This window comes from Aedes aegypti, chromosome 2, assembly GCF_002204515.2.
Source record: "Aedes aegypti strain LVP_AGWG chromosome 2, AaegL5.0 Primary Assembly, whole genome shotgun sequence".
NCBI lineage: Eukaryota > Metazoa > Arthropoda > Insecta > Diptera > Culicidae > Aedes > Aedes aegypti.
Genome location: NC_035108.1, coordinates 218661272 through 218721589, shown reverse-complemented (window position 1 = coordinate 218721589; position 60318 = coordinate 218661272). Strand labels below are relative to the sequence as shown.

Here is a 60318-nt window from a genome sequence, read left to right as displayed (position 1 = left end):
ATATTATAGAACTTGTTTTTTAAAGTTGTAGGAATATTTTCTTGTTTTGTTTATTTGCAAATCACAGAAAGAAACACTTTTTAGAGTTAAACTAACAACTTTCATTTTTTTATCGGCTGGGTAAGTATTATTTTAGGTCGCGTGAAATACAATTAGCGTGCATATGTTTATACAGTCGAATTTCGTTCGTTGCACTACGTTTAATTGCACTTCGTTTTAATCGGGCTCCCGTTAAGTGGGCTATAGCCCACCTAAAACGAAAACAAGCGTCACATTCTGACATAAACCGCAAATTGTCAATGTTGGTAGCCCCGAATTTCTATTGTAATCGGTGTTTTGACAGCTCAAATCTTAGCCCAATTAGTGAAAGTCTTTCACTAATCGAACCACGGGTTTAGTGCAACGAACGAAAGTTGACTGTACACTGAAACAAGCGTCGCAGTAATGAGAACCTGAGAGAGACTCGCGAAGAGGAAAAATATCAACGTCATATGCAGTCCAGATTCCACTGTCACGAAACGTCAAATGCAGCCCATAATTTCTATGGCTGAAAAAGTGAAAAGTATTGTATTCAAAATAAACTATTTTTAAAAAACTCAGTCAGCCGAGCAGTTTTTTCCAAAGATGCTGATAAATCTAAACACAAGACTAGTTAATTATAATGTCTGCTACGTTTGCTGACATGAAATTTCACTCAAATGCCGTTTTTGCTTCTGTGTGATGCAAACGCAATATTTTTTTGCTGAGATGGTCATGTGAGAGCTTGAACGGTTTGCGCAAAATTGATGTACGCACTGAGTGGAATAAGAAAAAACTCAGCAATCGCAGAAAAAGAAGACCGTCTCCGCGAGTCTCGTCTCAGATGAGAACCATGAACGTGTTTTTAATTTTACTATTCCAACCACGATTCAGCTATCATGAACGCTTTTTATTTGCGTTTTGTTCCCTCTCAATCCAACCGCGTCGATAGCCGAGCGGCTAGCGTTCGCGCTTGATAATCGCCAGATCCTCGGTTCGATTCTGGTCTGCTGCAAGTTTTTAACCATGATATAGTAATTTTTACTATACAAATGATGCCATGGTAAAATTGAATGCACAAAGTATTCTAAATAAATGCGAATTTAGTCTGCACAAATCAAGTGGCGTTGTGTATTTAATTTAACCCTCTGATATAGTATTTTCAACCGCAACGCTGTTCTCAGTGTACACACGTCACTCACAAAATTGGATGTTGTTTGTTGACCTTACAGTGAACTGTCCAAAATAGTATATTGTACTGTAATTGTATTGTTATTTTACAATATACAGTGTATCTCCAATGTTTTGAATGGTACTGTTACAATACTTTGAATTGCTTTTGTATTGTATTTATTATCCTAGCAGTCGTATTCCAGCCAGCGAATTCCCGCTGTATCTTGAAATAAAGTGCGGAATTAAGTCGATTGGTGTCTTTGCCGCATTTATTCATCATCTCATGCTGAACAAGTGCGGGAAAGACACTAGATCAATCCGACGTAGTCCCCCACTTTTATTCGCAATCTCACACCTTTAACCGTGCGTCATTTTCATATTATAGCATACAATCAAGCAAAAATGCTATGGATATCCATTGTTTTCCCTTATGTTTATTTGCCACAAGAAATCGGTAAGTATTTCATTGATTTACCTTATGAATTGATCTGAATCATGCCAATGTGGTGTCTTGCTTATTTCATAAAACAGCCTTATAAACATTATTATGGTAATTTATGAGTTTTTTCTTTCAGTAGTATAAACTACATTACTTTCTATAACATTAATTATTATTTCTTTATACGTTTTTTATTTCTCTTGGACAATACATTTCACTCTGAATATTTGCAGAATTTCCAATACGCTCATTTACGTAATGTTAGGTTTTGACTACCCAAGTGACAACCAAACGTATAGAAATCAAATTTCCACCTACTTTGTCGTGTTGCTGCTTGATTCACAATAATAATATGCATATTTATATTGCTTCATCTTCAACTTGGAAGTTGCACAGACTGTTAAAATTCACTTAATCCTATTCTTATAAATTAATTTACTAATATTAAAGTCGAACACATTACACACTTGATTAAACAGTCGACAACATATATCAAAGGGATTATTCAGTCCGTAAAGAGTGCTATGGCCAGGAATCCACAACAGTTGGCGGTTTCGAAGCTGACGAATGGGCACGTGTAGTTTGACATTCTGCAGTAAAGTACTATTACATATCGAGCTGTGACGCGGCGAAGAATGAAAATTCAATTTTTAAAGCCATTTCTAAAGCAAAATAGATATTAATTGAATTGAACCATTACTCTCTTTTTTATTAATCTGTATCTCTGTATCTGTATATCTTCTAAAAAAGTTGACTGCAGTATGTGGGATGTCAATAGTAGCGGTAATTTCATGCTGCTCTCCAGTCGAATGACGATTCTGTCTATGAAATTCTATCTGAAAATTAAATTCCGTATTAATTTCAAATCATCTGAAAAATGATAAACATATTACCTTTGAAAATATTCGAACAAATTGATGAAGCTTCCGTAAATCAATCAGCGTTGAATTATGCTTCCATTTGCAAATTTTCATAACAACAATCTTATGAGTTTTTCACACTAGTGACGGCTATGTGCTTCATAAGGTGTGTTGCAATTGCAACGAAAACAGAGACTTGTTTTCCGGTTCCTTGAACGTTTATTTTTGCCCAACGTTAAAAAATCCCTATCGGTGAAAATCATAGGGAAATTAATGTAATTTATGTTGTACATAATGTAATTTGTGTTATACATAACAATTTTCCGTTTTTGTGTGTTTCATGTTACAATATTAGTTTTCAGTGTTTTCTTGAGGAATGAGATTCCAATTCATAAGGCCGGTTTGCTACTGACAAGAAAAGGAATCGCCTATCTCGATGCGTGGAAAATTTCTCCCAAGAAATGGTCAAGAAAATAACTTTTTTCTGATCGCAGTACGCAGTTGAGAAGAAATGTCACTTCAAAGGGGGCTCTCTGTAGGAAATTTCTTGACCCTTTCAGTCAAGGAATTTCTTTACCTTTCTTGAGCGAAACAGCATACTTAGCTATAGGGAATAACATCTCAAAAAAAAATATTTATATATATATATATATATATATATATATATATATATATATATATATATATATATATATATATATATATATATATATATATATATATATATATATATATATATATATATATATATATATATATATATATATATATAATTCTATAAAGAAGCATTCTAATTAGAAAACTGATAGACTTACGTTTAGTGTCTCATTTGTGTTTGTGCGTTTATAAGTTCACAATATTTCAATGTACATTTTACCTGTTCACAATGTCTTGTCTTAGATATAATTCAGTTTTTGCATGTTCCCGTAGTTTCTTAGGATAGTAGCTGTTGTTTTTATATTAGGAATTCCATTAGATTAAGGCATGATTTTAATACTGCATGTGCATGAAACTAACCTACTTTTAAGACCGTACTAACTTTTCTGTTTTAGCACGTTTTAACTATTGTTTTTCAATCAATGTTTTGACTCACGCACGTAACTAACATTTAAAGGCTAAGGCATAAACTCAATTTTAAAATTAATCGAAAATTTTAATAATTTAATAAATAAATTTGTTCAATTTACCGAAGCACACTTTACCACAGCTTTTCTGTTTTGCACCTTCTATTTTTATCTGACGTCTTCCCTACCTACTGTCATTCTTATTTTGACGTTGACGCACAGCGGCGCTTCGGTATGAAAACGATGATACCCTATAACGCAAGTCTGGATAACGGCGATTGGATGTGTAGGTGCGACGCAATGAATGTTGCGACACTCCCCCCAGTGCTCGGACTTACTGGTCCGACGTACTTACAGTTGCACCGACGTCCAATACTGCCAGCTTCACGGCTGGTCTCTCAAGGAGCGCTGTTGCTGTTTTTACGACAGCTCGACGAACCTGACCATCCTTCGATCGGATAGTGCGAACGACACGGCCTTTCGGCCAACAGTTCCTCGGTAATGTCTCGTCTACGATGACCACGATGTCTCCTTCCGCTATGGGCTTGACACGGGTGAACCACTTCGTCCTTCTGGTTAGGGTTGGCAGGTACTCGGATACCCAGCGTCGCCAGAATCGGTTGGCGTAGACCTGAGACGTTTTCCAGGTATGCTTGAGGGCGTAGCTACTGTCATCAAACGCGATCGGGGGCTTTGAACCGTCTGACGACCCGAGCAAAAAATGGTTCGGTGTGAGTGACTGTGCGTGCTCGTCGTCCAAGGGCAGTTCTGTCAAAGGACGTGAGTTGACAATCAGTTCTATCTCGGTCAACATGTTTCGCAGTATTTCGTCTGTGGGTGTGCGTGTGAGTTGGGTTTGCTTTAGGGCCTTCTTCACCGTCTGGACTAAGCGTTCCCACGATCCGCCAAAGTGCGGGGATGCAGGTAGGTTGAAGGACCACTTAGTGTCTGCGGTGACGAAATGCTGCATCAGCTTGTCTTGATTAACTTGCTGCAGTGCTTCCTTCAGCTCCCAGCTGGCTCCGACAAAGTTAGTACCTCGATCCAGTGGGGTACCTCTTCTGGCGATAAAGTTACGTAGGGCGAGGATACACGAGTCCGTAGTGAGGCTACTGGCGACCTCGATGTGCACGGCTCGCACGGTGAGGCAGGTGATCAAAACTCCCCAACGTTTCTCGATCCTCCGGCCGACAACCACGTTCATCGGCCCAAAGTAGTCGATACCAATGTAGGAGAACGGCCGGCAGAAGGCTTTCAACCGTGCAGGTGGGAGGGCAGACATTTCCGGCGCAGCTGGCTTCGCGAGGCGGTTTTTACAGTGTTGACATCGATTTCGTACACGATTGTACGTGGAGCGGAGTTGAGGCACGTAGAATCTTCGTCGGATGTCGTTTAGGGCAGTCTGGTGGTTCATATGACAATACCGTTGGTGAACTCCGGCAATGATCAAATCTGTTACCGCGTGGCGCTTGGGCAGCAGTATCGGGTGCTTCATACACTCGTCTACGACTTCACAGGCGTCTATACGGCCTTTCATACGCAGTAATCCATCTCCGTCCAGATATGGACTCAGCTTGTACAGCGAGCTATTTGTCGGCAACGGCTTACTTCTCGGTGAAAGTTTCGACTTCTCTAATAGACCGATCTCGGGGGCGAACTCAGCATCCTGCACCATCTTGAAAATCAACAATTCTGCTGCGTTAGCGGACCGGTGACGATTGAGTTTTTCGCCAGCTTCTTACGCAAATTCGCCGGATATCGTCGCACGTATGCCATACGACGTAGCAGATCACTCCAATTTGAAAAATCTTCCCAACGAAGAAGCGCAGGCTGCGCAAAGTGATGGAGCGCCCGCGGCCGCATTTCTTCTGCGGTCTCTTCGAACTTTGACGGTGGGGAAGGCCACTGCTCTCTCGGCTTCCACAGGAAATCTGGAGCGTGAAACCACCGATTTGTAGGCGATAGATCTGGTGATTTTTGCCACTTTGTAGCATCATCGGCGACGTTCAATTTAGTCGAAATCCAGTTCCACTCATTCGTCTCCGTCAGCTCCAGCAACTCACTTACACGCATTCCTACAAACTGGCTGTATTTTCGGTGGTCTGAATTAAGCCAGCAAAGTACGTCACGAGAATCTGACCAGAAAAACCTTTTTACTGGCTTCAGCTTGTGGGTTTCCATGACATCGTTCGCCAAACGAGCTCCGGTTATCGCAGCCTGAAGTTCTAGCTTAGGGATCGACACGAATCGCAATGGAGCTACTCGTGCCTTCGCGCCGACAAGCGCGCATTCCATCACGTCGTTTTCTTCGAATCGCAAATACGCTACCGCCGCATACCCGTTTTCCGACGCATCTACAAACGTATGAAGTTGTATTGTGTTCTGCTGTCCGATGCTGGTCTTCAGTCGGTAACACCTAGGCACGCTAACGTTCTCCACCTGAGGCAGAACTCGCAGCCACCTCCCCCATTTCTGGAACTGTTCGTCTTCGATCTGGTCGTCCCAGCCGACGCGACTTCGCCAAATCTCCTGCAGCAGCATTTTCAGAAACATGAGGAAGTTTGCAAGAAGTCCCAGTGGATCATAGATCATCATCAGCGTGCTTAAGATCTGACGTTTAGTCGGCACTATGCGACCCTGGAGTAAATCCGCACTAATCCTTGGCGATACTTTGAAGGTGAACGTATCGGTGGCGGTACACCACCACATGCCGAGAACTTTCTCTGTTCCCAACTCGTTGGAAAGGTTCAAGCTTTTCTCGCCAGGTTTCGCTTCCAGTTCTAGCAGCACGCGTTTCGAGTTCGACAGCCAGTTGCGAATTTCGAATCCAGCCTCCCCGTGAACGAAACAAACATCCTTCGCCAGCTTCACAGCATCTTCTTCGGTCTCCTCGCTAGAAAGCATGTCGTCGACGTAATGTTCGTCGACTATGGCCTCTGCCGCCCTCGGAAACTGCTCCATGAATCTTCGCGCGTTGTGGTTTTTTACGTACTGCGCGCAGCTTGGCGAACACGTAGCCCCGAACGTCATGACTTTCATCGCGTAGACATCTGGACCTCGGTCATTTTCGCCGTCACGCCATAGGAATCGCTGGCATTGCTGGTCGTCTTTATTCACCATCACTTGGTGGAACATTTCCCGAATATCGCCGGTGACGGCAATCCGGTACTCTCGGAAGCGACGTAATACCGATGGAAGGGAAGTGAGTTGATCTGGACCGGTCAGTAGGAAAGAGTTCAATGACGTTCCCGCCACTTTTGCTGCGGCATCCCACACGATACGTAATAGACCATTTCCGTCAGACCTTACCCCCTGTTTTTATATTTTTCTTCGAAAGACGATTATTTTTAATGATTATTGTCGCTTTCAGATCTAATTTATATACACTCCCGATTTTATTATGATTTTTTGAAAACTTGAGAATTCACCACATTTTGAGTAGTGCGGCACAGTTGTTTCAACCCTGTGGGTGAACAAAGTGGAGATTTTTCCACAACTTTCAATCTCACCCCTGCGTTGAGTGTTTGTAGACATAACGAAATGTCAATGTCTAATCAAGCACGCGACGACCAAGGTTCTGGATTTACTCAGGTGGCACAGATCATTGATGCGTGCCACTCGTTCTCTCTTTTACACTCCCGCTGTTCTTATGCAGAGCAAATAGTGACGTCACTATTTGCGCTGCATAAGAACAGCGGGAGAATAAAAGAGAGAACTAGTGGCACGCATCAATAATCTGTGCCATCTGAGTAAAATCTATAACATTGCATGACAAAACGGAGAAACCTGACACAACGGATAGGGATGGTACACAAATTATGTCACGCTAAATTTCAACTTTTTCGACTCCCTCTCCCCCCTTTGTCACACTTTTTGTATGAGTCCTCTGAAAATTTTGCAAGACTTGTCACGCTTGGCTCGAAACCTCCCCCCCCCTTGGAGCGTGACGTAATTTGTGCATGACCCCATAGCAAATGAGCCTCTGTACGTGCCATCAATTATTTTGTTCTTATGACTTTTACTGTGCGCCGTGTGTTGGTGCTGTCTCACTCTCTCTCACGGGCAACTTGAAAACAGGGCGCACAGTAAAAGTCAAACGTTTTATGGCATGCATAGGCTCATACCGTTTGATATCTACTGCTTGTGTCGTCTAACTGTTCCGAAACCATATGGCCAATGGAGTATACATGCTTCCCCTTTTCACTACTCTAATAAATCTCCCCGGAAAATCCTCCACGACCACCACAAATATCCCCTTCATCTTCCCGCCGGAAGCCTCTGCCGTGCTCTGCTATAGTCTTCGAAAAAGGTTCTGCTCCCGGTGGCAAACTGGGCCGGTGGCAAACCGGTGGCCGGTGGTGGAACCGCAGTTAAAAACATTGCCGACCAGCAGCAGCACCAAGATGGTTTCCGGGATGGTTTTGATGATTTCAGCCACGGTAGAAGTGGCGGATGAAAACATAAATAAAGGGAACTGTCATGATTGATTAGAAACAGCTGATCAAATATTCACCACAACGTGGAGACAAAAATCATAGGAGAAAAAGGGGTCCGATAAGAATCGGAGAGAAATAAATTGTAGGGAACCGTGGGGTGTACTGTCGTGCCGCCAGTTTTTCATTGTTTTTCAATAGTTAGAGTCTTCAAAACATATGGGTTCCTTGGGAAAGTTTGTTCAGTAAATTAATAGAAAGCATATAAGCCATTAAAAAAAATTCACGGAAATGGTCTATTTTCCCGGCTTGTTAGGATTCACCACTGGGAAGATGGGAAGGTACCACACGCGTGAGAAATGCTCTGACAGTTGGCTCTCCGTTAGCTTCACGATATACCCGTTCCGCTCGTAGTCCCGGATTTTCTCCTTCAGCGCTTCAGCCAGTTGCGGTTCACGTTGCATCCGCTTCTCCCAGCATACCAGTCGCCGCATTGCCATTGACTTGCTGTCCGGAAGTCGCACATCATCGTACCGCCACAGCAAAGGGCTTATTCGCAAATTTCATAACGCCAAAAATGGCTATTTTCGACACCCACCCACCCCTTCGTAACGTTTTTTGTATGAATATTCTACAAATTTTGTACGAGCCGTAACATCATGGGGACACCCACCCACCCCCTTCAGCGTTATGAAATTTGTGAATGGGCCCAAACCTGTTTCGTACCGCTTCTCCTTCAAGTGCGTCAGCGATACCAGTAGTCGTTCAGCTCGCTCGTCTTCTTTCGATAACAGCGGTTTGATAGGGCTCGTTATACCTTGGCTCTCCAGCGTAAAATAGGCTTTTACGGCGTTATGCAGTTCGATATCCTTCTGCTCACTGCACTGACACAAGTGGAAGCTGTGGTGCCCAGTGAAATCCGTCACCGCTTGGACTGCTGTAGAGCAAGGACCGAACACTATCCAGCCTAGACGAGTTCTGGTGGCGATCGGTTCGTTGATTCCTCCTTTTCTGCTATCAAGCGCATGACCCAGGCGAATATTGTCCATTCCTATGAGTATTCGTGGCCGGACGTTTCGGTAAGAATCAGCCGACAAATCTTTCAGGTGGTGATACTGCCGCACTAATTCTTCCATCGCGAGAGTTTGTCGTGGTAGAGAGAGACTTTTCACGGTGTGTACCTTGGGGATCCAGTAGGTATTCGATTCGTGCACCCCGGAAATCGCCAGTGCCAGCATCATGGAATTCATTTCTTGACGCTGATGGTCCGCGGTCCATTCTAAACACAAGGGGTACGATTCGCCTTCAAGTTCCAGCTCTTTCAGTAAACTGTGTTCCATCATCGTTGCTGATGAGCCGTCGTCCAAAAAGGCGAAGGTACGTACGGACTTTCCTCTTCCGTGAAGCAGCACCGGAACGTAACGGAAAAGAACTTGGCTAACTTTGCTTACGTGGGTGTTACACGTCTCGGTATGCGATTCCGCAGTGGATTGGGTAGTCGACGATTGAGAGCTCTCTTGTCGCTGGTATCTGGAGTCATCATGTAGCAGCTCATGATGCATGTACGTGCAACCGTTCCTTCCGCAAGCTTGCTTCACTGTACAAGCTCCAAAATGTTTCACTAGACACTTCCGGCACAGCTTGTTGTGCTTGAGCGCAGTCCAACTCCCACTAACACTCATATCTCGAAACGCTTTGCACGATTCTACGCTACTGCAGCCTCCTTGGCAAATAACGCACTGCTTACTGGTCGGCTTCTGCGCAATCTTCGCAATACTTGCTGGAGCTGACGTCTGGCAAGAGCTGGCCTCGTGATGAAAGTGCAATTCCTCCTTCCGACCACGCTTTTCCTGCTTGCCCACGTTTGCAATGATGGATGATGGGACTGTTACTACGCATGCTGCCTCCACAAGCGTACCCAACCAGGTACTGAAGTCCGATAGTGTAACCGCTTGCAGCGTTTGCCGATGCTTCGCCCAATCAAGCTTTATAGTAGGCGGAAACCTGTCCACTAGCTCTTGAAGAAGCGCCACGTTGCACAGATGCTCGTTCAAACCGCAGGCTACGATTGTCGCACACATGTTCTGGACCGCTACACCAAAATCGATCAGAGTTCCAAGTTTCTCCGTCTTCGGCGCAGGCATCTCCCGAATCTTGCTAACTAGCGAGTGGACGATCACTTCTGGACGACCGAACAGGGTACGTAGTGTACCAATCACTCCTCCAAGCCCAGCTGGGTACAACAGTCTACTCCGAGCCTCGAGAGCCTTTCCTTTCAGACTCCGCTGAAGCCGAAGAAGGTTCTCCTCGTCGCTGAAACCGCACATTCTTGTAGTGCTGTCATAGGTGGCAATAAACAGCGGCCACTCCTCGGGATTGCCGGTGAAGATGGGAAGCTCTTTCGCCACTGCTTGTCGCGCAGCAAGCTGACTTCTGCTAAGCTCGTGTGTACCACTCATCGATGAAAGGCCAGAATGATGATTCGAAACAAATGCATGCGCGTTAACGTTCAGGTCGCTGGAATTTGCCTCCGCTCGATCGCTGGAATGTGTTCCCGCTTGGTCGCTGTTGCCAATCTCCATCGCTCTCAATCGTCCTTCAAGACGCTTCGTCTCCAGTTCCTGCTTATTCGCCATCTCTTGAAGCTGCTGTTCAATCCGCTCGATCACCTTGCTCACATCTGTCGCTGAACGGTTTCCTCCTAACGTTGTAGAATTTGCACTAGGAGGAGCCACAGTTATTGGAGCAAACAGTTCGGATCGGATTTCTGCCTCTCTCATCTCTAGACGGCGTTGAAACTGGTGCTGCAAATCATTCACCGCGTTCTTCATCTCCTGGTCCTTCTGCGCGAGCAGTTTCTCATATGACTGCTGTTGCTCCTGGAAACTATGCTGCATCTGCTCCAACCGCTTTTGGAACGCTGCGAGTTGTTTGTTCTGCAGTTCCTGGTCGCTGATCGATGTCTTGGTTGTCCCACCATGTGAAGGAACCGTCAGATGGGTCGGAGTGCCCTGAGCTGCCCGCCTTGCTTCGCACGATGTACAGCTCCAGTCAACTTCCTCGATCCCTTCATCGACGCCCACGCACTTAAAGTGGAACCATCCACCACAGTCATCACAGCACACCATCCGGCTATCATCCGGTTCTTTGCACACACCACAACTCACATCGACCCTTGGCACATTATCTCGACGATTTGACATTTTTGCAGCCTTCCCGATCGCGAAATAAACGGATTTTATAAAATGTTGCAATTGCAACGAAAACAGAGACTTGTTTTCCGGTTCCTTGAACGTTTATTTTTGCCCAACGTTAAAAAATCCCTATCGGTGAAAATCATAGGGAAATTAATGTAATTTATGTTGTACATAATGTAATTTGTGTTATACATAACAATTTTCCGTTTTTGTGTGTTTCATGTTACAATATTAGTTTTCAGTGTTTTCTTGAGGAATGAGATTCCAATTCATAGGGAATAACATCTCAAATATATATATATATATATATATATATATATATATATATATATATATATATATATATATATATATATATATATATATATATATATATATATATATATATATATATATATATATATATATATATATATATATATATATATATATATATAATTCTATAAAGAAGCATTCTAATTAGAAAACTGATAGACTTACGTTTAGTGTCTCATTTGTGTTTGTGCGTTTATAAGTTCACAATATTTCAATGTACATTTTACCTGTTCACAATGTCTTGTCTTAGATATAATTCAGTTTTTGCATGTTCCCGTAGTTTCTTAGGATAGTAGCTGTTGTTGTATAATTTTATATTAGGAATTCCATTAGATTAAGGCATGATTTTAATACTGCATGTGCATGAAACTAACCTACTTTTAAGACCGTACTAACTTTTCTGTTTTAGCACGTTTTAACTATTGTTTTTCAATCAATGTTTTGACTCACGCACGTAACTAACATTTAAAGGCTAAGGCATAAACTCAATTTTAAAATTAATCGAAAATTTTAATAATTTAATAAATAAATTTGTTCAATTTACCGAAGCACACTTTACCACAGCTTTTCTGTTTTGCACCTTCTATTTTTATCTGACGTCTTCCCTACCTACACGGAGAAAATGAAGTACCCAAAAGTGAGTTCATTCCACTCAATTCGTGGGGTTCGTGCGTTAACCTAATTTTGAGTTGATGGGGTAGAAGTTGTTTTCATTTGCAGCCGTGCAAAAAAATACCTACTGGCTATGTTCTTTTCACTCAACCGGCAGATCAAATAACTCAACTTCCAGTACTGTGCCACTTACTCAAATTTGAGGTAACGCACAAAGGTTCGGTTTTTGGGTTGTTTTGCTCTTCGCTCTCTGACAACAATAGAAGGAGCGAATGAAATAGGGAGAGAAAAATAACTCAAAAATAAGTTAAAATATACTCAAATATGGGTTTTTCGTTTTCTCCGTGTACTGTCATTCTTATTTTGACGTTGACGCACAGCGGCGCTTCGGTATGAAAACGATGATACCCTATAACGCAAGTCTGGATAACGGCGATTGGATGTGTAGGTGCGACGCAATGAATGTTGCGACAAGGTGGCTGAATGAAATTGATACACGTTAATGAGGTATAATATGCCTCGCAATTATGGTTTTCATTGAACTAATATGAAATCCATAATAGCCTTATGAAAGATGGTATCATTAAGGAAATGACTAACAACAGCAATGGAAATCATAAGGCGCGCAATGAAATTCGGGAACGTTCATTATAATTAACTATTTTATCAATTATGATTATCATTTCAACGGTATGAAATCCATATAAGCCTTCTGAAATTGGTTTTGAAGACTAGGATCCGGATTTCAAATAAAACACTTCGAATAATGGTTGACAACGTGTTTATAAACCGATCGTGTTCGTACTTTTTCTACAACTGACCTAAGCTACCGATGGAATGATGAGCCTACGTTCAACTCTACACTGACTTCTACACTCTTGACCATACACTCTCAATTTAAACAACGCAAAATATGATTTCGCTCCACTGGCAAGTTTACAGCTCGGCCATCCTGCACACATCATTCATCTGAAAGAGATTATTCGTATTCATCCTCTAAATATTCAACATCTTCATATTCAACATCTGTATCCTCTTCTTCCAAATATTCCACATCCTGATACTCTTCTTCGTTCATCAAACTTCTTTCCTTATCATCTTCTAGATATTCCACACCTTGATGCTGTTCGTCGTTTAATACATTTCCTTCATTTTCTTTGCCCTTAGCTTTCTGATATAGTCGCATGTTTAACGGATCAAACACCCCCTCAAATCTGGTACGAGTCACTTGGAAATTGTCCAAATCACCTACAATATATCGGTTTTTTATCGAGAACCTTTTTCACCATGTAAGGTCCTCGGAATTTTTTTTTCAACTTGCTCCGCTCTCCCGGTACGTTGACTCTTCTCAGCATCACCAAATCTCCTGCAGAATAGCTTGTGTTTCTTCGGCAGTGCTTATCATACATCCGCTTATTGTATTCCTGCTGACGCTGGTTTTGCTTTGAAGCCACCTCCCGAATTTTTTGAAGTTCTCGCATATCGGCTTCCTCGTTAAGTTCCAAAAGATACTGTGTCAGGTCATAATCAATTCGCCTACGCTGCTCTACTCCGAATAGCAATATGGCAGGGGTGGTCGCGGTTGCCCGATTGACAGTATTGTTGAGCAAGTACTCTGCATCGGTGATGACCGAATCCCAGCTATTTCCTGTCTCTTCTACGAGTTTGCTGAGTAGTGGCATCATCGTTCGATTATATCTCTCAATCTGTCCGTTAGCCCTAGGACATGCGGTCGCTACCTTTATATGACGAATGCCATGATCCTCCGTAAATTTATTGAACGCGAGTGAAGTAAACGCAGTTCCCCTCCCGGATATAAACGTATCATTCAGTGAATGGAATAAACCATTAATGTACAATATAACGTATTGGATACAATACAGCGTATTGTAATTGAATGTTGAAGCAATATTATTCTTGTTTGGATATACAATTCAAAAACAATATAATATATTGTAACAGAACATTGTATTGTTTTTAATTGGTTTTATACCTTACAATTTTGGTCAAATTCCTATTTTCGCATAAAACAACTGTTGCTTTTTTCTATGTAGCTTTGCTGAAAGAAATAAACAAAACAAGTTCAGAAAGCAAGAAATGTTGGGTAAAAAATATTCGAAAAGTAAAAATAAGTAGTTTTTTAGAAGTCACTTGACATTAGCTGTAACAACGAATGCAACCATGATACAGTTCGTTGAAATTGTTTTTGTATTGTACAACAATACACGAATTGCTCATAAAGACAATACATGAACAATATATCGTATTGTATTTTCAAAATGTTTGTATGAGAAAATATCTATATTTGTATTGTTACGATACTTAACCACCCATACATTATATTGCAAAAATCTCATATACCATACAGTGAACTGTTCAAAACAATATATTGTACTGTAATTGTATTGTCATTTTACAATATACTGTATTATATTTCCAATATATTGAATGGTACTGTTTCAATACGTTATATTGTTTTTGTATTGTATTTTTTATCCGGGCTATCTGATATCAAAACCTTAGGTGTTGAATAAGCGTGAAAATAGTTCCGAAGAGATTTCATCACCTCTGTCGTTTTTGTTGTCTTTGTAGGGTAGAGCTTAATGAATTTCGTGCAGGCATCTACTACAGCTAGTTTGTACTCATTTTTTCCTTTTCCTCTCTCCAATGGACCGAGATGATCAATATGCAGAACTTCAAAAGGTGCTTTTGGTTTCTCTACATTGAACAGTACTCCGTCGTAGCGTTTGTTTCGTGGATTGTAAGCAATGCATGTAATACAAGACTTCGTATGAGCTTGTACCTGTTCTCGCATTCGGGGAAACCAATAAGTCCTCTTGATCAGGTTACAAACTTTATCTACACCAAAGTGTCCCATTTCGTTGTGGAACTTATTGATTACTGAAGGTACCATTTGCTCTGGTACATATAGCAAGGATTTGTTTCCAATTCTCTTATACAGAACCTCATCTCGAACCTCATACACACTTAGATTTTATTACCGAAGTCGGTAAAATTTTACTGGGTTTTTGAACAGCAGAGTTAACTCAGTAAAAATTATTGCTACCGAAAACTCCGTAAAGCTATAGATTCATGCGCTGTCAAACAATGCTGATTTTGTCAGTAGTTTTTGCTGCACATACAATGCTGTCTTTTTCGGTGAAATTGGTTTGTTTACAATAATTTGCTGAGTTTTCTCGGCTTATTAAATGAAACCCAGTATGCCTAATAATCGTTTTGCCTCTTAGATTTATTGAATTGTGCATTTCATCAACCATAAATTCCATCCAAGCACTTTCTTGGCGGATCTTTGCAACAACAAATACGTATGCCAGCTCCTCATGGTGGGTGTTGAAAAAGGCACCAAAAATTTGGTTTGCGTAGCAGAACAGGATTACTGACGATCGCAGAATCTCAAAAAGATTCGTTCGCTCGATTATTTCTATGAATGTGTTGGATCGCGATGGAATTTGAGAAGGACTTACAGGAAACATAACAATTGGTAACGGAAAGATTCGCTCCTGCTTTTCACCAGCGACGAAATTAATTTGCAACGATTTGATCATTTGAGTGAAATCCAATCATTTGTTCGAGCGCAAAACGATTCTCATTTTCTGTAATAAATGATAATCGGGAGCTTAATAATCTTACAATGTACCTACCATGAGTAAACCAAGCACAGCATTAATAATCAAAAACGATTTCCATTCAGGAAGCGACACTAGGAATCCGTTGAAATTTGCGATAAAGTCACCGAATCGTTTTTGACATTTCTATGCATGCGCTCGATAATGTTTTTATTTCGTTTAGCGGACTGTTCAGTAAAAGCATATCCTGAACCGATAATTCAGTAATTATTTTTACTGACTTTTTCTTTTTACTGATGAGTTCCAGTAAATTCAAACATTTACGATACACTCAGCAATTTCAATTACTGTATTCAGTAAAAGTTGAAAATGTGTACTGAATAACAGTAAACTTCAACAAAATAAGCTGATAAGTCGGTAAACTTTACATTTTACAGTCGAGAACCGTAAAATAAATTACCGAACTGAGAAACGAAAATTGAGTGTGTAATCCTTCATAGAACCCAGGTTCACAGCCTGTTTCAAACTAGTTACCCCTGAATCTTGCAACTGAGCTACATAAAGAGCATTCTCGAAAACCGAAGATTCAATTCGGTTCTCCTCTTCGATGAGATGCACATTCACTCGTGACAGAGCGTCTGCATGCTGCATTTTTGATCCGGACCGATGACAGATTTCAAAATCAAATTGTTCGAGGTACATGGCCCAACGAGCGATTTTAGGATTAATATCCCTTTTTTTCCAACGTTTGTTTCAGTGAGTTGCAGTCAGTCACAATTTTAAAGTGCAAACCAAATAAGTAAACACGAAATCTTTGAAGACAATATACTATCGCCAAGGTCTCTAGCTCGAAACTGTGTAGTTTCGACTCAGTTGGCGACGTTTTCTTGCTGAAATACATAACCGGATGCATTAATCCATCGTCCGTCTGCCGTTGTAGCAGTACACCACCGTATCCCGCCGAAGAAGCATCTGTATGCAGCTCCGTCTCCGCAGTAGGTGAATAGATTCGAAGAACTGGTTTAGAAATAAGTGCTTGCTTCAACTTTTCCACCGACTTGAGGTGATCTGACGTCAATATAAATTCTCGATCTTCTTTCAGTAAGTCATACAAAGGAGCTGCCAGAATATTAAACCCACTTATAAACTTTCTGAAGTAATTAACGAGTCCGAGAAACCTTTGAAGACTTTTTCGATCAATGGGGACCGGGAAATCACGGATGGATTGAATGTGCCTATCGCTAGGTTGGATACAGTTGAACCTCACGTCGTACCCAAGGTATTCCGTATGGGTTTTCAGGAACCGACACTTGGAAAACTGAAGCTCTAAATGGTTGTCTGAAAGAACTTCCAAAACCTCACTTAACGTTTGAAGATGTTCTTCAGCATTTTCCGAAGCAATCATCATGTCATCTATGAACACCACTATTCTCCCGTCCTGAATAAAAGGTTCGAGCACCTTTGATAAATACTTTACGAAAATTGCTGGAGAATTTGCGTACCCAAATGGCAGACGGTTAAATTCGTATTGCCCACTGTTAGTGACAAAAGAAGTGTACTGTTTACTTTCCTCGGTTAGTTCAACATGGTAGAATCCATTTTTTAGATCCAGCGTTGAAAAGTATCGCTTCCCTTGAAGTTTCAAAATTTGATCTTCGATTATAGGCATGGGAAAGCGATTCCTCTCAACTATTCTGTTCAATGGTTTGTAATTCACACACATACGATAACTATTGTTCTTCTTCTTCGTTAAGACCACCCGAGAAGTATACGGCGAATCACTTTCGCGTATGACACCCTGTTCCAACAGATCCACGATAATTTTATCGAGCTCGTTCTTTTCAAATACACTTAGCCTTTGAGGTGTTGCCGAGAAGATTTTGTTTTCCTTTAGTCGTATTTTCGCTTGGTACTTCACTGAAGGAGTTTCCGGGCGCTGTCGATCGAAATAGCTTACTTTCAAAATATCTTCGAGCTTACGTCGGAAAGAATACGTTTCACTGTTATCACCCACATCCAAATCCAAATAATCTTCTTCCAAATTATACGAAAAATGCATATCCTCAAACATGGACCACTCAGAAAGCTTCGACAAATTATCAGATGATTCGGGAATATCGCTCATTTGAAATCGTATAAACTGAATCTCATTATCTTTGAGGAAACTTCTACCTAATATCAACCCTACCTGCATTGTGTCTTCTGAGACGACCAAAAACCGAACATTATATTTGATGTGGTCGATATAAACAAAGGTTTTCCACTCACCAACAACATTTACCTTGATACTATTTATACCGACTATCTCTTCTCTAGTATTTCTGATTGGAATAGTAGGGGGTAACAAACTATATTTTATAAGACTAGCATAACTACCTGAGTCCACGAGGGCCAAGGCTCGAATGCGGTCCTCGGCGACATCCAATTCTACCATCGCTTGTGAAGATTCGTCCACCGATACTGCATTTCTCTGATCACTCGGGAATACCGCGTTCGTTGCGCTCCGTCCAGTCGCATTCGTACCCAGCTGAAATGGTTGCTTCTGCTTAGGATGATACGCCGCTGCCGAACACTTGTCAGTCGCGTGTCCAACCTTCAAACACCGACCGCATCGTTCCTTACGTGGAGGCTTCGGACAATCGATTGATTTGTGACCAGACTCACGACAGTTAAAGCAGGTTAAAGGGCTTGCTGATTCAGATGCGTTGAAAGCAACGGTTTTCTCGAATCGTGTTGACGTTTGAGGAATCATGTTCAAATTCGATGCAACCCACTTGATATGACGTAACAATTCCAACGTCGACTTGTATTGCACTGACAATAAACTTGCAAACACTTTATCATAGCGGAGTCCTTTGATGATATACTTCAGAGTCGCTGAAGTGCTGAAGTCACCCTTTTGTGCCAGAGCGTCAACACGATATACATACGATTCGTATGACTCGTTCTTCTCAAGCTTGACAGCTTCCAGTTGTCGATGGATGTCTGCTTCGTCAAAGGTTTCCGGAAATGCCAAGATCAGCTGATCCTTGAACTGCGGCCAGTTGAAAATTTGCTCCTCTTGCCTTCTGTACCAATTAGCCGCTGCGCCGCTCAGACGAGTTGAAGCATACAGCAAACACACTTGTTCCGTCCAACCGTACAGAACACGAAAATGATCGATTCGACGTAACCATTTTACCACCCCGTCACCTTCAGAATATTCCGGAATTAATTTGCCAACGTCGTGTGGGTGAAGAGCAAAGCTGTGCGTTTGTGTTGGTAATTGCGCTTGTGTGTCTCCTTTGCTGCCGTCGGTCTGGTCGTCGTCCATCCCATCGCTTGCAACATCGTAGAACGGCTCGTCTTCCAACTGCTCACGCTTCGTTTTCGCCGCCATTTTCCTCGTCACTGGCATCGTGAAAAAAGATCCTTCGTCGCACCTCAAAACATTCGGAGTTACGTTTCCGATCTTCCGCTATACACTGCCGGTACATCCGGTGGTATCCCACTTCTGAATCTGAAGACTAGGATCCGGATTTCAAATAAAACACTTCGAATAATGGTTGACAACGTGTTTATAAACCGATCGTGTTCGTACTTTTTCTACAACTGACCTAAGCTACCGATGGAATGATGAGCCTACGTTCAACTCTACACTGACTTCTACACTCTTGACCATACACTCTCAATTTAAACAACGCAAAATATGATTTCGCTCCACTGGCAAGTTTACAGTTTTTATAGATTTTTCAACGCTTTATAAGGGAAAATTTGTGAAATTCGTTAATTTATTTGCCTGAGTGTATAAATTAAAAAAAAAATATTTTGCAGTGATTTTCTATAGATTTTCAGTGGGTATAATAAATATCAAATTTCCCTTTTTTCTCGACACCGTGTTATATCGATAAAAATGTTCACGATTTTGACAGCTTGGCAAACGCTGATGAGAGAAAGCGAGACGAATAGTGGAGCAATGCGTTTGTTATCGATGCGTTGACAATTTAGCTGGAGTATTTGCGTGGGAGTGAGTAGTAATACGTTATCTTTGTGCTCTCAGTCGATGTCGTTTTCGATGAAGACAGATTCTATCCGCGAGCGACCAGTCTCACTCATCTACTCACCAGCCACTCTTCTGAAAATCTAGTGTTTGTGCGTTTATTTGTGCTATATTTATTAAAAATTGATCCCTGTAAACATTTTATCGTTAATCACAATCAACTTTCAAAGACCATGGCCATGGCGGACGATCTTTGGCGTGAATGCGCCGCCTGGCTGACTCGGTGCAAAATCATCCCAGCGGATCACAAAGCGAACCAGTCGGATTCCGAAATCAAAACCCTGGCTGGAATCCTGCGGGATGGCGTTTTGCTGTGCAATCTGCTGAACTTTCTGGACTCCAGTGCATTCGAGACGCGAGATTTCAACCGGAAACCCCAAATGGCCCATGTGAGTACAGATTATGGATCGAAAATTTTGTACATAACTGGGCAGCTAAGGATTTTTTTTTCTGCTGTCCCTCCAGAGTGTTATTCCATATTTTAAGCGCAACATTCGATAAGATCCTACAAATTTTCTTGAACGAGAAGTCGCACTGGGAATACATGTAAAAATTGTTTTATAGATTCCCCAAGTACAAGTATTAAATTGTTCAATATATTTTCATGAGTTAAAAGCATAGAAAACATACTCTTTTTTTGCGTAACAAAAACCACACTATTTTTATTTATTTACCGTAAAATGGGATCTTGAGGGATGAAAAAAGTTCAACTAAAATTTCGAGCAACTTTAAGTCTATTTTTTAAATTCCTTTATTAGTATCATTTCAAACAATAAATTGTGTGTAAGATAACACGGTAACACTGTACCGTGAGGGCCCCTAACTCTGCGCACTTTTACCAAAATCCACCAAAATCTGGTAAAATACTTAAATTTTTGTTTACAATTTTTTTTTTCATATATTGCTACAATAATAATAAAAAAGTACGCGAAGAACTTTCTTGACAAATTTACGTTTATTACTTTAATAGAAAATAAAATAGCTTTAAAAATATTGAAAAACGTCCAAATTGACTGCCCGTTAGCAAAAATGCTAAAAGAGTACCTCATCACTTAAGTCATTTGAAGCAAATTAAAGATAATATATGTCAGATTTTTAGTACGTAGGCACTAGTTTATTTATCGAGCAATCATCACTGGTAAAGTGCAACTTTTTTTTATTCATTTTCTTATTCTTCTTAAGTGCGCATAGTAAGGAACCATTTTTTCAACTATGTTCCTTACTATGCGCAGCAGTTATAAAACGTTATTTTCAACAAACAATCAACCCTCCAGAGGTCGATATTGAAGGGAACCATCGACTTGTCGACACCATCGTGATATGGAATAGAAATGCTTTGGAAAATGGTTTGAGGGGACCATCATAGTAAGGGAAGATTAAAAAATGACGCCCATCATATTTTAAGGATTTCTACATTCCGTCCCCTCAATCCATGTCGCGATTTTTTTACAGTACCTAATGCATGTATTGTCACATTTTCATAGACTCTTCCTACCCTCAATGATGGACGTAATTTTGAATGCTCCCTAACCATGCAATAAAAAATTTAATTATTTCATAATTTGGATTTTTTGTATAGTTCTATGAGTCAATATCGAGTAATGGAACATCGAGGTTTAATCGTATTTGCTATATAGAAACGCCCATAAAGTACTGTTATTGATCTGTGATAGGAATTGTTCATAAATCGGACCCGAACCGAACCAAAGAAAATTTGGTTTTTATATTTTCTAGTGAGAATACATAAACAGTCCAAGCTAATTTTCCTTTACACGCCTAGGGTGAACGAAAAAAAGACGTAGTTTGTACCCTTTTTGTATGTTGGTTTAGATTTTAGAAAACTAAGTTAATTACATGTTTTGGAAATCATATACACCCCCATTCTTGTTTACGTTCGAATGCGCTTTTGATCGAAAATTTCGCATTCTCGTTTACGCTAGCAAAATCAAATGGGCCATGGATTCGATCGAAAGTTGGATCCACCGTAAACAAGAATAAGGGTGATAATGATTTCGATTATTTTGAGAGTTGCACTTAATGGCATTCATTAACAGTAATTATCATGGATTGAATTATAGATAAAATTCACTTAATGTTAGAAACATTCCACGCTCCACTAAGGACGTAATGCCGGATAAAGTAAGAAAATGAAGATTAATTCAGAGTTCAACTGCTAGTAATGCTTTTAGTAAAATACTTTAACTGTTATAAAGAATTTATCGAGTGAGCAGATTTAGGAACCTAAATGCGCAGAATAAGGAGCATTGCAAAAATGAGTGCGCAGAGTTAGGAACACGGACACCATTAAGAAAAAATAAATATTTGCTCCCAAAATTTCAGACTATTGTGTTTAGTTTTCAATTAATTACAGCTGTTTGAAATTTGAAAAGCCTTAACTGTGCAGAGTATGGGGCCTTCACGGTAGTTTTCATATATATTTAAATCCAATTTTTCCTCTCATGACGTTTGCGTGATCAGCATAGACAATTCAGCCATCATCGGCTTTGGATTGACTTGCGCTCTTATTGCCCCACAAACGGTGCAAAATGAAAATGTACAAGCTTTTTTTTCATATGTAGAGTAGACTGATGCAAATTTTGAAGTTTTTGCTCCCCTATGTTTAAACGATGTCAATTATAATGAAAATGATCCTCCCAAAATTTGAAGTGATTCGGAAGAAATTTGGTTGTGAACACGCTATTTGAAGTTTGTATGGAAATTACTATAGAAAAGGCAAACATAAAAGAACAGCAACGATCAATCTTTGCAGACTCATGCAAAATGGCACAGCCCAAGTGGCGCTAGTTCCAGAACCCTACTTTCGTAGAGGGAACTTCTATGTAGGTAACCTTGTGGACCCAGTTTTTGCGACTTTCAGCAAACTTGAAATGATAAACTCACGCTCCATGCCCCGCGCATGCGTGCTCGTTAATAAAGCAATCGTTGCTACACTCATTTCTGAGTTAACTACCAGAGATGTATGTGCTGTCACAATCGATGTTTCTGTTGGTGACATCAACAGGAAATACATTTATTGTTCGGTATATTTACTAAGGTACCGCGGGGCAAGTGAGAATACGGGGTAAGTGGGGCGTTTCGTCATACCTCAACTAGGAAAAGTTTTTCATGGGGGTATTCTTCTAGAAAGTTGAAGATACAATGACAAGGAATGTATTTAACACTAAACATATTGTTATTTTTATTACCATGTGGTTCATGTAACAGTTGTCAGTTCAGCGCCATTTTCAACTTGCATGACAAATTGTGACACGTTCCACGTCTTGCATTGACTCGCAAAAAATAAATGTGTTTTAAATCGAATTTCCATCAGTATGCTATGATTTTGAGTATTATTACAAGCTGCTAACGATAAACCAGTATTTTGTTTTCATTTCATATGAAATTTTCGATGGTCTATCTTACCCCAGAATATATTTGTACCTGGGGTAAGTGGGACCTATCAAAACAAAAACCAGAATCAAAACTTTTCGTACACGTTTCATACATTCTCCTAGAGAGTAGCACTAAAACATTGAAACAAATGATTTTTATCAAAAAAGATCAACCTCAAATTTCGTAATTGGATAGGAGGGAGAAGAAAAGTGTTGTTATTCTTTATTTTTAAATTTATTTTTTATTTTTGAAATACGACTTCAAAATTGAACAAACACACAGCTGAAATTTGAAATGCATCATGAGAACGATTACTTTTCTATTTTATTTGAACTTTATTTGTTATTTCTACCAAATTAAGTAGAGAGAGAAAACAATTCCACCCCATAAGGTGGTTTTCTGCCATGCATATAAATAATAACAAAACATATTTATAATTTCGTCAATTATCAATTGTTTATGTTCTACATTTTAATTAACAACTTATAAATGATATATTTTGAACATGTTAAACACCTTTTTACGCTTTTATTGAGGAATTTTCAGTTCATATTAAATGTGAGGTGACATACTATGAAATAAAGGGTTTCTTCCTAAAACGTAACGTATTTTATGGTTGATCCCTTATGTACATCAAATATGTACTTAAAATTAAAAATCTATGAATTATCAATCCTATTATTGTAATGGTTGACTTACTGATGTGGATTGACGCATGAAACTGGATGTGTCCCACTTGCCCCGCTTAGCGAGACAAGTGGGACCATTGGCTCATTCTAAAACTTTCTTCCAAGGTTTTCACAATTTCGAAATTATTCGATTAGTTTCATGCACACACCAGCAAATATGTTGCCAAAACGTGATTGTGTTGTTGGATTTGAAAAATATTGACATTTGAAAATTTGATTGAACAATTTGTTTGAACTATCGTTTTTTTCGTTCCCACTTGCCCCGCGGTACCTTACTTGATGAACCATCCCCAACAGATGATTTCAAACGAGTTGTCGTACACTGCGTAACAAAGGCCTTCCGCAGATTATGGACAGTGATACCAATGCTCATCACATCATCAGGGGCAGCTCAGATATCAATTTGAGAGGAATCAGACTTATGGAATACTTAAATAGTACAACTCTTGGATTACTTAACATAGGCAATCGCCCAACCTATCTAGTAGAGAAGAAGTGTTAGACATAACGCTCTGCTTGAATAGAATCAGTCACGTGTTGACGAATTGGCATGTATCAGATGAGGAATCATTACTCATTTGCCAGGACCCGCCTACCCTCCTTTCACCGGACAAGATTCACGTGTATTCAGCATGCAGCATTCTAATCAAGCAATATATCTAATGAGGACCATTTCCAACTTTCTTTCCAGTTTTTATGCATTCAAAACATCAAGCTTTTCTTGGAAATATGTAAAACCAACTTCGGCCTTAAGGATTCGGATCTGTTCGATCCCACCATGCTGTATGATCTCACCAATTTCCATCGTGTGCTAATAACATTATCTAAACTTTCCCAATCTCGTAAAGCCCAGTTGGCGCATAATATCGTGTAAGTTTGCGTCGATTTCTGGAAGAAAATGTTCAAAGATTTATACATATCTATTTTTACAGCGGCTTTAACTATCAAATATCTCAGTCGGATAAGAGTCATTCTGATGAGGACATCTATAAAGACCTACACGGATCGTGAGTACCAGTTATAATTTTTTTGTGAAAATGCGATTCTTTGATTAGGTAGTTGTTTGTAACCGGGGTAGATTTCTCCTAATAGGATATTCACAAAGATGCAACATGAAAGTGATACGCTCTTGTCAAAAGCGAGAAATGCGGTTCACTTTAAGATCCAGAAATCCATCATCAAAAACGAGTATTTTCGTCTAATTTCAAATAAATGTCTATGAAAACCATTTTAGTGCATTCAAAATGTTTAGTGTAGCGCAATGAAAAATTTTTATGAACATTGCTTCGATTTTGAGCAAAAAAAACTAGATTGAAAAATTCGTAAAGATCAATTTGCTTTTAATGAAATTTAGTGGACAAAGAGAAGCTGTTTGTAACTTTTAGATACACATTTTACATTATGGCTACCATCCACGAAGCATTTAGATTTAAGGAGATTTCCAAAAAATAGAGATTCAATGTTTATTACAACGCCCTTTTCTCGTACTTCCTCCAAAATTTCAACACAAGATGAAACCTCCATATGAAGCTTTTCATTGACATTAGCAACACTTCAATGTTACCTCGTAGCTATGAAAACAATACAGATAATTTTTAATGCTATTGGTCAACCAAAGTAAACCCAAAAATAAATCGTCTGATGTTCTTCAAATCTAATAAGTGTTACATATTGACACTTCTCAGTTGGAGTTAGGGACAAACATCAAAACCTGATTCTTTTTTTAATTTGGAAACATTTTCTTAAGCGCTAGCCTGGAGCTGCAAAAAATAAGTTTTGAAAAATGCTTCGCATATTTTTGATTTCATATAGAAAAAAAAACTCAAGACTTGAAGGGGCTTTGAGATCTCAAATAAACGTTGTTACTGGGGTGAAAAGTTTAAGCGATTCCACTTTAATTCCTAATCCATTCAACATCCCGTACTATACCCAGAAGGGTAATTAATTACTAAAAAAATACAATTTACTATCGAATGGGTAATGCTTCTCAGCACTTCTACTTTAATGAGCATTTCCAAAGTTGTTGACTGAGTTTCTTTGCCTTCTTTGACTACTCAGACTAGTCCCCGCCAGTCTACTCTGAAACCGGTACCACGATGGTGATCGTCAGGTGCCAAGGTCAGCCTTGCGATTCCGAGTGGAGGATGACTTCCGGTCCGTAAGTTCCCTGCCGACGCATTACCGATTCTACGTTACGCACGTTCATCTCGGTTTAGTTCCAATACACCGATCAGTCTCTAGCCTCTCTCTGGTCTTCACACCATCTCTTTTTAAGCAACGATGTAATCTGCTTACCGTACACCTACGTAGTCTTTCATGCCGGCACATTTCCAGAACGATGTTGTCCGGGTTTACAACGCCCACGCTTCCTAACTACATTTTGCTTGCCCTAAAGGGCAGTAGAATAACACGTGCTCTGGTGTTTCCTCCATAATCCTCTGCAGCCGACTCTGCACGAAACTATGCAGGTACTGCCTATAGCAACCATGTCTTGACATAAACTGCGTCAGGTGGAAGTTCACTTCCCCATGGTTTCTACCATACCAATCTGACACATTTGGTATTAGCCGATAGGTCCATCTACCTTTAGTGGAGTTATCCCATTCCTGCTGCCAGCTTCTGAGTGCTTCATCTTTACACGTTTCGCGGACTCCTCTGGTACCCTTTGGTTGAAGCATTGAACATCTTCCTTGATGATGAGCCCGATGGGCATCATCCCGGCTATGACACACGGTCTTTTTATATACCGTCCGGTATGCACTTACGACTCTTAGCACTTGATCCTGTACGTACTTTCCAATCTCTTTAGGTTTCTGCTCGTTCTAAGCGCTTTTGACCAGATTTGTCCTTCATACCTTAGTATGGATAGCGCCACGCTTGCTAGTAGCATGCGTTTGCTGGCAATTACAGCAGAGCTGTTAGACATCATCCTCGAAAGCGCCGCTATAGCCGTAGATGCCTTTTTACAGGCATATTCAACGTGGCAAGCGAAGCTGAGCTTGTCATCGATCATTACCCCAAGATGCCTAAGGGATCGCTTGGACTCTATGGTGCAATCACCTACCGAGATATGCGCCCGTTGCTCGGACTTGCGGTTGTTGACCAGCACCACCTCAGTCTTGTAACGGGCCAGTCCTAGTTTACTAGACTTCATCCATTCCTCAACTATGGAAATAGAGTGCGCTGCTGTCAACTCTACTTCCTCCATCGATTCACCATAGATCACTAGAGTGATATCGAAGCCAATAATCTTAACACCCGTCGGAAGGGGCAGCCTCAGTACGTCATCGTACATCGCATTCCATAACAGCGGGCCCAGGATTGAACCTTGAGGTACTCCCGCGGTAATTCGAACGCTTTTCTGCTCCTCTTCTGTGTCATACAGTAGAATCTTACCATCAAAATAGCTTTCTAGAAGCTTACACAACTGCACCGGTACCTTAAGAAGTGAAGCGCGTGTGCTATTGCTTCCCAGCTTGCGCTGTTGAACGCCGTCTTCACATCCAAAGTGACAACCGTTCAGTAACGGATGCCGCTCCTTTTATGCTCGATTGCCACCTCAGCAGTCTGAACGACCGACTGGATGGCGTCCAGAGTAGATTTACCTTTTCTGAATCCAAACTGATTGTTGGACAGGCCGTCCGCACTCTCCGTATACGGTACTAGCGTGTTGAGAATCAACCTCTCCAATAACTTGCCCGTCGTATCTAGTAGACAGATAGGTCTATACGCCGACGGGCCTTTGGTAGTAGCACCAATTTCTATCGCTTCCATACATCCGGGAATGCATCGTGGTTCTGAGCATGTCTGGATCCGCGTTCACTGCCGCTTTTAAGGCAACATTCGGGATACCATCGGGTCCCAGTGCTTTGTTTGACGCTAATGATTTTACGACTTCTGCCAGCTCTTCGTTCGTCCCTCTCGCCACTTCTTCTCCTTCATCTGCCGCATACGGCGCTGGGGGCCATGGGCTCATAGGATGGTGCGGGAAGTGTACATCGATTATCGATCGAAGCAACTGGGACGACTTCTCTTGGGGCGCTATGGCTCCTTTAGTCTTAGGCGTCACCCCATGTACTAGAATTGGCACTTTCGCATAGACTATTAAAGCATGCCCGTTTTCGAATATTGATTTCCTTTTTTGAGAGCCAACTTTGCCTCTCTGAATGCTGCACCGCGTTCTTCTTTTTGTGCTTCTGTGCGTGCGCGTTGCATTCTTCGTCTAGCCCGAAGGCAGATTGCTCGAAGATTTGCAATTGATTCGCACCACCAGTACACCGGCAGCCTGTTCTCTCTAGGAGGGGCTTTTCTCGACATGGAAGCATCTCACGCTCGTGATATCACAGCAACTAGCTCTTGACCGTTAAGGTCCAGAGTGTTCCGTTCGCGCCAGATCAGAACAGGCATAGAAGTAGTCAGATATCGCATTACCGCCTTGATGAAGAGGACTCGACAGCATAGGAAAGATTACAGCCATGATATGAATCCAGCTGTTGCACCCAGACGTTCCATTTTGGCTAGCAAAATACTATGATCAACCCGACCAAAAGCTGATTTTAAATCGCTATAAATAGTACTTACCTGACCTCCAGCCTCCATAAGTTTTATAGTTTGCGATGTAAATTCCACTAGGTTCGTGATGATTGACCTTCTCCAGGAAAGAATCTGTGTTGTTCCGTTGCAATGTAATTCCTCATTCCGGAAAACAGTACCTGACTTACAATAGTTTCTAACAATTTAGATCCGGCACATAACGAAGTTACTCCTCTATAGTTTTGTATGTTTCCTTTGTCACCTTTTTTGAAGGCCGGGAACATGACTGATAGCTTCCAACTTTCAGGAACTTTCCCATAGCTAAAGATTTATTGCAAATTATGCGGAGAGGCTGGCACAGCGAGGTAGCGCATCGTAGGTGGAATTCCATCTGGCCCAGCTGTAGTTGACGGTTTCAGTTTGTTGATTGTAGTGAGAATATCATCATCGGAAAATTATTGCAAGTTCAGGGAAACTACATCAGTAAGAACGTTTCTTAGTGCATTATGCACCGTTTAAGCATGGACCGTTTTTGCTGGAAAGCCTCAGCGAAATGTTTAGCAAAAAGGTTGCAGCTCACTTGCAAGGAATTTGCCTCTTGCGATCCCAGAAACATGCCACGTGGAAGTTCACTTTGCTTCCGTTTGCTGTTGACAAATGACCAAAATTGTCGAGGATTCCGCTTCAAGTTTGATTGCGTTCTTCTAACGTGACTGTTATAAAGTTTTCGATTTGTAATTTATACTTCTTGTTAGCTGACACAAATGATAGTTTCGTTTGGTCTTTTTGGTTGTTTAAATAACGACGCAGAGCAGCAGCACGTTTTCGCTTTAAAAGACGAAGGTGGCTATTGGACCATAGAGGTTGATGGCGGGGCCTAAAAACGAAACATATCGATAAGTATTCTAATAAAAGTGGCTACAGCAACATCCAAATCATGGATAGTTTGTCGTAGAGACCAGTCAACATTTTGCAGTGCTGAATTCAGAGCTAGGAAATCAGCCTTTCGAAAGTTGAACTCTCCTGTGTTGTCAGGTTCCTTGAATCTCACAGGAGGCGAGCAGTCTAACAGAGAAATACACGTTGGATGAAATGCATCAACTTTAACTAACGGCTTAGGAGCTGGAAGTATTTTACAAGACGCATATTTATCGCCAGCTATGAACGCCAGATCCAGAGTACGGTCAATAGAATTTGTTATGACATGAGAATCTAAAGATATTTTTGGCCGCTAATCTATATGGAAACTACCCATAGTGGCATGGAAGCATCACACGTTCGTGATATCACAGCAACTAGCTCTTCATCGTTTAGGTCCAGAGTGTTTCGTTCGCTCCTCAGGGCCTCTGTGAATACTAGAGATGGTCTGGTCTCGGGATTTCAAACCCGGTTTGAAAATTTTGAAATTTTTGGGGTTCGGGCTCGGGCCGGTTTTGAAAGGCTACCAAATTATCGGGTACAGGTCGGGGCCGGGTTTAGTTATCATTATGAACAGAGCAACAACCTGAAAGCATCCTTATTCGTAAAAAACGATGAATTTACCATTTTTTCAAACTCGGGTTTTATTCGGGTTTTTCACACAAAATTTTTCGGGTTTCGAAACGGATTCCGGTTTGAACTACGAAACTTTTTCGGGTTCGGGCTTAGATTAAATTATTTACTCGGGTCCGGGTTTTTGAAAAAATAAGATAAGTCGGGGGTTCGGGTTTGTAAAACATGAAATCCCACCATCTCTAGTGAAAGCCCGTAACGATATATAGCTCCTGGAGTTAGTTGCTGCAAGTGCTCATGTGTTCACTCTAAATATCTGCCTTAGTACCATCAGTGCACCAGTACCCGCTCATGTTCCAGTAGCCCGCTCACACAGAAATCAGATAACACAAATAAGTTTACACAAAGTAAATTTGAAAACTATAGCCGCTATACTGTTCAAATCGACAAATTGAATCATACTGTGGACATTTTTTTGTGTATTTACTCAACATACCTTTTAGCTGTTTAGTGGAATACCTATAAAAAGAAAAAAAAACGAATTTAGTACTAAACCATTTAATTCCACTATAGAGTTTGTATCCTTTAACAGATACGCGTATTTCGACCTCAACTGTAAGGCCGTACGGGTATCTGTCAAAGGATACAAACTCTAGTGTAATTAAATGGTATAATACTAAATTCGTTTTTTTCATCTACTCAAATTACCTTACCGTTTAAATTCGTAAGCGGGCTACTGGAACATGAGCGGTACTGGTACGTTGACGGTAGGTATTTTTTGGCTCGTCGAAGCAAAGTCTTTGCTTACATCTTCACATCTTATTCAACTGTGCCATTTTGGATTGCAGATCTAACATTTATACTACTACTAAACCGGAAGTTAGGGATGTTGTCGAAACAAATAACGTAAACCAGTCTTATGGAGTGACGTGGACCGAAGACCATCATTCTTACTTTGGTAATCGAGCAAACACTTTTAGGAATGTCTTCCTACTAATAAGATTGTTGTTCTTACTTGTCATCGCGATAGATTACGAAGGGGGTGCCTACGACAACATCGCCAATAATTGCGAGAAAATATATGAAGACCTATGCTACGTTACTTTTTCTTCGTCTACTACACTGCAGGTTAATAGTTGAAAATCATGGTTTCCGTATTGTAGATGCTTGTACTGTATATGAATCGTATTTTTTGCTTTTTAGATTATTAGATTATTTAATTTTCATCATATTGATTAATTGAAGCATTGTTTCTTACATGCATTGTGTTACTTGATTTCACTTATTTTGTAGGCATTTTGCCATCGTAGAGTAATTCAATTAACGTTCCTGGCATTCGCTTTTTTATAGTTTCTCTTTTTGTATATGGAAAAATTTGGAACTACCGAATCTTTTCAAGGGTTCATTTCATTCATTTAGTTAACATCTAAACAGATAACACTGAATCAATAATTTCACGCCACAATACTCGATTCGTGGCCGCATCTCTCCATCCATCCATCGGTTCTGCTCCACTCTCGCCAAATCGATACGCACTTGATCCGCCCACCTAGCTCGCTGCACTCCACGCCTTCTTTTACCAACCGGATCCAAAGCGAACACCATCTTTGCAGAGTTGCTGTCCGGCATTCTTGCAACATGCCCTGCCATCGTGTCCTTCCAGCTTTGGCCACCTTTTGGATACTGGGTTCGCCGTAGAGTTGAGCGAGTTCGTGGTTCATCCTTCGTTCGACGTTCGAAGACTCCAAGTGCTTGCATGTCCTCCTCGAGCATCGTCCACGTTTCATGCCCGTAGAGGACTACCGGCCTTATGAGAGTTTTGTACATGATACATTTGGTGGGGGTGTGAATCGTGGTGTGACCGCAGCTTCTTGTGGAGGCCATAGTAGGCCCGACTTCCACTGATGATGCGCCTCAGTATTTCACGGCTAACGTTGTTGTCAGCCGTCAGCAAGGATCCAAGGTAGACGAACTCGTCGACCACCTCGAACGTATCCCCGTCTATCGTAACACTGTTACCTAGGCGAGCCCTGTCGCACTCGGCCCCACCAGCTAGCACATGCTTGTCTTGATTGCATTCACCACCAGTCCAACTTTTGCTGCCTCGCGTTTCAGGCGGGTGTACAGGTCTGACACCTTTTCAAACAATGTCCATATCATCCGCGAAGCAAACAAATTGACTGGATCTCGTAAAAATCATAACACCTTCTAGCGCAATATTGAACAACAGGCACGAAAGTCCATCACCTTGTCGTAGTCCTCGGCGGGATCCAAACGAACTGAAATGTTCGCCTGAAACCTTCACACAATTTTGCACACTCTCCATCGTCGCTCTTATCAGTCTCGTGAGCTTCCCGGGAAAGCTGTTCTCGTCCATGATTTTCCATAGCTCTACGCGGTTGATACTATCGTATGCCGCATTGAAATCGATGAAAAGGTGATGCGTTGGGACCTGGTATTCACGACATTTTTGGAGGATTTGCCATACAGTAAAGATCTGGTCTGTTGACGATCGGCCGTCAACGATGCCGGCTTGATAACTTCCCACGAACTCACTTACTATAGGTGACAGAGGACGGAAGATGATCTGGGATAATACTTTGTAGGCCGCATTTAGAATGGTGATCGAATGCTGTGTTCTCACAATCTAACTTATCGCCTTTCTTTTTTTTTACTTGTTCATTTATTTACAAGGCTCAAGCGCCAGCAGGCATAACGGAGCCGAATTCATTTGAAATCTTTTTTACATTTCGTTTTGATTCTTAATATCTAAGGTTAGCTTCGGGGAACCGTAAACTCGCGGTTTAGTCGAGGTTAAGGAGAACAATATTTTAGGGAAGGATAGGATTGAGGGATCATTCCGTTGACTTTCAGCAGCGTGGTATTCTGGCATCTTTGCTGCTCGTCAAACTTCGAGTGGACAAACCGAAAACCTGTAACGACACAACAAGCGAGTTTCGAGGGGGCACAAGGTGGAGGAACAAACGACAAGACGGAGGAATCAAATATGGATTTCGGCTTGCTTCAAAAAATTGTACACAAGCTCCATATACACAAGGTCCTGCTTACCCAACACATCTCTAATGTCTTCCTTTTCTGGTTTCCCTTGGGCTCTGAGAGATGCACTAAGAACAGATCTGACAAAGTCGTATTCAGGGCATTCCCACACCACGTGATTAATATCTTGATAGCCTGCATCACAGCTACAGTGATTGCTATTGGTGAGCCCTATTCGATGGAGATGCGAGCCTAGAGCGTAGTGATTGGACATCAGTCGACACATGACCTTGATAAAGTCTCGACTGAAGTCCAACCCTTTAAACCATGGTTTCTTTGATACCTGTGGGAGAATGGAATGTAACCATCGGCCTAATTCTCCTGCATCCCATTTTTGTTGCCAACTGATCAAGGCTTGCTGACGAGCAATTGAGAAAAATTCGTTGAAAGCGATTTGTCTGTCATAAATATCGCCTTCCATAGCGCCCACCTTAGCAAGTGAGTCCGCTTTCTCATTGCCCGGAACGGAGCAATGAGAAGGGACCCAAACCAAGGTGATGGTATATAATTGATTAGATAGAGCACTCAGTTTAGATCGTATTTCGCGGAGGAAATACGTGGAGTGCTTTACCGGCCTCATTGATCGAATAGCCTCTATGGAGCTGAGACTATCCGTAAAAATGAAGTATTGATCAGAGGGAAGAGAGGCAATTCGCTCTAATGCATAATGTATAGCCGCTAGTTCTGCGACGTATACGGAGCAAGGATTTTGAAGTTTATGGGTGGCGCTATGAAATTCATTAAATACACCAAATCCAGTGGAATCATTTGTTTTTGACCCATCAGTGTAAAACGTTCTGTCGCAATTGACGTGACCGAACTTGCTTGCAAAAATTTTGGGAATGTGCTCCGATCGGAGCTGATCTGGAATTCCACGGATTTCATGCCTCATGGTCAGATCAAAAACTACAGCAGAATCAGAGAAGTTGGAGAAGCAACCATGATAGGGGACATTCCAAGAAGGGTTAACCTCCAGAGCCATGTACGAATAGTACAGTGTCATAAACTTTGTTTGAGGATTTCGTTCGATTAGCTTTTCAAAATTGCCAATTACCAAAGGATTTTGCACCTCACAACGGATGAGGAACCTAAACGACAGTTCCACGAAACGATCTGATAAAGGCAGTATACCTGCTAATATCTCTAAACTCATTGTGTGAGTCGAGTTCATGCAGCCTAACGCGATCCGAAGACATCGATACTGGATACGCTCCAGCTTCAGGATATGAGTTCTCGCGGCGGATTGAAAGCAAAAGCTACCGTATTCCAAAACCGATAGTATTGTCGTTCGATATAGCTTTATCAGATCTTCCGGGTGGGCTCCCCACCATGTTCCGGTGAGTGTACGCATGAAGTTGATTCTCTGTTGGCACTTCTGATACAGATACCTAATGTGCTTTCCCCAGGTGCACTTGGAGTCAAACCAGACCCTAGATACATATGCGATAAACCCTGAGTGAGTGCCTTACCCGTAAATTGCAGCTCTAGTTCTGCTGGATTACGCTTCCTAGAAAAGACAACTAGCTCAGTTTTCTCCGGAGAGAATTCGATACCCAGCTTTACAGCCCATGCAGACAAATTGTCCAGAGTATCTTGCAAAGGTCCTTGCAGGTCGTGCGCCTCTGGTCCTGTAACAGAAACAACGGCGTCATCTGCAAGCTGTCTTAGCGAGCAATTTTCCATGAGACAATCGTCTATGTCTCTAACGTAAAAGTTGTAAAGCAGAGGGCTTAAGCATGAGCCCTGGGGGAGACCCATGTAACTTATTCGTGAAGTTGTTGAGTTTCCATGAGAAAAGTTCATGTGTTTCTCAGACAACAAATTGTACAAGAAGTAGTTGTTCAAAATCGGGGAGAGTCCACACTCGTGGAGTTTGTCTGAAAGGACATCCATACAAACTGCATCAAAAGCCCCCTTAATATCCAAGAATACTGAGCCCATTTGTTCTTTTTGAGCATAGGCCAGTTGAATTTCTGTAGAAAGCAACGCAAGACAATCGCTCGTCCCCTTACCTCTGCGGAAACCAAATTGCGTATCTGATAGAAGGCCATTCGATTCAACCCATTTGTCGAGCCGATGTAGGATCATCTTCTCGAAAAGCTTCCGTAGGCACGACCGCATTGCAATCGGACGATACGAGTTGTGGTCCGACGCGGGTTTTCCAGGCTTTTGAATGGCAATAACCCTCACTTGTCTCCATTCATCCGGAACGGTTGTCCGACATTTCGCGGTTAACCATTTCGCGGTCAACAAGTTCGCGGTGTACCATTTCGCGGTGTGTATCATTTTGCGGTTTACCGTTTCGCGATTAGTACCATTTCGCGGTATGCCATTTCGCGGTCTATACCATTTCGCGGTGTGGTTTTTCCTACGAGTTGCACTGAAAATTGTTGGCATTATCATCAATAATATTTTCATCGGAGATTTACCCTTCTTTTGAATACTTGCAGTTCTTCTAATTGCTCTGTTAAGATATATGAAACATTTCGGTACAAACCGCGAAACAGTACACCGCGAAATGGTACTGACCGCGAAATGACATACCGCCAAATGGTACTAACCGCGAAATGTCGTGCCGCGAAATGACAAACCGCGAAATGGTACACCGCGAAGTGGATTACCGCAAAATGTTATACAATCATCCGGAACAATGTTGCTTTCCAAGAATGCATTGAATAAGTTCATTATGCGCCTCTTCGCGACGTCTGGGAGGTTTTTCAGCAAATTGAATTTTATTCCATCCATTCCTGGAGCTGAATTGTTACATGAAAGGAGAGCGAGTGAGAATTCTACCATTGAAAAGCGTGAATCCATTTCAGTTCTTTCATTTGAATATTCACGAAATAACGCCTGTACTTGAACGGAATCCGGACAGACTTTCTTCGAGAAATCGAAAATCCATCGAGGCGAGCTTTCTCTGTCCTCGTTAACTGACGACGCGTTGCGCATTCTTTTACCAACCGTCCAGAGCGTTCGCATAGAAGTCTCCCGTGATAATCCGTTGACGAATTTTCTCCAATAACCGCGTTTTTTCGCCTTCACTAGACTCTTGAACTTACGATCGAGTAAGGTGTACCGCTCGTAATTATCTCGTACGCCGCGTTTTCGGTATGCTTTAAACGCGGTGGATCTTTCTCGGTAAACTCCGGTACATTCGTCGTCCCACCACGGAGTGGGCGGCCGCCGACGTATTGATGCTCCCGGTATTGCGCGACGCTGAGTTTGAAGAGCACTGTTAATGATCAACCCGGATAAGAATCGATATTCTTCCAACGGAGAAAGATCCTCGACCGACTGCACGCCATCGGTGATCAACTCGGCGTATTTTCCCCAGTCAATATGTTTCGTGAGGTCATAAGCGAGGTCGATCTGGCGAGCTTGACACGAACTATTGGTAATTGAAATTTTGATTGGCAGGTGATCACTACCATGGGGATCCTGAATCACTTTCCACGTGCAATCCAATGATAGTGAATTCGAACAGATTGAGAGGTCTAACATACTTGGAGGATCTGGAGGTTTTATTCTCGTTGCTTCCCCTGAGTTCAAAATTGTCAAGTTGAAATAGTCGCAGAGGTCATACAACATAGTTGCGCGATTGTCGTCCTTCGGTGACCCCCAGGCTGTACCGTGAGAATTAAAATCTCCTAGGATCAACCACGGCGCTGGCATAGCGCAGCATATAGCCGAAAGGTCTCGGCGAGATACTTTTGCACTCGGCGGTATGTATACACTGGCTATGCTAATACTTTTACTTCGGATTGTAAAATGACATGCAACTATTTCAATGCCTGTCATCGGGGGGAAATCAATTCTATAAAAGGAGTGAAGCTTGTTGATCCCCAAGAGTACTCCTCCATACCCATCCCCTCGATCCAGGCGGATAATGTTAAAATCGTGGAAAGAGATGTCTTTATCTGAAGTGAGCCATGTTTCACAAAGAGCAAATATGTCGCAGCGGCTGCTGTGAACTAAAAATTTGAACGCGTCAATATTTTTGATAATGCTTCTGCAATTCCACTGTAGTACTTCGATCATATCCCCGACCTCGTTGGTTAAATTATCCATCGAAAGATATGAACGAGTCAAGAATCGGCCAACTTGAAGCCAATCGCTTCAGAAGAGGTTTCACATAAGGAAGAATCATATTGATAAGACTTCTAATGGTGGGTGAGACTTCCAACGTTTCGAAGATGATATCCACTAACCCAGAAAGAGTCATTTTTCCAGAAGCCTCGGCCTGATTTGGCCGATTTCCCCGGAAGGTTTGTTGGTTTTCTGAGCGAAAAATTGGGGCATCTGGGGTTTTTGATGCTCCCGGAAGTGACGGGAAGTCTCCAGACGAGAATGTGAAGCCTGGAGGTGAAGTCTTTTTGGTATTTCCGGCACTTCTTGATTTTTCCAGAGGATTTTGATGCGTTTGTTGAACAACAGGTACGTTCTTAGAAGCCTGCTGTTGCAAGTGCCGCTTTGTAGCAGCACGTTTCCTTTTCGAACCTGTTCCAATTATTGTGTACACTTCGCAATCCTCAGAGCCAGAGCCTTGATCATTATCCGGCAGAGATGCGAAGATGTTGTTGCTAGTGTTTGAAGAGGCTGATGGTGCAGCAGTCGGAGAGATCTTTTTCAAAATATCTGCATAAGATCGCTTCGACCGCTGTTTCAAAGAGCGCAGGGTATGTCGCTCTTTTTCAATGTACCTCGGGCATGCCGCGAGCTCATGTGGAGCCTGCCCACAACACACACACTTTGGATCCTTGGTACAAGAACCCTCGATGTGTTGCTCGCCACACTTGTTGCAACGTGGTTTATTGCAACAGTACAATGAGGTGTGACCCAGCTGTTGGCACTTTTCGCAGTGCATCACCGTCGGAACATAAAGACGCACAGGTAATCGAAGTAAACCAATCACGAGAACATCCGGGAGAGCTGACCCAGAGAAAGTAATTCGAAATGAATTTGACGGCTTTTTTGAGCCATCCGGTGACACGTGATTCATTTGGATCGCATCAAGTATTTGAACCGGAGGAACGGCACGATTTTTAAACCCCCCAGTTCCAGACATGATGTCGGAACGTGTCAAAAAGGGTTCGGTGACAACACCTATGCATTCTACCGTAGCGCTCGGGATGTAAACATGGTACTCCATCAAAAACAGCTCAAAGGCAGCAATCTTGTTAGCCTGTTCGCGATCACTCACTGTGATGCGCAATTTGTCACGGCTGGGAGAAGCGACCTCGATTATGCCTCGGAACGACTTTGTCAGATCCTTTTCAATTTGTAGTTTGTTTAACGGTTTTCCTTTGGGCCGAAAAAAACCAGAAAGGGACCCTTAGATCCAGGTGGATAAGCTCGGCGGCGGGGGGTCGCTTGCGCAGTACCAGAAGTTGAAGGGGAGACGGATGTAAGATTAGCGGTGGAGGCAGATTCGAGCGATTCTGTTTGGCTACATGTCAAATGGTTTACTGCGCTATGGACCAATGCACGAGTTCACTTATTTGACGTTTGAGCGGTGCCGAGTTCAGTGGTCTCCATGGTCACATAAATAACACGGCACCGTTCAAACGTCAACGAGTGAACTCGTGCATGGATCCATTCAGCGGAGCGGATATCCACTAACCCAGAAAGAGTCATTTTTCCAGAAGCCTCGGCCTGATTTGGCCGATTTCCCCGGAAGGTTTGTTGGTTTTCTGAGCGAAAAATTGGGGCATCTGGGGTTTTTGATGCTCCCGGAAGTGACGGGAAGTCTCCAGACGAGAATGTGAAGCCTGGAGGTGAAGTCTTTTTGGTATTTCCGGCACTTCTTGATTTTTCCAGAGGATTTTGATGCGTTTGTTGAACAACAGGTACGTTCTTAGAAGCCTGCTGTTGCAAGTGCCGCTTTGTAGCAGCACGTTTCCTTTTCGAACCTGTTTCAATTATTGTGTACACTTCGCAATCCTCAGAGCCAGAGCCTTGATCATTATCCGGCAGAGATGCGAAGATGTTGTTGCTAGTGTTTGAAGAGGCTGATGGTGCAGCAGTCGGAGAGATCTTTTTCAAAATATCTGCATAAGATCGCTTCGACCGCTGTTTCAAAGAGCGCAGGGTATGTCGCTCTTTTTCAATGTACCTCGGGCATGCCGCGAGCTCATGTGGAGCCTGCCCACAGCACACACACTTTGGATCCTTGGTACAAGAACCCTCGATGTGTTGCTCGCCACACTTGTTGCAACGTGGTTTATTGCAACAGTACAATGAGGTGTGACCCAGCTGTTGGCACTTTTCGCAGTGCATCACCGTCGGAACATAAAGACGCACAGGTAATCGAAGTAAACCAATCACGAGAACATCCGGGAGAGCTGACCCAGAGAAAGTAATTCGAAATGAATTTGACGGCTTTTTTGAGCCATCCGGTGACACGTGATTCATTTGGATCGCATCAAGTATTTGAACCGGAGGAACGGCACGATTTTTAAACCCCCCAGTTCCAGACATGATGTCGGAACGTGTCAAAAAGGGTTCGGTGACAACACCTATGCATTCTACCGTAGCGCTCGGGATGTAAACATGGTACTCCATCAAAAACAGCTCAAAGGCAGCAATCTTGTTAGCCTGTTCGCGATCACTCACTGTGATGCGCAATTTGTCACGGCTGGGAGAAGCGACCTCGATTATGCCTCGGAACGACTTTGTCAGATCCTTTTCAATTTGTAGTTTGTTTAACGGTTTTCCTTTGGGCCGAAAAAAACCAGAAAGGGACCCTTAGATCCAGGTGGATAAGCTCGGCGGCGGGGGGTCGCTTGCGCAGTACCAGAAGTTGAAGGGGAGACGGATGTAAGATTAGCGGTGGAGGCAGATTCGAGCGATTCTGTTTGGCTACATGTCAAATGGTTTACTGCGCTATGGACCAATGCACGAGTTCACTTATTTGACGTTTGAGCGGTGCCGAGTTCAGTGGTCTCCATGGTCACATAAATAACACGGCACCGTTCAAACGTCAACGAGTGAACTCGTGCATGGATCCATTCAGCGGAGCGGATTTTTCATTTTCGTCCGTTCCCATGGTATTCACATCCTCAGATAACAAAACTTGTTCGAATGGAAGGATAGGAGGAGTAATTTCATCATCCGAAATAAAGAATTGCGATGGGCCCCCGCCCTCATCAGAATCTTCCATCGTGGGATTTCCACTCCACACGAATGGTGATAGAAAAAACTATTCCTAATGGCGCTTAAAAAAAAAAAAAATAAAAAATAAAAAAAAACACAAAGTCGGTACAAAGTTCTAAAAGGAAGAATTGGTTTGCACTTTATGTGAATTAATCACTTTTCAAAATAATAATTCAGAAAAAAAAATTGAGAAAAAAATAGTTGGTATTAAATGGGTTAATTAATCAGCGGAGAAGAAGGCTCGAAAAATGCGAAAATTTGTTTACCTCAACTACGGTACCACTGCTTTCAGTCCATACACCCGAAACAATGAGCGACTGGATGGATGGCCTTGGAGCGTAGGTACGGTAAATCGCTCGCCGGCGATACCGTCGGTGATGTATGCTTTGCTGCTAGCTCTCAGCAGCTATCGTCGAAAATGATGATTTGATGACGATACTGGTGCCGGTTTTTGGATGTAATGCCGGCTCGCGTGGGTAAAGTTGCACAGTCCTACCGGTGTGGGGAACTGCTTTGGCTTGTCCACCGTCACAGGTAAGCTGCTTCCTTCGGAATGCGCGTCACCTGAGCACTATCACTGCGCGATTCAGCGATTAATAATCGCAAAAAAAAAACCCTTAAGTGGGCGAAAAAATGTACGATTACGTGCCGTATGACTGAGATAGGAACTTTGTCGACCTACTCGTAAGAGCGCACAACAAGGAATGATCGCCTTTCTTGTAGATGGGACATATTAACCCTTCCTATCACTCTTCCGGTACTGTTCTGTTTCCCAGATTATGCCTATTAGCCGGTGTAGACAAATGGCCAGCCTCTCCGGGCCCATCTTTATGAGTCCAACTCCGATACCATCCTTACCAGCAGCTTTATTGTTCTTGAGTAGGTGAATGGCATCCTTAACCTCCCTTAAAGTGGGGTTTCCATCCTCCGCAGTGCCAACGAAAGCATTTCCTCCGTTGTCCTAACCTTCATTACCTGTGCTGTTAGCGCCATTCAGATGTTCACCGAAGTGCTGCTTCCACCTTTCGATCACCTCACGCACGTCCGTCAAAATGCTCCCATCCTTATTCCTGCACATCTCGGCTCGCGGATCGAAGCCGTTGCGGGATGCGTTGATCTTCTGATAGAACTTGCGTGTTTCTTGAGACCGGCAAAGCTGTTCCATCTCCTCACACTCCGTCTCCTCCAGGCGGCGTTTTTTTCTCCCGAAAGAGGCGGGTCTGCTGTTGCCGTTTCCGTCTATAACGCTCCACGTTCTCCTCCAGAATCTGCCTACATTCCTCGTCGAACCAATCGTTCCGTCGACTCCGTCCCACGTACCCGACGTTGCTCTCAGCTGCATTGGCTGCCTTCACTGTTCTCCAGCAGTCCACAAGAGGGGCTTCATTCAGCTCACCCTCTTCCGGTAATGCAGCCTCGAGGTGCTACGCGTATGCCGCTGCGACATCCGGTTGCTTGAGCCGCTCTAGGTCGTACCGGGGCGGCCGTCGGTACCGTACGTTATTAACGACGGAGAGTTTTGGGCGCAGTTTAACTATCACCAGATAGTGGTCAGAGTCGATGTTAGCGCCACGATAGGTCCTAATGTCGATAATGTCGCAGAAGTGCCGTCCATCAATCAGAACGTGGTTGATTTGTGATTCTGTCTGCTGCGGTGATCTGCAGGTGTATCGGTATGGAAGGCTGTGCTGGAAGTAGGTGCTACGAATGGCCATATTCTTGGAGGCGGCGAAATCAATTAGTCGTAAGCCGTTTTCGTTCGTCAGCCGGTGGGCGCTGAACTTTCCAATAGTCGGTTTGAACTCCTCCTGGCCAACCTGAGCGTTTAGATCTCCTATGAAGATTTTGACGTCGTGGCTTGGACAGCTGTTGTACTTGCGTTCGAGCTGCGCGTAAAATGCGTCTTTTTCATCATCAGTTCTTCCGGAGAGAGGGCTGTGCACGTTTATTATGCTGAAGTTGAAGAACCGGCCTTTGAGTCTCAACTTGCACATTCTCTCACTGATCGGCCACCACCCGATCACGCGCCTCTGCATATCACCCATAACTATAAAAGCTATTCCCAGCTCGTGTGTGTTGCCGCAACTCTGGTAGATGGTATGGTTACTTCTAAACGTTCGCACCATTGATCCCTTCCAACACACTTCCTGCAACGCTACGATTCCGAATCCACGGTCCTTCAACACGTCGGCGAGTATGCGTGTGCTCCCGATGAAGTTGAGAGATTTACAGTTCCACATACCGAGCTTCCAATCGCTATTCCCTGTACGTCGCTGTGGTCTTCGCCGTTTGTCCCGGTTCGCTTTCTCTCGTTGATTATTCGTTGCTTGATTTTTTTACGGCTGGCGTGCAGGGCCTGACACCAACCCCCTAGATTTCCGGAGGACCATTCCCCCTAAATGTTCGGAGGACCATAGTGCGCAGTTTAGCTTAGAATCCTTCTTTGGCACTCGGACAATGATCAGCCGCCCCTGACATGGGGAACAGACGCTGTTTTGGGCTGCTCCTAGTGCAGACGCTCCAGGTTTGCAGAAGCAAAATCATAAGCAAACCCCCCCTCCCTGTCAACATACGACCAGAGTTCCCACCGGGGTTGGTTACCCGATCTTCCCTAAGGTTACTCGTAACCCGGCCAGTACCGCGAGGAGGTAGGGATAGGAGTTACTGGGCAAGAGGCTATGGACCACACAAAGGGGTCTATTTTATTCCTGCAGGTACGCGAGGTTCCAATGGTACGCCATGCCCAGCCATTTACCAACCATTTTCAAGGGTTAAATAGATTCAATTTTTATTTTTGAATTCCAAGAGAATATTATAATTTTCGAGCCCAATATAATAACGTTCAATATTTCGATTAAAAACCAATAATCATTACAAATTATCTGTAATTTTATAGGACAACCTGCGGTTTTGACTGATAACAAAAATATTGTTTGCATCTAAAATTATCATTATAAATGTAAAGATACAGGGGGTGTCCATTAGTCTGAGACACGTCTGAGACATATGAAAAATTTAGATTCTCTCTCCAGTCCACCTTTTGGATTGCATTTAGGTCCCATAACAACGGTGCAAAATTTCAGCTCGATCGGAGAACCTATACTTTAGCGCCAGCCGTTTAAAGTTTGTATGGGATTTACTATGGGAAAACTTACTTTGGCAAAGAAAAATCGCCAGAGGTCGCCCATTGACCTCTATAAAAACTCTGATCACAAATCTTGATGATATTTCTACGATGAAGAACACTGCAGAAGACCGCACAGTAATCCGATGTTTGCGAAAAAAAGTTATTAAGCATATATGGGGGGGAAAAAATTCTGTGGTAATAATTACTATTGTAGCTGACTACGCCCATTCTTGAAACTACCATGGAATTTTAGACCAATTTACTATGTTTACGGTACATCCCACCATATAACTGGTACATTTGACAGAAATAATTTACAACAATCTGATTTCGACTACAAACATGGTAAAATCAAGCGCATTTCTGGTCTGCTGAAAATTGCCGGTACGAGCGCTTAAGGTGATTATAAAACGAAGCCAAACTTTGAACTTTCAAGTGCACGAGTCGAGAGAATCTGACAACAGTTCGCGTTGAAAAACAATCAAATTGCTTGCTTGCCGGTGGTGACCAATGGGATAGATTTTCTACACGGAGCGCTGTTTCGTTCTCAAGTCTTGTGCTCTTGAAAATTTGAGGTGTGGCTTCGTTCTATAATCACCTTAAGTTAACCCCCTAAAATAGTAGTTCTTACCGCACAATTTTTTTGCGTGTAGACTATTCGGAAACTTTGTCCTATTTTGTTATTACAGTCGACTCTCCACATCTCGATGTTCTACATCTCGATATCTCTTCCTTTGTCAATGATTTTTTCGGTCCCTTCATTCTGCATACATTTTCACTCTCCATATCTCGATATCCTCCTTATCTCGATATCTCCCTATCTCGATGTGATTTTCGTTCCCAATTTTCTCTCCGTATGTCGATATGCCCATTATCAAAGGTTACTAGACTAGATTTTAGAGATTCAAAATAATTTGCGAAGACGAAATGACATCTGTTTGTTTTTGATTTTCCAGGCAACGGAGTGATTTCCAATCTAGTATTCGTTAAACATTTGTTCTATGTCTCGATCTCTCCCTATCTCGATGGTCCCTTCGTCCCTTCGATATCGAGATGTGGAGAGGCGACTGTATTGTTATTCCTTTACGTGTTATTCAACATAGCCTTGTCAAAAGGTTTTCATTGAATATTTTTTTTCACAAGTGTCGGATTGTTTGGTGGTCTTCGGCAATATTCTTTATCGTAAAAATACCTATCGAGGTCTGTGTTCAGAATTTTTATAGAGGTCAATGGGCTACCCCTGGCGATTTTTCTTTGCTAAAGTAAGTTTGCCCATAGTAAGTCCCATATAAACTTTGAACGGCTGGCGCAAAAATATAGTTTCTCGGATCGAACTGAAATTTTACACAGTTGGGACCTAAATGCAATCCAAAAAGTGGACTGGAGCGAGAATCTAAATTTTGTCCATTCTGCCCCGGGTGTTCATACTGCCCCCGGTACCCCTATGTTTGACATGGCCTAATGCTAAATGCTTCTTGGCACAATTCTGATAACAAACATCAAATTCCTTCCAAAAAATAATATCACCTTTTTGAGTTGTTGACTATGAAACTTGAATTGACCTCGAGTTGAAGGTTTGAGCATATACTTATGATGAGCGCGAAGTGTACATTAATCATTTAGCAAAACATACCATTAACAAAAAATAATTTATTTGCTTGGGAGGCAAAAAAATAAAATTTGTGATTCTTCTTCTTTCTGGCGTTACGTCCCTACTGGGACAGAGCCTGCTTCTCAGCTTAGTGTTCTTATGAGCACTTCCACAGTTATTAACTGAGAGCTTACTATATCAATGACCATTTTTGCATGCGTATATCGTGTGGCAGGTACTAAGATGCTCTATGCCCTGGGAAGTCGAGAAAATTTCCAACCCGAAAAGATCCTCGACCGGTGGGATTCGAACCCACGACCCTCAGCTTGGTCTTGCTGAATAGCTGTGCGTTTACCTCTACGGCTATCTGGGTCCCAAAAAAAAAATTGTGATTATCCGAATGTATTGCAGTCGTTTCCAGTATGATAGCAGTAAAAATAACAACTTTGGCAGCAGCTTATACCTTGAGCATACTGATATCACATAATATGGGAGTTGTCACTTCGCCGAATCTTGGGAAAAAGGTCGAAAACTTCTTTCGGCCTTTTGTCCATAAACCTACTTCGTCCTCATTCGCCGTAATGATTTAGCTGCCTCTTGCCATATCGGGGTTCATTCTCCACGCCATTCAGGTGTTTTTTTCGTAAAGCTGCTTCCAATAGACATATAAGTAGTAGAACGCTAGTGGCGCTGTTATCGCAAAATAGAATTATTTTATTATTACTTACTGTTGAGGTTTTTGAATAGAAATATTAGTAGTAGAATGCTAATGGCGCAGTTGTCACAAAACTGATTTCAATTTTTATTACCTTAAAATATGGTTTTTCATTGTTTGTTCTATACCATGATGTTGTTTTGGTTCTTAAAATTAATCTGACATTTTGAGGCCCGGTACTCAAGCTGTCAGTTCGTGGCAAACTAGATGTTGGTAACACGAACAAGTAGAAGCATTAACCTAAGAATGCTAATGTCGCTGCTTTTCGTGTTACCAACATCTAGTTTGCCACGAACTGACAGCTTGAGTACCGGACCTCAAAGTGTCAGATTAATTTTAGAAACCAAAACAACAACATGGTATTAAACAAACATTGGAAATCCATAATTTAAGGTAATAATAATTAAAATCAGTTTTGTGACAACAACGCCATTAGCGTTCTACTACTAATATTTCTATTCACGAACAGCAGCGACATTAGCATTCTTAGGTTAATGCTTCTACTGGTTTTTGTCTGCTTGTTTAGTGTCATGTTGTAGAGAATGTTTTATTTTCTACGGCTAATGCTTCTACTCTGCTTCCACTGTTCAATTATCTTTTGCTCATCCGTCATCGAGTGAGCAGTGTGGAGCAACTTCCATGATTCACTTTGACATGGGGGATTTTTCTCGGTCGAATTGTGTGAAACTTTGCAACAGAAGCGCATCAATACGACGCGCATTGTGGCCAAATATGAGCTCTGTACCTTTCAAAAAAAAATCCTCTGCCGAGTTGAAAAATAAGTGCCTAGAACAGGATCTGGCCCTATCATATGATTCTTAAAAAAAGGGTTGTCGATAAACCTCGTGCTTCTCCAATTCGAGGCTCTCCCGAATATACAAAGTCATTTCTCGCATGTTTCAAATATTTTAAATCGCATTTTTTTTTTCTTAATTTTGCCATTGTCTCGTTTTATTATCTCCCATCGCAGTTTGTTTTATCTTACTTTTGTTATTTTCCATTTTTGCATGTACTTAGAACCGTCAATCACATAGTTTGCAGTGGTCATGATGAACATGATACCAAAGTAGAAGAAGTTTACCAAGATTTATGTTCAATACAGAATATTTCAAGGAATCAGGTAAGTGAAGTAACGCCTTTTTCAATGTTGTCTCCTCTTATGTGTATGTAATTTTGTAATCTACTCCGTTGTAATACCATCTGATTCAATGTTTCATTCCTTATAGTTCACATCGACAGCCAGTTTCGAACAAAGAGATTTCGTCATTAAGGAGCTAGTCGACACCGAAACTAATTATCTGGATGCTTTAATAGCTTTAAAATACAAATTTATGCAACCACTAGAAAGAGCGCTAACAAAAGAGGTGCTACGCATAATATTTCCCTGTATAAAAGAGCTAGTAGACATCCACGAGAAATTCCTTGCTAAATTGAAGGATGCTGTAGCTGTGGATTCCAAACTGAAGCTTAGTGTAGTATTTTTAGAATTCAGAGAACCGTTTCTAATCTATGGAGATTATTGTTCCAGTATGACTAACGCCACTGATATGCTTCGAGAAGTGTGCAAAAAATCATCCAACGTCGAACAAATTGTTAACGTAAGAAAACTATAGAGCTAAAAGTATTCAAGAATCAATTTTATTGATTGACTCCTTTTGATTGCAGCAAAGCCAAAAAGAGCACAGTGATGGTCGACTGCAACTACGTGACATACTATCTGTTCCTATGCAGAGAATCTTGAAATATCACCTTTTATTAGATAAATTAGTACAAGAAACAAGTCCGGTATGCGTTGAACTTATTGATAAGTGAGACGGAGTTATCATTCATCGTTTGCTCCATTTCTAGTCACACGAAGATTTCCGTGGCCTTGAACGAGCCAAAGAGGCAATGGTAGATGTAGCGCAGTATTCCAACGAAGTTAAGCGGGATTCGGAACATCTGGTTGTTATACAAAAAGTTAAGGTAAGTAATAAATCGCAGAATCGATTATAAAGTGCTATTTGCAACAGTAATCTAATTGTATTTGATTTTTTAATTGTAGGAAAGTATTTTAGATTTGAATCTTCCAAATGGAAACAATCTCGAACAGTATGGTAGGCTTTTGCTAGATGGTGATTTGAATATAAAAGCCCACGAGGATCAGAAAACTAAACATCGATATGCCTTTATATTTGAAAAGGTCATGATATTAGTTAAAAATTCGAATACAAAAATCGGGGTAAGTATTTTATTCAATGTTATGCATCGCATTTCTTACATATTCCATTGTGCAGGAAGGACAATATGTGTTCCGCGAGGCACATTACCTACAAGACTACCGTGTTGAGATCTGTCACTCCAGACGAACTTTGGGTCGGGACGGCAGATTGAAGTACTCTCTACTATTAGCGAGAAAGACCCAATCTACAGCATTTACCCTGTACATGAAAACAGAAGAAGAGCGTGACAAATGGAAAAGGGCCTTCGACATTGCCATGTGAGTATGTAGATTATTACCTATTTACAAAATGCCAACCGATCGTCTCGTTGGCCGGTCTGGCACACCACTCTCTTCGGCTCGAGTTAGAAATACACTTTTCTTCTCCGTTTGGGTCCGTTCGTTTCAACGGTTTTATTTTGACTGAATGGAAATTCATACAATGATTATATATTTTTTCTCTTCGATGAAAACAGCAGCCGGCACTCGCCACGCTGCATGGTAGGCTCCACCCATTCGGAGGAAGAAGACGGAGAGATCAATAAACTTTTGCATCAATTATACTGAACGCGTCGGGCGCGTACATACTCCCTCCGGTTGGAAGGCAATTCCAAAACTTGTTGAATCGAAGATCTCGTCGGTCGAAAGGGACGTTGAAAAACGCCCGCTGGATTCTCCATGTTTGTGGCTCCGATCACATAATTTTTTGAGTAAAGTGCAAAGCTTCGACACAACCTCCCAAACTGAACCGATAAATTGTCCTCCATCAATAGCACAATGGTACCCAGTTGCACATTTAGTTCACTTTTCATCCATTTAGCCCTTGATCTAAGCGACAGCAAACACTTATGCCAACACTTCTTCAATCTCTCGAAATCGGCGATCTCAAACATTGCGGCAACATCTTCACGTTTGATCACAGCAGTTTCCTGGATCCTCTCCAGCTACTTCCTTTGACCAAATTTGCCGGATAATTTCCAGTCTCAACAATCTTCCGCTTAGGTTCACTGATGATATTCTCCGGAAATCTGACGCAGTCTGACGAACAAAACGCAGGGTGACATCTAGCTCTTCTCGATCTTCGATATTCAGCATCACGGCGGCCAACCACTTGCTCCGCAATTTAATATATGCTTCTCCGTTCCTCTGGACACCACGTACTTGGAACAGAGTATTTCTTTTCTCCACATTCTTCTCGGGATATGTTAATCGCGGTGTTCTCCAGAACCGCTCACTTCTCTGACTCCACAAATCCTTTAATGCTCGGGTCGATTCCTTCCCGTTCGTTGAACACCACTCTCGGATAGGAATCTTGTCTTTCACCACAAGTTGATTCGCTCAATGCTTCTCGTTTGCTTTGGATTTCTCCATTGCTATTCGATGGCAGTATTCCAGATGGGTCATGGTTTCACGAAACGGTAATTGAACCACTACTCTATTTCGCATTTGTCGTCGATACGTTTTTTCGCAGGTGATCCTCGACTCTTTGTTGTTCACTCTTCATCACCTGTACTTCTTAAAGCTCTTTTTTTCAATTCTATTTATTTAAAAGGCCCAAACGCCAAAAGGCTTCACGGGGCCGAATAACTATTTTTTTTATACTGAAAATAACAGATGAATTGGGATCACAATCGCTTTGCGATCCCTGAGAGGCACACATTTAGGGGAGTCTGTAGCCTTGAGGTTACGCTTTCGCTTCATAAGCGGAAAGTCATGGGTTCGATTCCCAGCGTCCAGCCACCCCAGAAGACGCCTCACGGAGGACCGTGCTTTGGGGAGCACATCCATCCTTCGTCAGTATCAGATGGTGACTGAGACAAACTGACCCTCTTTGCAGGCCTCACTAACAGCAGAGCTCTCTCCTACCTGCTCGGTGTGAGAGTAAAAAAGTGTAGGAGAGAGTGTAGATGTAAATATAGATAAGTTAAAAATAGATCTGTATCGGTTAAGAAGCTACAGATCAACTGATTCCGGCACAGTAGTGGCCACGAGCACGGAGTGCCTTCTTCTTCTTCTTTCTGACATTACTTCCCCACTGGGACAGAGCCTGCTTCTCAGCTTAGTGTTCTTATGAGCACTTCCACAGTTATTAACTGAGAGCTTACTATGCCAATGACCATTTTTGCATGCGTATATCGTGTGGCAGGTACGATGATACTTTATGCCCTGGGAAGTCGAGAAAATTTCCAACCCGAAAATTTCCTCGACCGATGGGATTCAAACCCACGACCCTCAGCTTGGTCTTGCTAAATAGCTGCGCGTTTACCGCTACGACTATCTGGGCCTTATATATATGAAAAAAAGAGGCACACATTTTCTTTTTTTCTTTGCCGCGCTAAGCTGACAGCCGTCGCTTGTTGGTACCATCGTAGCTTTCGCACGGGGAGGATGAGCTGTCGTCATTCGCATCGTCGTCGTCATCGGCGTTGTTGTTTGCAATTTATTGTTTCGGTTGCTCCGCAGGTTTGCTTTTCGGTTTGTTCTCGTCTTCTGCAAGTGAACGCTTGGCGCTTGCCAAAATTTCACTAAAAGTCCCAAGTAACATAAGTAGCTGAAAAACAGTTTATTCAGATGAAATAAGCTTTAAAATGGTTTCTTAAACTCTTATTCCACTTAAATGTTTGTTGGGGTATCACGGGAAGAAGATGGTTGGCTAGCTTGCATCGATGGGAAATCTGTCTCGTTGAAAGTAGATTTTTCAGATGCGACTGCCGTTGTTTTGGCCGCGTTTTCGGATGCGGTTACATCCAAACATTTTTGATTGGGATGTACTGCTCTAGAGCAATATCTGCAGGTCTTGTTCTGGTTTGGGTGTAGAACCGTAGCTGTGTGGACTTTCGATTGTGATGTATGATGGAATCGATGTTTTGAGACGCATTTGCTAAACACGCACTCCGTTGTAAACTCCGCCAAAGTAGTTTTTCCATCGCTCATTTTGTATGAAAAGGACATCTCCATACCTCATCATATGATCTCCGACGGTTGCATGAGGCAAGGAAGGAGGGAGGTCGCAAATTCGGACAGTGACTGCGCCGCTATCCACATAAACGGGAATCTTAAACGGCTGGTCTTTATACACAAAAATGCGTTTGAGATTGTTTAGTTTCTCATACCGCAACGCTATGTCATTGTTCTTCATCTCAATGTACACACAGTTGCGGGTGTTGTGCAATTGAACACTAATGACATCCGCGAGGTTCAAACTAATATCGTTCTCCATAAAGTTTTGAACTTTACCGACATCGGGTCGGACTGGAAGAACGTTAAAATCTACCACAAGCGTATTCTTTCTTACACTACTCATTTCTACCACGGAAGCACGGGAGCAAAGTGAAAATACGTCCGAAGGCAATGAGCAAAGGCTGTCAACTGAAAGCTCTTTTCGTTTGGAAACAACGGATCCTCATTCCACAACACGTTCACAGCCTCATCGCTGGACTCTTCGAACCCATCCAAACTGGGTCTCATACAAGGCAGAAAGTTTCTCGGAGAGTTTTATTTTAGCTTGTTTCAGGATTTGGAAAAACAGCTCTGCACCAATCAACAGATCCACATCTCTTGGAACACAATGCCGTTCGGGAACTTCCACTTCGAAACGTTAACCGGAACTGATGGGATCCGACCAGCCACTCTTGTTGTCACCAAATACTCCAAATCACGCTCAAACTTGGTGTAGCCAGAAGACAAATTGAGATTTACACGGTGCCGAATTTGGGATTTGACACCACCAACTCCTATAACAGGAACATTGGTAGAGTGCTTCAAAAGGTCTAGTAGTTTCACAGCGGATTCAGAGACCAGGTTGACCTAGGACCCGAAATCGAGAAAGGCTCGTAGCTTGAAAACTTTTCCACTTTTCGATGTCACATTGATCAACGCCGTCATCAGAAATACATGGTTCGTTCGACACTGAATGTTGGAACACGCTGTGGACACAGGCTCCTCGGGAAAAGCAGACACCACTGCCGCTTTCACCTCTGATTGCTGACTCGGTTCTGGTTTGGGCACTTGCTGAAAATGCAGCAGGGAGTGATGCCTTTTCGAACACTTTGAACATGACTTATCCGATGGACAAGCCTTGATTTTATGTCCTTTCCGGAGACAGTTGAAACACAGCCCGGAATGCTTCACCTTGGCAACTCGCTGATCAACACTCATGATCAAGAATAAAGGACACTTGTGGTTGTAGTTCTGACCTTCGCATATTTCACACTAACTCTCTGTTGAACTGGATGTTACAGGATTGGATGTTCTTGACGACGAATTAGTTTTCGTCATCACAGGAGATTTACCCGGTGGTTTTGAAAAAGACACGCTATCCACTTCACATCTCTCGAGGACTTGACAATAACTTCTGAGGAACTTCATAGTCTCGTCAAGGTCAGGCAGTTCTCTATGGTCCGTGGTTAGCTCCCTCTGCTTCCGCGTTTCACCATCAAGACACATGGACAAAATCTTCACCACTATTAAGCCAGCTGTTCCGCTGACTTCTTGCTACAAGAACCGCAATTCTTCCACATGACGATTGCAGGTATCGATGAGGTCTCTCAACTCCTTGTATCTCTGTTTGGCGATCGGTTTCATCGCCAACAGACCAGAAACATGGGTGTCGATAATCACTCGTGGATTCTCAAAACGCTCTTCCAACAACTGCGACGCTTGTTCATAATTGTTGTTGTTTATGATCTTCGCATCAATAACGCCGGAAGCTTCACCAATCAACGCCTTGTCCAGTACATTTGGGCGCGTACAGTACATATGGTGCGGGTGTGAATATTCAGGTGAATCGACCGCAGTTTCTTCTGGACCGCATACTAGGCACGACTCCCACAGATGATGCGCCTTCGTATTTCTCGACTAAAGTTTTTTTTACCAATTCGTTTATTTTAAGACTCACACGCCGTATTCAGCTCAACAGAGCCGGTTATCACTTTCTACATTGTATAGAAGAATCACAATTAAAAGTTTATTTCTTTTTGCCTTTTTCATCTGCCGATGAACACATTTCCACATGATCCGTGTTTGGGGAACACTGACTGGAGCAAGCCTTTTTCGTTCTTCACCCTTTGTTATTCTGCCTCGATCGCCGTCGCTTGTATGTTGCACCATAGGCCTTTTCATGTGACAGGTCTGTCTATGCATTTCTGGACAAACATTTCAAAAGGGCACATCGACATTGGTAAACATTGGCTTTGCAAGACGCTGTTGAGCCCAATTCAACTCGATCACGCTCACCAATACCACTATCAGGAAGAGCTAAGACCAATCTTTCTGATAGTGGTGTTAGTTTGCGTGGGCGGGCTAAGAAGGGCTCAACAGCAACGTTTCTAAAATAAGGCTCAAGACCTCTTGGGCCCTTTTCAAATGTTTGTCCAGATTTGTTTACATCGGTGGAGGACTGGTGCATACACGAGGCTGTCATTTTCATAGGAGAACTGTCAAAGAGCTTCCCGATCAGCTGTTTTGTAACGTCATGTGAATAGGCCTATTGTATTCGGAAGAAGAGTTTGAAGCACTTTCATCATCGGTCCAGCCAGTAGAAGCATTAACCTAAGAATGCTAATGTCGCTGCTGTTCGTGTTACCAACATCTAGTTTGCCACGAACTGAAAGCTTGAGTACCGGGCATCAAAGTGTCAAATTAATTATAAAAACCTAAACAGCGACATGGTATTGAGCAAACAATAAAAAATCATAATTTAAGGTAGAAAAAATTAAAATCAATTTTGTGAAATACTTGAGATTAAAAATTATACAAAAATTATCAAAACAAGGAAATTCAGGTAAACACATTAGTAAAAAGCGCATTTACAGAATTTTAAGCTATTAGGCTAAGTGTACTCTTCAGTACTCTTTTATAGAGTTCGAAAAAATGTACTCTTTTCGGTAAGAGCAAATGTGGTAACCCTACTTTCGAGCTCACTTCATCCGACAACGCTGCTTCAAGATGCTGCGCGTGTTTGAGTTTTCATAGAAATTATATTCAAAAAATCACGTAGGTGGTATCTAAACCGTGCATTTTATTGAAGTTCAAAATATATTTAAAAACAAACAATGTACCTAAAACAACTATTATCAATTTCAGGGAGGTCATAGATCCAATAGGATGTCGAAACACAGATCATAGGTTCAGTGTATGCACATTCGACGCACCCATCATCTGCAGGCATTGCTCGAAATTTTTAAAGGGAAAAATCCACCAAGGTTACCGCTGTAAAAGCTGTGAAATAGTAGTGCACAAAGGATGTATATCATCGACTGGGCGGTGCAAGCAGAACCAGTCTCCGCCGCCGGTGTGCGATCGATTGCTGTCGGAGTTCAACTGGTTTGTCGGGGCGATGGATCGAGACACGGCTACCAATAAGTTAGAAAAGAAAAAAGTTGGCACCTATTTACTACGTGTCCGTCCGCAAGGAGCATCGAATTCTTATGAGACAATTTACGCGTTAAGTTTAAAGTATGCAAACTTAAAAACCGCATTCTTTGTTGTTTTTTTTTTTTTGATTACATAATTTCTCTTATATGTTTCCAGAACGGATAACAAAATTATCAAACACATGAAAATTTATCAGAAGCAAGAAAATTTTAGTGTTCTCTATTACTTGTCGACTCGGAGGCATTTTAAAACTATCGTAGAATTAGTTTCCTTCTATGAACGTAACGATTTGGGAGAAAATTTTGCTGGGTAAGTATACCATCATGGTATTGTTGTGTTAATTTGCTTGAGTAATATTGCTTCACCCATCAAAAACAGCCTAAATCAATCGCTACAATGGCCTTTCAAAGAAGTTATAGCAACGGCCTTGTACGACTTTTCTCCAAACGAGCCTAATCAGCTGCCCCTGCGGCAGGGGTGCCAAGTAATTGTCATAGGAAAAGAGGGTGATAGTAAAGGATGGTGGCGGGGAAAAACGCTAGAAAAGGTTTGTGTTTACTTGTAGCTTTATGAGTATTTTTTGGGACCATGTTAATTATTTTTCGTTTCAGGTTGGATTTTTCCCCAAAGAATATGTACGTGAAAATCAAACGATTTCCGATGATCAATGACATTACGACTATTTCGTTTACATCGAACCGCATGCAACAAAACGCAGGAATCTCTAAGATGAAATTTTCTGGAAAAAATCTATAACTACCTTGTTGTTACTGTTATGCTTTGTTTAATGGTAGGGAAAATAAAGTCTAGAAATAGTGTTTTAATATCTATGTATATCAGAGCTGGATGTATTGCTAGTTTATTTCATTAATTTTAAATTAGTGACATTAAAGAGAGACTTAATAGTTTCGATGCCAAATTTTCTATATATATTTAAGCCATAAAATATGTATACAAGAAGTTTCCCAAGTTTTAATAAAAAAAATATCACTGTTCATGTTATTATTCAAAATTAACAGATTTATTACTGTAGTGAAAGCTGATCAAACGTTACTTAATACCTCTTTATACCAGGCACTGGTCCTACTGGTCCTTTGTGACTTCCTAGGGTGTCCCACGGAACCATAACGAAGAAGTGTAGCTTTTCTTGATTTATAATCAAATTCCATTTTCTTCCTAGCTTGTTGTTTAGGAGTTATCAATCTCATTTTCAATATTTTTAAACTTTCTCACAACTTTGATATATGTACTGTTTGCACAAATATTTTTGCATAGGGTCTAACTGTTTGAAAATCAGTTTAAATATGTGTAGTTTTTAGTCGGGTCTGGATCAGTAGGTATAACGCTGTTTAGAATATAGGACATTTGGCATAACGGTTATTTGACACAACAATTTTTCATAAAGAACAGCCATCTTTTCAAGAAAGGTATATAACTCTTGTTATGCCAAATGGCCCGCTCCTTTTTTTCTACAGTAATTTGATTGTTCTTCTGAATTTCTACCAACTCTTGCAGAGTATTCATTTGACTCGGTTCAACTCGAATTCGAGGGGACCTTCCAAGGATGAATATGTGGCGAAAAGACGTATGGTTGCTAAGGGAAAAGTGACCTACGCGGCCGTCCTCCACAGCGGAAAAGCTGGAAAAGAGGCCAACACCAAGCCTAAGGCCAAGAGAGCCAAGAAAAGGAGCCACGGGATAACCCGAACCAGGCAGTGCATCCACAGGAACCACGGGCGCAAGGCAACAGCAAGCCGTGGATACGAGTTGGAAATAAGAAAAAACAGAGGAAACCGAAAACGGAGCCCAGGGCGAGCGCTAAATCGAATACAGCGAAACGTAGGAATTTAGGCGAAGCCCTCGTTATCAAAACGGAGGAAGCGAAATACGTCGAGGTTCTTAAGGCGATGCGAAGCACGGAGAAGTTATCGCCATTGGACGCAGACGTGCGGAGCATAAGGCGAGGATTGGTGAAATGATCCTAGTCTTAAAGAAGGACGCCAAGGAAAAGGGTGCAGTCTATAAGCAACTGGCACAAGAAGTACTTGGCGATGGGGTTGATGTAAGATCCCTTACTGCTGAAGTGACTCTCCACCGTAAAAATCTGGATGAGGTCGCCGATGCAGCGGAGGTCTCGGCTGCCCTCAAAGAGCAGTGTGACATCGACGTAGCCAGTAAGGCCATCCACCTTAGAAAGGGCACGCAAGGCACCCAGGTGGCGGCGATCAGGCTGCCGGTCGCAGAGGCCAACAAAGCAAAGATCTTGGGCATACTCAAGGTAGGCTGGTCGATTTGCCGGCTGAGCATAAAACAGCCTCCTGAAGTTTGATTCAAGTGTTTCGGGAAGGGCCATAAGTCGTGGAATTGCAATGGTCCCGACAGATAAGAATGTGCAGAAAATGCGGCACCGAAAGCCATAGGCCCCATTCACATATTTCAAAACGCTGAAGGGGTGGGGTGGTGTCTTCAAGATGTTACAGGTCATACAAAATTCGAAAAATATTCTTACAAAATGCGTTATGAGGGGGTGAAATGTCGTGTTCTATTGCAGTTGTTACGCGCCCCAAGGTGGTCGATTGAGAAATTTTCTCACATGGTCGACAGGATGATAGCCGAAATAGCTAATCGGCAGCCAGTAGTGATAGCTGGCGACTTTGATGCATGGGTAGTGGAAAGGGGTAGCCGCTGCACCAACCAAAGAGGTCAGCTATTGTTGGAATCCCTGGCCGCATTAAATGTAGAATTGGCAAATGTGGGTACAGTAAGAAATGGTGCAGAATCGATTATCGACGTCACGTTTTGTAGTCCTAACCTTTAGGTGCCATGAACTGGCGAGTTGATGACGGTTATACTCATAGCGATCATCAATCGATTCGCTATAGTATAATACCAGGCGGGCGGAAGGCTGCGCGATGTAACTCGACCCAAGCCCGAGGATGGAAAACAGCGAGCTTCGACGGCGAAGTATTCACCGAAGCCCTGAGGCGCGAACGGAACACTCTGGACCTAAACGGTGAAGAACTAGTTGCTGTGATATCACGAGCGTGTGATGCTTCTATGCCGAGAAAAGCCCCTCCTAGAGAGGCCTGGCGGGCAAGTTATTGGAGAGGTTGATTCTCAACAGGCTAGTACCGTATACGGAGAGTGCGGACGGCCTGTCCAACAATCAGTTTGGATTCAGGAAAGGTAAAACTACTCTGAACGCTATCCAATCGGTCGTTCAGACAGCTAAGGTGGCAATCGAGCATAAAAGGAGCGGCATCCGTTACTGTGCGGTTGTCACTCTGGATGTGAAGAATGCGTTCAACAGCGCAAGCTGGGAAGCAATAGCACACGCGCTTCACCCCTTAAGGTACCGGTGCAGTTGCGTAAGCTTCTAGAAAGCTATTTTGATGGTAGGATTCTACTGTATGACACAGAAAAGCGGGAGTATCTCAAGGTTCAATCCTGGGCCCGTTGTTATGGAATGCGATGTACGATGACGTACTGAGGCTGCCCCTTCCGACGGGTGTTAAGATTGTTGGCTTCGCCGACGATATCACCCTAGTTGTCTATGGTGAATCGATGGAGGAAGTAAGGGGGGCATATAGCCGTAGCGGTAAACGCGCAGCTATTCAGCAAGACCAAGCTGAGGGTCGTGGGTTCGAATCCCACTGGTCGAGGATCTTTTCGGGTTGGAAATTTTCTCGACTTCCCAGGGCATAGAGTATCTTCGTACCTGCCACACGATGTACACATGCAAAAATGGTCATTGGCATAGTAAGCTCTCAGTTAATAACTGTGGAAGTGCTCATAGCAACACTAAGTTGAGATGCAGGCTCTGTCCCAGTGGGGACGTAATGCCGAAAAGAAGAAGAAGAGTTGCCAGCAGCGCACTCTATTTCCATAGTTGAGGAATGGATGAAGTCTAGGAAACTAGGACTGGCCCGTCACAAGACTGAGGTGGTAGCGATCAACAATGGCAAGTCCGAGCAACGGGCGCTTATCTCGGTAGGTGATTGCACCATAGAGTCCAAGCGATCCCTTAGTTATTGTGGGGTAATGATCGATAACAAGCTCAGCTTCGCTAGCCACGTAGAATATGCCTGTAAAAGGGCATCTACGGCTATAGCGGCGCTTTCAAGGATTATGTTTAACAGCTCTGCTGTAATTGCCAGCAAACGCAAGCTCCTGGCAAGCGTGGCGCTATTCATACTAAGGTATGGAGGACCAATCTGGTCAAAAGCGCTTAGAACAAGCAAAACCCTAAAGCGGTTAGAAAGCACGTACAGGATAATGCGCTTAAGAGTAGCAAGTGCACGATATCTAAAGAGGCCGTGTGCATCATAGCCACGATGACGCCCATTGGGCTCATCATCAAGGAAGATGTTCAATGCTTCAACTAGAGTACCAGAGGGATCCACGACACGTGTAAAGAGGAAACGCTCAGAAGCTGGCAGCAGGAATGGGATAACTAAGGGTAGGTAGACCCATCGGCTAATACCAAATGTGTCATATTGGTATAGTAGAAACCATGGGGAAGTGAACTTCCACCTGACGCAGTTTCTGTCAGGACATGGTTGCTATAGACAGTACCTGCATAGGTTCGGGCACTCAGAATTTCCCACGTTCCCCATTTGTGCTGGTGTGGAGGAAACAGCGGAGCATGTCGTGTTCGATTGCCCCCGTTTCATTGTTGTGAGAGGTCGCATGCTCGCTACATGCGAAGGGGACACGTCCCCCGACAATATTATAGAGAGAATGTGTGCGGATGCCGAATGCTAGAACTCAGAATTCAGCGCCGACCAAGAGTTGGCTGCAGCGGATTAGGCCTGCCGAGGCTAATTCCTTGTAACATTTTTTAAGTCGGCTAGGAGAAGCAGTTTACCTAGGCTACTTCTGCTACACATGTTGTGCTATATGCACTGGTCCCTCCCCTAAGAAATACTGTAAGGTGGTTCCGGGGAAATAAGGGTCTGAGTCCAAGGGTCATGTCGATGCACTGTACACCACTTGAGCAATTCAAAAAGAATTGCTCAAGTACAGTGCATAGGCTGGTTTTAGAGGGTCGTCGTTGGTACGTCATCCTCGCATTCCCTGATCCGCTTCGAATGATCCGGCGTTTCTGTCCTTGGTGGACTTCATCAGGGCCGACGCCTCGTGCAAATGTGCACGACGATAGGATCTCCATGTGTTTGGAAATAAGCGTAGTAGCTTAAGGACGCACATCCCTTAAGGTGCTAGCACGACGTTTCGTGCTTACGTGCTAGTTGCACGTGTCACAAACCGAGGATAGGCCAGTCGAGCAGGCTGGCTTAGAACCCGCTTCGAATGATCCGGCGTTTCTGTCCTTGGTGGACTTCATCAGGGCCGACGCCTCGTACAAATGTGCACGACGATAGGATCTCCATGTGTTTGGAAATCATGATTTTCCTAATGGGACTGTATTGCGAGTATAGGCAGTATGTTATCATATTTAACTCATTTTAAGTAAAAGCTTGAAACGAGCTCACCAATTGACCAACATTTTTTTTCTGATCTTTCATTTTTTTTTCTCTAGTTTGAAAAAATAAGAACTAGGATTCTGATGCACAAACAATGTCATTTATTAACTTTAACAAGGGATACGATTTTACTCTACACTCAAAATAATCCAAACGTCACTGTTACGTGAAAACATACGTGGTTTTTTTCCATCGCACTTTTCACGTAGCTCTTACGTTAATCATAGGTAGCCCAGAATGAACGCATGAACTTTTGAACTTCGTCCATTCCACCGGCGCTACAAGTAAGAGCTACGTGGATTTTTCGGTAGCCTTTACGAAGCGTTTCAATAGGACCTAGATGGTTTTGCATTAAATTAACTAGAATATAGACCAACCTTATCTCTAATAGGCTTTGGAAGAAAACTAATTCCCAATTGGAAAATGGGAACAAATCTAAATGATTTTGATATTTTTATATTCAATCTGAGCATTGTGAATCTTGTTTCCCAAATGTTGTGAGTATGTTCTGTTTTGTTGCAGCCTTCGCGTGCTATAATTGATAGAGGTTATAAATCAGGTGTAAAATATGAAGTAATGCAGGGATTCTTCGGTATTCAAAGCATATTTACCTTAAAATCAATCTAACACAGGATTTAAAGTTCAGCAGCTTCTGAAGTTCTACAAAAATCAAGCGGGCGCCATCTTAGGATTTGCGCTCAACACCGAATGTACGTACAATATGCAGATGTCAAAATGAACTTAGGCACCTACGTGAATTTCACGTAAGTGCGAT

General features: G+C 42.3%; 1 protein-coding gene across 4 annotated transcripts; it reads left to right on the top strand.

Annotated features, from left to right (window-relative positions):
* The first annotated feature begins 19735 nt into the window (after nucleotides 1–19735).
* On the top strand, nucleotides 19736–55020 carry LOC5576376 (protein vav). 4 transcript variants are annotated; one of them, XM_021844026.1, is made up of 15 exons: nucleotides 19736–19829; nucleotides 19908–20126; nucleotides 24511–24689; nucleotides 24752–24826; nucleotides 30692–30801; nucleotides 30874–30971; nucleotides 46712–47083; nucleotides 47151–47270; nucleotides 47334–47450; nucleotides 47530–47706; nucleotides 47762–47964; nucleotides 53770–54141; nucleotides 54217–54369; nucleotides 54439–54607; nucleotides 54672–55020. In XM_021844026.1, the coding sequence occupies exons 2-15, from the start codon at nucleotides 19911–19913 to the stop codon at nucleotides 54729–54731; spliced, it is 2421 nt and encodes an 806-aa protein (XP_021699718.1). In that variant the 5' UTR covers nucleotides 19736–19829; nucleotides 19908–19910; the 3' UTR covers nucleotides 54732–55020. The 4 variants fall into 4 exon arrangements, with proteins under 4 accessions (XP_021699718.1, XP_021699717.1, XP_001662594.1 ...); XM_021844025.1 differs by having other exon boundaries at nucleotides 19761–20126; XM_001662544.2 differs by lacking the exons at nucleotides 30692–30801; nucleotides 30874–30971 and adding an exon at nucleotides 46503–46605 and having other exon boundaries at nucleotides 19762–20126.
* The last annotated feature ends 5298 nt before the right edge of the window (nucleotides 55021–60318 follow it).

Bases quoted from the DNA above. Each gene is read 5' to 3' on its own strand.
- LOC5576376 (XM_021844026.1), top strand. From the start codon at position 19,911: ATGGCCATGGCGGACGATCTTTGGCGTGAATGCGCCGCCTGGCTGACT. The intron at 24,690-24,751 runs GTAAGTTTGCGT...CTATTTTTACAG, and splicing joins CAGTTGGCGCATAATATCGT to CGGCTTTAACTATCAAATAT. The intron at 47,965-53,769 runs GTGAGTATGTAG...TATCAATTTCAG, and splicing joins AGGGCCTTCGACATTGCCAT to GGAGGTCATAGATCCAATAG.